We start from the raw sequence: 72,089 nt of genomic DNA, 5'->3' as shown, positions 1-72,089 counted from the left end.
ACACACAAACATACATACATACACACACATACATACAAACATACATATACACACACTGAGATAAGCCAATTAACTTTCCAGTTGCCCGCATGAGGTAAACAGACGGAGATTGATCACAAGTTCCGGGAGGAAATTAATGCAGCAAACACATTACAAAAAAACACAAATTTTTGGGAGAGGCGTCCCGAAATATATTGGGCGATCCTGGGCGGAGACAGCGAGGAGGCCGAAGTAATGCTGGCGCATTTGCCACGGTGCAAACAAAGGTGGCGTCTAAGTGAGCACCAATCGGTATAATTACGTGACGGATGCTGGCATCTTTGCTAAATACGTATACAGGACATAATATCCTTATAATCTACAGTCAGCATTGGGTTCCTGATCCTGTACGACAGGCTGGGCTGATGACGTCACTGTTCATTATCATCTATATATATAGCTAGTATCTGTGTGTCTCTGAAACACTGCCATCTGTTGTCAGCGAGTGAAACTACATCTCTTTCCCTCTCACACATGCACAAACACAGAGGCAATCACAAGGCAGTAGACTAGCTTTCGAAGCATTTGCTTACTAGTACTCTATAACAGGACAGGTCTAGCTGCCAGCCTCACTACTCACCTGTTATAACAATATAATCTGCAGACAAATATTATAATTATAATTTTCCGGGCACCGTGAGGAGATATTTCAGCAGGTGGAGTTGACCTCCCAGCTTGCAGTGCAGGTACCTTTTTAAGAAATTCATGACCTCCAGCAGGCGATGGAAGTGGCGCGTATTAGCCTTTGACGCCCCCTAGCTCCAAATTCTCATCACAGCGACACTTGGGGCAGAAGATGTCCAAATGAAGAGGCAGCAGGGTCTTCACCCGGCCCCGGGGGCCCCCACACATCTATAGGTAGCAGTCCAGCCAAGTTTCAGCAGAGAGAAGAAGATGTTGCGGGTATCATAGTGTCTGTGTTATGTAAGGAAGTCTCTGAGCAGCTACATGTATCACTGGTGTAATTATATCAGGCTCAGGTTACTGGTCAGCTAGTGTATCACACAGCAGGGACTCTGAACACACAGACTGGTTTACAAGGGGCCGGGCCTTTTACAAAGACTCCAGAAACCCAATATACACCACCGCCTCTCATTATTAACTGTTCTCTCCCCTATGGGCAGATGTACAGTATGAGGCCGGGGTGAGAGATACCCGGTAACGCTAGGCCGTCATTGTACCAGGGAGTACAGGCAAATAAATAGAGTTTCTAGTATGGAAACCGTAGGGCTACCGGGTAGAAACGAAGATGCAGGTCTATTAAAGTAACAGTAAAGAAACTATAGTGTATGACCCCCGATATCGCAGATAGATGCCCGTGCCAAGGCCGACTTAGTCTCGTGTCGACCCTATGACTGAATAGAGCTATATTATACAGATATATATGGGTTGTGGCAGATGCGTTTTCCTTTAAGTGACATGGGACCTCTGTCCCCTACAGGTAAGGATCATAGGATCAACAAGGTGTAGGTTGATAATAAATACACAAGATTGATGTGTCAAAAAATTGACACATGTGGTACAAATTGTCGACACATGAAAAGGTTGACGTGAGTATTTCACGTTTTCGGGTGTTAATGTTGACACCTTAGCAAGTGGACCCACAACTAGTGCATACCTCCCAACAGTCCCAATTTCAGCGGGACAGTCCCGATTATCAGGGCCTGTCCCACCCGCGGGCGACAGTGTCCCACGGTGTGGGGGGCTGTTGGGAGTCCCCCCTGTCGGCAGCTAAGCAGCGGGGAATAAACGCTGTGCGCATGCGCACAGCGTCTATTCCCGCAGCCAGGGGGCTGGGGGCATGGCTAGAGGCTCACAGAGCCTCTGGGTCATGCCCCCATAGCGTCAAAATGGGGGCGTAGCCTTGCGGGAGAGCCGCGAGTATAGGCCACGCCCCCGAAATGAGGCCACACCCCCAAAATTTTCGGCGCGCAGCAGCTGCGTCCCGCTTCGAGCTCGTCAGAAGTTGGGAGGTATGCTAGTGTACTGAGTACCCTCTCATGAGATTATCAGTGACATATATATATATATATATAGAGAGAGAGAGAGCATCACAGTGACCACCATATAATACAGAGCATTGCAATAACTACCATATAAAGCAGCAAGCATCACAGTGACCACCATATAATACAGAGAGCATCACAGTGACCACCATATAATACAGAAAGCATCACAGTGACCACCATATAATACAGAGCATTGCAATAACTACCATATGAAGCAGCAAGCATCGCAGTGACCACCATATAATACAGAGAGCATCACAGTGACCATCATATAATACAGAGAGCATCACAGTGGCCCCCATATAATAAAGAGAGCATCACAGTGATCACATATAATACAGTGAGGACCAGTGACTACCATATAGGTAATATAAAAAACATCACAATGACCTCTATATGACAAAGAGATGATCAGTGTCCTCTGTACAATACAGAGAACATCACAGTGACTATCATATAATACAGAGCACATCGGTGACCACCATATAATACAGAGAGCATCAGTGATCGCTATACAATCCAGAATGTATGTCACCATTATATAATACAGAGAGCATCACAGTGACCACCATATAATACAGAGAGCATCACAGTGGTCCCCATATAATGCAGAGAGCGTCACAGTGACCACCATATAATGCAGTGAGGACCAGTGACCACTATATAGGTAATATAAAGAACATCACAATGACCTCCATATGACAAAGAGATTATCAATGAACAATACAATACAGAGAACATCACAGTGTATGTCACCATTATATAATACAGAGAGCATCACAGTGACCACCATATAATACAGAGAACATCACAGTGACCACCATATAATACAGAATATCAGTGACCTCTATATAATACAGAGACTGCCATATAATACAGAGAGCATCAGAGACCGACACACTGTACAATACAGAGAGCATACCAATGACTACTTTCCCATTCCATAGAGATGAAGTCTAAATTGCTTATTAGATTCTAAAATTCATCAACATAGTTACAAGTCCTGGGATTTGTTAGAGAATTCAGGCCAAGTACTGCATCCTGGAAACGTCATTCTGCAAGCAGGAAGAATTCTTGAGTTATATTCTGCGCTTATACAGTTTCGTTCTACAATAATACTTCTTTAGCCCCGCAAGGTAGGAACTCAGAAATGGTTTAATGTTTCATTCACTTAAAAGAGAATTGTTCTCAAAATCCCCTTTTTTTGTGTGTTTCAAAACTAACCCTGTAATGACCAGCGGAACCATACAACCGAGTTACCATACTAGTTGCACAGCAAATATTTATACAGCGCACATACGTTACACAGCGCTTTACAAAGCATATTTAGCTAGTCACGCCAGTCCGTGGAGCTTACAGTCTATATTCCCTGACACGTGGACGCACACACACCATAATGTGACCATATGGCTTTGTATTGTGTGAGGAAATCCACGCAAACACAGGGAGAATATACAGACTCCACACAGATAGGCCTTGTTGGTAATTGATCAAGACCTCAGTACTAAGGTTCCCCTTTCTTAAATTCCAGGGGTTCTTAATGTAACCAGTTAATTGCCTTTATCCACCTGTTATAATTTATATATTTTCTGAATGTAAACCTATGTAAATATGGCAAAGGAGGTATTCACATAGCGGTGGATACAGGAATATTGAAATGGTTTAATAATTTTTATAGGCATTTTCCTGTTAAACAAAGAACACCATGTGACTGGTTGGTGCTTCAATTAATGACATTAAAGGATTGTTAGGAGCCCATGCACCATTGGCAGAGGTAGGATCTGGGACTTTGTGCTTTTATAGGCTCCCTGAACGAGTGAGTGCTGGGTGGCAAACATCTGAGCCTTAGCCCCTCCCCTCAGCAGAAAGTCAGTCAGAGGGGTCAGCGTGTGACCTTTGGCAGGAGTTCTGAGAGGAACAGCTTGGAGCAGCATAGTGAGGGACTGACAGGCTACTGTGTAGTGAAGGGACTGTCACTAGAGAAAGGAGAGAATAGAGGTGAGGAACCATCCTGTGAGGAAGTGCAGCAGCCTGGTGACAGGGGGACAGCTGATTAGGAGGTCCTGCTCTGCACCCTTTCCCTGCCTGCAGCTGACCAGTCCTGAATTCTTTGTCAGGACCAGTATACAGTGACTGAGGTAGTAAGACAGAGTTTGGACAAGAGACTATCAGTGTAGCTACTGGCAGAGGGAATATCCTGAGGTAACAAAAGGACATTAAGGCATACTTGCCTACCCTCCCGGAATGGCCGGGAGGGTCCCGCAAATCGGGTCCCCCTCCCGGTCCCCAGGAAGGGGGGCAAGTCTCCCGCATTTCCCTACAACCCCGGCTCCCCCTCTCCCCGCGGTCTAAAAACTATGACTTTCGCGGGGAGGGGCTAAATGACGCAATTCGCGGCATTTTAGCCCCTCCCCCCACCCACGGACCTGCAAATTGAGGCTTCAGTCCGTCATGGGGGCGGGGCTTGATGACATCACACGTGCCCCTCCCCCAAAACGAAGCCTCTACCTGCCCCCTTTACTTCTCTCCGGGCTTCTCCCGGAAAGGAGTATGCCAAAGTCGGCAAGTATGCATTAAGGTAACCCTCACCACAAATCACATTGGGTAAGGTGTTATCAGCAGTCCAAAGCGTTTCCTATAAGTCATCCATTCTGTCTATACAGACTCCTAATTACCACATAGAGCAGCACCCTGTCGCAGGACTCCCTAATTACCACATAGAGCAGCACCCTGTCGCAGAACTCCCCAATTACCGCATAGAGCAGCACCCTGTCGCAGGACTCCCCAATTACCACATAGAGCAGCACCCTGTCGCAGGACTCCCCAGTTACCGCATAGAGCAGCACCCTGTCGCAGGAAATCTGATTTTGTATATACAGTATACAGTACTTTATTGACGCTTTTCCAATAAATATTCCATTATACAGCACAAAATGGTACAGTACAGTATATGGGGTTAAATGTACAGTAGTCCATATGTAGAAGTGTTATTAAACATACTGTACCATAGAAAGATGCTGTACTGTATAGTACTGTAGAAAACAGGCCACACAGACATACTGTATCAGCCGAAGGGATGGTAACTAAGGACCTTATTCTGGTTGGTGCGGTAATGTCCGTGTGCGTTCGGGCCGCCGATGTTTTGTGTCTGCGCATGTGCAGAGGCGTCTCTGCGCATGTGTGAACGAAAGGCATGTCCAAATTCCGCATGAAATGTGTACACTACGAACAGGGGGTGGAGAGGGGCGTGAAGGGCTATTTGGGCTCATTACCATATGTTTACACCCCGCGTTTCATGGGCGTTCCCATGCAAACGCTTGGCGTACGTATGGTTATGCGGCCGTGACGCACGTGTAGGGGGCGGACATATGACATTGCCGGATGTCAGCTGTCCGCCCAGATCCCTGCTTTTGCACGGAGAAATGCCCGTGTGGTCTGAGGTTGCGGGAGCTGCTTGGCCACTCGGTCCTGCATTCAATGGTCTGCGACCATCGAATGATGGGGGAGGTTCCCTGAGATGGAGGAGGTGTATTCATGAGAAATACACATGCGGTCCGTTCGGACAGCTTCTTACCGCGTTCGGACGGAGTTGGCGATCCGTATGGAAGGCGGGGTTTCGGACGCACGGTCCTGGCCGCATATTCGGATCCGGCCGCACCGATCAGAATAAGGGCCTAAGTTACCAAATAAGGCGCAATAGATGAGTGGTTCTGTCAAGCTGCAGTGTACAGAAACAAGGGTTGTTACACCCAAACAAATACAGAGAAAAAGGAAAGTGGTTGTACATTGCGCTAATAAATTAATTTCCACAAATGGAAATTAATATGGTGCCAAATTATAGTAGGTAAATAAAAAGACAATTTAATGAGAAATTTCTAATATAATAAAATGACAATTGATAAAAATTAGAGCTGCTTAGTAACATGAGATCGTTAGAACGCTGGGGCCTATATAAGGAAAAAATGTGAAAAAAACCCTGCTCTGGACAGTTCAATTCCCAGGGAGTAGTCCAATTGGATTCCAAATTGAGTCCTGAGGGGTTTCCCAGTCCTGTGATGTTTTTAAGAAGTACCAAGAGGGGATCCTCTCCAGGGTACGAGATTACTTGGAAGGTCACCAGGCTGACCACTGGGGGTTTCCTGATCCAATGGTGTACTGGTTCGGCCACAGTGGGTCCTCCTTAGAGTGTACTTTATACCTGGTCGTCGTGGACGGTTACCCAGTTGGGAAAGATTAAAGTGCAGAGCACAGATCAATTTGCAGGTGATGCAGTTAAGCCAAAGTAGGTCCCAGCAGTGTCACCAATGCGTTTCGCCCATATATGTGGCTTTGTCAAGGTGTAAGAGGGCATTGTGACAGCAAGGTTTATATACCTCTACCATTGTGTTCATAAGCAGCCAAATTGGCACCAGCATTGCACTAATTAACAAATATATACAATAAAATACTTAAGAAATAAAGGGATCGCATGAGAAGAGACAAGACAAAAGTTGTACATATTTTTAAGTAAAAAAACGAGCATTGTAAACATTAAACACCTTTTATTCGCACAAGAAGATCTAGATTTAGAAACACTGCGCCCGGGAGTGACGCCGGGAGCCCGTGTGTATAGGTGTGGGTCAAGTATTGCACCCCGCACCCGGAAGTGATGGCGGGACCCACTCCACTAAGTGGAACGCATCTCCTCTATGAGCCAGCGTTCCTTCCTATCGTATCTTATTAGGGACGTGCTCGGGCTTTCTACCATTCACTCTGGGGGAGGGTCTTTTCGCTCCCATTAACACATATGAACTCTACAGGACATTATGCAGCCATCTTACTTCCTGAAAAGGGGGAGAAAGTACAAATGGGATCCTGTAATATTTTGCCCTCCTGTTCATACATATGGTTTAACTGGCTCATAGGGGAGATGGAAATATATATAAATAAAGGCTCTTTATTGCGAGCCGCACATTAACCCCTTCCCGACATTTGACGTATATATACGTCATGGCCGGGAAGTACTTCCCGACACATGACGTATATATACGTCATGGCTTCTAACTGTCACTGCGTCTAGAGACGCAGTGACAGAGTGACGATGTCTGCTGTCCCTGACAGCAGACATGTCCCTGCATGCCCAGGGGGGGCTGCGATGCCGCCCCCCCGTCGGCGATCGCTGTGATTGGCTGTTCAGTGTGAACAGCCATTCACAGCGTTTTCTGTGTCACCGGCGAATAACGTTCGCCGGTGACACGGGATCGGAGGTGATTGGTGCTGTAAAGTACAGCACCAATCACCGCGGGGTGTAAGGGTGACACTGGTGTCACCCCACCTCACCCCGCCCGCCCCCAAAGGCCGTGATTGGTCCGTCGGACCGACGGACCAATCACAGCCATGGAGGGGGGTTTAAACTAACGGTGAATGCACTGCAGACGCCATTCCGGTCTGGAATTGCGTGCAGTGCGGTCACCGTGCCTAGCTGCCGCAGTATACTGACCTGAACCCCTAAAATACTTACCTGATCACTGCTGGATCTTGCTCCTTATTTGTGACATCCTGTGCTGTGTTGGGCTGTGTTGTGCTGCTGCGAATTATTAGATAGATAGATAGAGAGAGAGAGATAGAGAGGCCTAGTGAGGCCTAGTGACATACAGTAGAGTGCTTATATTTTGTGCTGCTGCAGTGTAATAGAGTTATAGATAGAGAGATAGAGAGAGATAGAGAGAGAGAGATAGAGAGAGATAGAGAGATAGTGACAGATTGTGCTATATATTTTTTATATAACTGACTGCTGCCCCCCCTTTTGTGCTGATCAGTATAAATTAACTGATCAGCAACTTTTTGGGGGCGCAGATTTTTTTTTATATATATATATATACCTGTCAGTGCTGCTGCTGCAGTGTCATAGAGTGATAGATAGTGATAGATAGTGAGAGATAGAGAGATAGAGAGAGATAGTGACAGAGAGTGATAGAGACTGCTATATTTTGTGTCTGCTGCCCCCCTTTTGTGCACCCCCAGTAACTTTTTGGGGGTGCCGGGGTTATTTTTCATATATATAACTGTCAGTGCTGCTGCTGCAGTGTCATAGAGTGATAGATAGTGAGAGATAGAGAGATAGAGAGAGATAGTGACAGAGAGTGATAGAGAGTGCTAAATTTTGTGTCTGCTGCCCCCGCCTTTTGTGCTGATCACTATATCTGAGGTGATCAGCAACTTTTTTGGGGTGCAGAGGTTTTTTTTTTTTTATATATACCTGCCAGTTGCACCAAAGGTTGTGCACCTGCTGCCCCTCACTGGTAATCAGTGTTGCATCACTGATCACCTTTTTTTTTTTTTGTGGGGTCTTTTTTTAATTTTTTTTTTACACACACTGTGATTTTGTGGGTGTCTTGTGGCCACTGTGCGCTGATCAGTGACGTACATCACTGATCAGCTTTTTCGGCACAGGGTTGATCTATTTTTTATTTTTTTTTATCAAATTCCTGTTGCCTTTGAGCGCTGTTCAGTGACGGACGTTACTGACCAACATCTGTGCTCAATTTTTTGCGCAGGACCTTTTTTTTTTTTTTTACCCCTTCAATTTTTTTTTTTAACCCCTTCAATTTTTTTTTTTTTTAACCCCTTCATTTTTTTTATTTTGTATAAAGTATTTTTTTTTTCTGCACTACATACACACTACACACCCCCCGGGTTGAAATAAAGTTTGTACCCCCCCCTACACTATACACGTGTTGAAACATTTCACTACCAGTAACACAAAAATAAAAATGGCATCCCAAATGTCATCCCAGTCATCCAGAAGAATGTATTCAGCGGAGGAGGCATATGCCATGCTTGCCTCTGACTCTGACACAGCCAGTGAGGCAAGCGGGGAATTTGAAGGATTCATCTTAAGCTCCTCTTCCTCCTCTGGTGATGAGGGACCCCCTCAAAGACGCCCCCGTAGAGCAGCTGAGACACCCCCCCCCAATTATTGATCTCGTATGGACCCCACCACCAGACAATTTTGAGCCCCAGGTTCCTGAGTTTTTGGCCATGCCAGGAATCCAATTTGATTCCACAGGTCTCAGAGAAATTGACTTTTTCAAATTATTTTTCTCTGATGATTTTATAAATTTAATGGTGGACCAAAGTAATTTATATGCCCAGCAGTTTATTGCTCAAAACCCCACGTCATCATTTGCTAGGTGGACCCCTGTAGATGCAGTAGAGATGATGACGTTTTGGGGTCTGGTGTTTCATATGGGCATAGTAAAAAAGCCAGAAATTAGGCAATATTGGAGTACAGATGTTCTGTACAGCACCCCATTTTACCGTATGGCCATGACCCGGACTCGTTTTGAGTTAATCCTTAAATTTTTGCATTACAACGATAATGCACAGTGCCCACCCAGAGATGATCCCACCTTTGACCGGCTATTCAAAGTCAGGCCGGTCATTGATCATTTCAGTGCCAAATTTGAAGACATGTACATCCCAGATAAATTCATTTGCATAGACGAGTCCCTTATACATTTTAAAGGAAGGGTTAAATTCCGCCAGTACCTTCCCAATAAGAGGGCAAGGTATGGCATAAAAATGTATAAGCTGTGTGAAAGCACCTCAGGGTACACCCACAGGTTTAGGGTATATGAAGGGAAGGATTCAACAATTGAACCGCCAGAATGCCCCCCCCCTCCCTCGTAGGTGTTAGTGGAAAAATTGTCTGGGATTTAGTGCACCCCTTCCTGGATAAAGGTTATCACCTCTATGTGGATAACTTTTACACCAGCATCCCCCTGTTTAAGGCCCTTGGTTCAAGAGGTACAGCAGCTTGCGGTACTGTGCGCAAGAACCAAAGAGGCCTCCCAAAAACGCACATTGCCCAAGTAATGAGAAGGGGTGAAAGCAGGGGAATATGCACCGAAAATATGTTGTTGGTCAAATATAAGGACAAGAGGGATGTCCTTATACTGACAACAATTCACGGAGACAGTACCACCTCCGTCCCTGTACGAGGTACCAGTACCCACACCTCCAAACCTAATTGTATCCTGGATTACAATAGGTACATGGGCGGAGTGGATCTTTCAGATCAGGTACTGAAGCCGTACAGTGCCCTGCGGAAAACAAAAATCTGGTACAAGAAGGTGGCCGTGTATATCATCCAGATGGCACTGTATAACGCTTACGTGCTATTCCATTCTACCGGCCAGAGGGGGACATTTATGCACTTTCAAGAGGAAGTCATAAAGGGCCTAATATTTGGGAACCAGCAGGCAGAGGGCCCCAGTACTTCTAGTACTGGCCCCCGTATTGTACCAGGGCAGCATTTTCCGAACGAAATCCCCTCCACTGCAAGAAAGGGCAGGACACAAAAAAGGTGCAAAGTTTGCTATAAAAAGGGAATAAGAAAGGAAACTATTTTCCACTGTGAAACTTGCCCCGACAAACCCGGCCTATGTATAAAGGAGTGTTTTAAAATATACCACACATGTATGGATTATTAGGTTCATCATTTCACCGTGCTTCGGGGGTCTTGCTAATGCCACATAGCACCCACCAACATTCCACCAGAATCTGCAAAATCCAAAAATCACTCCTTCCCTTCTGAGTCCTGCCATGCACCCAACTGGAATTTTTTGGTCACATGTGAGGCATTGCCGTACTCGGGAGAAATTGGGGCACAGATTTTGGGGTGCTTTGTCTCCTTCATACCTTCTGAAAATGAAAAATTTTGAGCCAGAACTGCATTTTTGTGTAAAAAAATGTAATTTTTCATTTTCACTGCCCACTTGTATCAAAATTGGTGAAACCCCTGGGGGTTTGAAATGTACACTATACCCCTAGATGAATTCCCTGAGGGGTGTACTTTGCAAAATGGGGTCACTTGTGGGGGGGTTCCACTGTATTGGTGCTTGGGGGGTCTTGCTAATGCGACATAGCACCCACCAAAATTCCACCAGAATCTGAGCTGCAAAATCCAAAAATCACTCCTTCCCTTCTGAGTCCTGCCATGCACCCAACTGGAATTTTTTGGTCACATGTGAGGCATTGCCGTACTCGGGAGAAATTGGGGCACAGATTTTGGGGTGCTTTGTCTCCTTCATACCTTCTGAAAATGAAAAATTTTGAGCCAGAACTGCATTTTTGTGTAAAAAAATGTAATTTTTCATTTTCACTGCCCATTTGTATCAAAATTGGTGAAACCCCTGGGGGTTTGAAATGTACACTATACCCCTAGATGAATTCCCTGAGGGGTGTACTTTGCAAAATGGGGTGACTTGTGGGGGGGTTCCACTGTATTGGTGCAACATAGCACCCACCATTCATTCCACCAAAATCTGTGCTGCAAAATCCAAAAATCACTCCTTCCCTTCTGAGTCCTGCCATGCACCCAACTGGTATTTTTTGGTCACATGTGAGGCATTGCCGTACTCGGGAGAAATTGGGGCACAGATTTTGGGGTGCTTTTTCTCCTTCATACCTTCTGAAAATGAAAAATTTTGAGCCAGAACTGCATTTTTGTGTAAAAAAATGTAATTTTTCATTTTCACTGCCCACTTGTATCAAAATTGGTGAAACCCCTGGGGGTTTGAAATGTACACTATACCCCTAGATGAATTCCCTGAGGGGTGTAGTTTGCAAAATGGGGTCACTTGTGGGGGGGTTCCACTGTATTGGTGCTTGGGGGGTCTTGCTAATGCGACATAGCACCCACCAAAATTCCACCAGAATCTGAGCTGCAAAATCCAAAAATCACTCCTTCCCTTCTGAGTCCTGCCATGCACCCAACTGGTATTTTTTGGTCACATGTGAGGCATTGCCGTACTCGGGAGAAATTGGGGCACATATTTTGGGGTGCTTTGTCTCCTTCATTCCTTGTGAAAATGAAAAATTTTGAGCCAGAACTGCATTTTTGTGTAAAAAATTTAATTTTTCATTTTCACTGCCCAGTTGTACCACAATTGTTCCTTAGAAAAATGTATTAAAATTGCAAATCTGCAAAAAAAATGAAATTTTGAAATTTCACCTACACTTTGTTTTAATTCCTGTGAAACACCTAAAGGGTTAACAAACTTCCAAAATGCTGTTTTGAATACTGTGAGGGGTGCAGTTTTTGAAATGGCATCATTTATGGGGGTGTCTCACATACAAGTCCCTCAAAGTCACATCAGAACTGAACTGGTCCCTAAAAAAATCAGTGTTTGAAATTTTCTTGAAAATTTGAGAATTTGCTATTCATATTGTAAGCCTCCTAGTGTCCAAAAAAATTAAAAGGAAGTTGAAATAATGATGGAAACATAAAGTAGACATATGGTCTATGTTAGTTATTAACTATTTTGAGTGGTAAGATTATTTGTCTCACAAGCAGAAAATTTAACATTTTGCAAATCGCTAAATTTTCCATTTTTTTACGACATTTTGGTATTTTTCACAAAAAAACACAGACTGTATCGACCCAAATTTACCACTAATTTGAAGTACAATGTGTCACGAAAAAACAATCTCAAAATCACTGGGATAAGTAAAAGCAAAAAAAAGTTATCCCCACTTAAGTGAGACATGTCAGATTTGAAAAAAAGGGCTCTGTCAGGAACGCAAAAACTAGCTCTGTCAGGAAGGGGTTAAAGAAATAGAAGTGGATAAAAAGGTACTTGTGTATTATCTGGGCGCCCGATTTTTTCATCGGGTCGGAAAAATCGCGTTGATCGCATAGCATGCAACCAAATCGCATGCGATGCGATCGACGCGATTTTTCCATAGTAATCCATGTTAAATGTTCCCAAATGGTCCCTGACACCCGATTTCCCATTAGGGTCAATGTTAAATGCCCCCCAGGCCCCCCCCCCTCCATTTTGGTGTATGCCCCCTCATTGTTAACGTCACCCCAGCATCAACGCCAACCCAAAGCGTGGCGAGGGGCAGCGGTACGCTTCCTCTGACCTTTTCATACCCCCATAGAGAGGGAGTTTTTAGAAGGTGGAGATTTAATGAGCGCAGCGTGCCCCGTGAGGAGACGCAGATTACTTAACATGTAGTTTGCGTCCCCTCGCTGCGCTCCCCACCCTTTGGGCTCGTTTTCGACGTCCCCTCACAGGGCTCGCTGCACTCGCCGCGCTTCAGGCTCGGTGGCTCGCTATGTTTGCCACACTTTATAAAATCAACTCCACACCGACGTGGATAGTGGGAGTATGAAAAGATCGGAGGAAGCGTAAAGTTTTTATTAAGGCTTTGCAGAATAAACAATACAGCATTGCAAATACATGCAAGGAGAAAAGAAGACATTAATACAATTATATGATTGTACAAAGAAATGAGATGTATAGTGTCTTATGATACAAAAGGTGCACAAAATCTTTAAGTGTTTAATAAAGCATTGAAAACACATGAACCATGTCGGAGTTGTATTATTACACCATGGATTAAGAAGTACATTATTGATTTTGGTAGTTGGTAAAGACTCGTGAGCTGTATATAGAGATAAGAGTTATCTAGTATACATCAATATATGCTAAATGATCGTTGTGCTATCAATGCATTTCTTAAAAGTTGCAAAGCTTATTGAAACATGAGTACATCAAAAATGGGTTTATAAAACACAATAAAAGTCTCCCCCACTCTCCCCCCCCCCCCAGCCCGCATAATATCTAGTATTTTCCCCCTAATTCTCTTCTCCTTGTTGACTTCAATGGGTGGGTCGTTGCTCACCAGACGCAGTAAATACCACAAGGTGTTCTTTAGGCTGTCAGCCACTTGCTTTCTTATTGCTTTTTATAATGTGGAAATGTAGCTCTCCCATGTCAAGAAAAACTTTTCTGTTTTGGTTTCTTTATCTAGAGTAACCTCCACCCAATACATCCAAAAGATATTAAAAATTTTACACTTAAATAGTGAAAAAGATGGAATTGATGGAGATATCCATTCGTGTAGTATTGTCTTACGGGCTGCTGCACTAACTGCTAAAAGAAGGTGTCTACCCCCCCTTGCTTATTCTCATTCCCGACGGGATTATGCCAAATATGGCCCATTCTGCTACCATTGGTACATAATTAAGTAGAGATGATTCTGCATATCATTTAATTTGCAACCAAAATCTCTTTACTAACGGGCATGTCCAGAATCAATGAAATAGATCTGCATTTGGTTCCCCGCATCGGTAGCAGTTATGTGTGGTTGATCTCCCCATCAAAAAACTCCTGTGATGGAATGCGAGAAGACGCTGTAAGGAGGAGGGGTCTAATTATTGATGTCACGCTCCGACCGTTTGACGCCTGCGCGGTGGAAAGCTGACGGTGGCCGCCGGTGTCTGGTGTCACAGCGGCGGGACGGGAGCCCGACGGACACAGACCCGAGCCCACATATCCATCAAGATGTGTTACATAAAACCTGCACTTTCAAAAGCACTGTTCCTTGCTTCCATATAACTTGGGAGTCTGTACAGCATTTATTTTATTTGTTTGTTTTAAGGTTTCTAAAGTGTGCACGAAGATACCGTCACCATGGTGCAGAAGTACCAATCGCCTGTCCGGGTATATAAACACGGCTTTGAATTAATTATGGCTGACTGGTGAAAATCCTAGTGTGAGCCTAGTGTGAAGAAGCCTAGTGTGGAAAACACTTATTGGTCAGAAGAGGACTTCCGGTGGGCGGGCCAGGCATACGGTCGCGTCTCATGCTTGCTCCGAGCTCCGGACTGGTTAGCCGACAGCAACCCGGTAACCAAGCTTCAAGCACCGGAGAAAAGCCCCACAGAGACTCAGGGATTGGAGGAGCCTGAACCCCCAGAATCCAAGCGCACGCAGAGGCGCAATACAAACTTACCAGCACCCGATCAGCCGCGCTATCGGCACAGGGGAGGAGAGCGGCGGCATGCATTTCCCAGCTGGCCGCAGGAGAGGAAACCGGAAGGTGATGACTCCCAGCCAGGCTGAGCACCAGCACAGCCGCACAGAGTCAGTGCGGGCAGCGGCACGGGGAGCAGAGCCGTGGCACAAATCTCCCAGCTGGCCGCAGGAGAGGGAGCCGGACGGCGACGTCTCCCAGGCTGGGCACCAGCAGCCAGTGCGAGCAGCGACCGGCCAGAAGGCAGGAAAGCCGGGGACAGTACTGCAGCTGCACTCCCAGAGCTTGGGAAAGGAGAGAGCAGGGCAGTGAATGGGGAATCTACCCCTGCACAGCAACACAGCGACACTGGGTAGCTGATTGGAGCAGACCAATTAGAAGGGTGCTGATATTGCAAGAGGCAGAAGGAGGTGGACAGCACTATTCACAGGCTGGATGGGTCAGCAGCACTATCGCCCCAAATCGTGAGAGATACCCCGGACCCCAGAGCCGTCAGTATACGGAAGCTGCATCAACTGACCACAGGACATCACGTGGTCAAAGAAGGTACAAGGGGACTGGGTGAGGGAGAGATGGTCCCTGTATAAAGATCATAACAGCAGGGGAAGAAATAATACTTGTGACTGGTCAGAAAAGGGGGGACTAGTGGGTGGTCAGTGGCAGTGAGCCCCCAACTGGACCCCAAAACATTTCACACAGACATAATTTACAGCTAATAGATCCGAGTCATCATTAAAGGACATAGGCAGTGAAAGGGACTAAGAATATATAATTATTAAACGAAATAAAAGCTGCCTATATTGCTAAATCCCCCTGAAAAGTGAAATACAAATCCTCTAACCTAAAATGGATAAATATGTGGGGAAGGCTCAAAAAGGTGGTAAGGGGAATGCCGCAGCAAAATCAAAGGATATTAAAAATAAAGGTCAATCCTTCTGCAGCCCCACACCATCCTTATTAGGAGAGGACATCACAAGAGACTTGAATTACTCCCCACAACAGAATATAGCAACTCTTAACGCACAGGAAATATCCAACATATTGGCCCCCCTATTGGATGAGAAACTTACAGGCCTCAAAGAGGCCATAGAGATGGTGGCTACTCAAATTAAAGACTATAGTGCCCGCTTTGAAGAAGCAGAGCAAAGAATACAGGCAATGGAAGAGGAGCTAACCATGGCCAAGGCCACCATAGCAGCCCAAGAAACATCTTTGATAGCTGTTCAAGAGAAGCTAGAGGAGATCGAAAATCGGGACCGTCGAAGTAACATCCGCCTGATAGGCCTACCTGAGACAGTTAAAAACAAAGACCTAATGGACCTGGTCTCAGAGTGGCTCCCCAAAGAGTTAAAATGCCCACTAACCGAGGGCCCTATGCAAGTAGAGAGAGTACATCGCATAGGGCCAGAACATCCAGAGCGTCGTAGGCCCCGCCCAGTCATATTTAAGCTCCTAAAGTATACAGACAAGGTCAAAATCATGGATGCATTTAGAAAAATCTGGGACTTAGAGTATAAAGGAGAAAAGCTACTATTGTTCCAAGACTTTTCCTATCAAGTCGCAATGAAAAGAAAAGCATTTACACCCATGTGAAGCTCATTGTATAAGGAAGGAGTGCGTTTTGCACTACTGTACCCAGCAAAATTGAAAATTTATCATAACGGACAGCAACAAATTTTTGAAACAACTGCAGCGGCTCAAACCTTTTTGGACTCCTTGCCAAACGGATACACTGAAAATAGGGATAACAGGAATTAACCCGAAATGGATATACAAACATAATCCCGTCCCTTAAAGAAACAAGAAAGGGAAAAAGTAGAACACAGCAAATGACATCTGCTGTAGGGAAAAAAATATTTTTTTTGGACTTCTTTTTTTCAATTTATCACATTTTTGGGGGTTTTTTGTGCATTTTTTCCTCACAATTTTTTTCTTTGGACACTTTGGGGGGAGGGGGGCAAAAGAATATAAAATTAGATTTGACGCAACAATTATCAGATTATGAAGTTAATCACTATGATAGAGTTAATGAGTGCAATCTTCAACAAAATGTTTTGATAAGTAATAACACTAAATACACATATAAGGGTATCTTCCAGGTATTTAAATCACTTGTACACAGGTATAGAAGAACACACAGGGGAGGAAAAGGCCCCCCAAAACCCCATATAAGAGAATTTGCAGTAGGGGTTGAAAAGAGACCACAAATGGTAAAACACATAAATAAGAAAATTAAACGCATAATATGTTATATATATATGATTGTTTATGGCAAAACATTAGGTAGGAATATTCATAGGCACTTAATTGAGGTTTACGTTCTTTATTTGGTTATATTACTGGGTCACTCGTTTTTTCTGTTGTATAATAATGTATGGAGACCGGTCTGGCGAAATGGGCCAACAAACAAAGGGTATGATACAGGGCAAAAGTAGATAAGGCTGCTATATCAGAGGCAAAGGTGTTTAAAAGTCAGGAGAACAGTTACAACTGCCCTGCATAAGGCAAAAGGCCTTAATGGCTATGATAAACAACATAAAAAGGGTGTAAAACTTGAATGGACTAACCGGGTGGGGAGTAAGGTACTAGAGATGGACGAGCAGCTTACTGATTGTGTGAGAGAGTCAAGGGCTGGTCGCCTGCTGACTCCTGGATCAGGCCAGGCATATACTGGGCTAATGATCATAGGAGGGAGAAATAATCATCGCTTCGCGCTCTTAGTAGTAGTGGCGACTTCCCCTTTTTCTATTATGCCCCCCCAATGTCCCTGGCAAGGAATCTATTGGAGATCTGAGGGCCCAAAGGGGATAATAAATGGAGAACACAAGAGAGGACAAATGGAAAGGAACACAATGGTTGCATGCCAGGGATCTAGAGGATCAGGAGTGGGCAGTCTTGCGCGGTACGCAACATTAAGGGGAAGGAAAACAGGTGGAGCAAAAGGTCATACGAATATGTTAATAAAGAGAACAAGAAATAAAGATATAATAAGGATGGGGGTGGAAGGGGCAGTGATAATTAGGGGAACAGGTCTGTTATTTCAGGTTCAGTTTTACCTATCTTTTTATAGTATTGTCACCTTTTTACTTTGATGTTTAATAAGGTATGGAGACTTGAGTGGCTAAATGGGCAAATAAAAAATGGGTGTAATACAGGACAAGAGAAGATAATGCCATTGATCCAGAGGTACAAGGGCTCAAAGATCAGGAGACTGGCAATAATCGTCCTGTACGAAGTAAAAAGTTTTATTGAGTATGATAAACAACACAAAAAGGGTATAAATCATACTTGGTTCAAAAGGGCTGGGATTAAGGTAGTAGAGATGGGTGAGCAGCTCACTGATGGTGTGAGAGAGGCAGGGGTTACTCACTGGATAAGCATGTCAAAAGGGAACAGGAAACAAAGACACAACAAGATGTGGATGACTTGGGCAGTGCTAACTAGGGGACCACACCTGAGAGTATAAATATGGAGACACTGAGAACTCGGGAGAGAATACAATTTTTATCATGGAATATCGAGGGTCTCAACTCCCCTATAAAAAAAGAAAAAGATACTGCAACATTTAAAAAGATTAAAACCGGATATTGGAGTATTACAAGAGACCCACTGGAGGGAGGGTGATTTGAATAGATTCAGGGACAATTGGTTTATAGACATCGTACAGGCATCATATACTAAGAAACAAAGAGGGGTTTTGATCATTGTCAATAAAGCCTTGCAATATAATATTTTGGATAAATGGGGAGATCCGGAGGGACGTTTTCTGTTCCTAAAAATAAAGCTGGAAGGAGAATTGTATACGATAGCAACAATTTACGCCCCCACCGGCCCTAATACAGCATTTTTTACTAAAATATATGTTCATCTACAGGCATGGGCAGAAGGCCATATTATATTGGGAGGAGATTTCAATACTACCATAAACCCGAGACTAGACAAATCAGGTAATATCAGAAATAATAACTCACCGCCTGCAATAACGCTAATAATGGACGCACTAAAATTGGTGGACCCATGGAGATACCAACACCCGGTGGACAAGGAATTTACATTTTATTCCCATCCACACCACACATCCTCTAGGATTGACTTTTGGCTGATTCCAACAACTTTACTAGCCAGATTAAAACAAACAAAAATAGAAAATATAGTAATTTCCGATCATGCCCCCACATGGTTCTCCCTGGCATTGGCCACACCCAGAGCTCTTTCATTTAACTGGAGGTTCCCTAGCTACTTGATGGAGTCCACTGAATTTAAGACCTTTTTAGAACAACAGTTTTTAAATTATGCGGAAGATAATAAACAACATATAGAAGACATAAACCTGTTCTGAGCTACATCTAAACCAGTCCTACGGGGACAAATCATGGCATACGTAGCAGTTAAACGGAAAAAATTAAATAATAGATATGAAGAACTTAGCAGAGAGGTCTCTAGGGCATACTCTAGCATGTTGGGCGAAAGCACAATGGAAATCCGTAAAGCATATAACGAGACAAAAGCAATATACGATGCACTCTGCATGGAAAAAGCACAGTATAGTTTAGACTATCAAAATAACAGATACTTCAGAGGGGGAAACAAGGCAGGGAAACTATTGGCATCCTTAATTAGAAGTAAACGCCCGATAACACATATACCGAAACTAGTAGTGGGAACACAACAGATAAACACCACCCCCGATATTGCTAAGGCTTTTTTGGAATACTACTCCCAATTATACAAAGCACCCGTAGATAACCCAGCAAGAGGGATGGAATTTATAAACAGAGCGGGGGTTCCAAAACTAACAAACTCAGAAAATATGGACCTGGCAAAGCCCATCTCAGAACAGGAAATTAGGGAAGGTATTGGGAAATTACCTAGAGGTAAAGCACCAGGACCAGACGGTCTTAGCGCAGAAAATTATAAGATCTTGACACCCCACCTGACACCCCATCTGCAGTCATTATTTAACTCCATACTAGCGGGAGTGCCAGCATATGGAGATTTTAACAAGGCAAGAATTATCATAATACCCAAAGTAGGCAGGGACACTACCCAAATAGCATCACATCGACCCATTTCCTTATTGAATCAGGATTTAAAAATTTTAACATCTATAATGGCAAACCGGCTACAAACAGTACTGCCCAAACTCCTTCATGAGTCTCAGTCGGGGTTTTTAAGAGGAAGGTCATCAGTACACAATATACGTCAGGCCATAGCTGTCATGGTACAAGCAGAGAGCAATCCTGAGGGGAGAACAGCAATGGTCAGCTGCGATGCAGATAAGGCCTTTGACAGAGTGGCGTGGCCACATCTCCTCAGAATGTTACATACCCAAAATTTGGGGGTAGGTTTTATCACTTTTTTCCGTAAACTGTATGCATCACCCACAGCGTTCATAACTGTCAATGGCATGAACACATCGGAGTTTACACTTTCCCGGGGCACCAGGCAAGGTTGTCCCTTATCGCCGCTATTATTTAATATAGCAATAGACCCACTAATAAGACACTTTTATTTAGACAAAAAATGGCAGGGCATACAGTTTGACAAGGAAATATTGAAAGTATCAGCATACGCGGACGACCTCTTGCTTTATTTTAAAAACCCTCAAGAAGCAATCCCCGGTCTGATGCAAACACTAGCCAACTTTGAACAAATATCTGGATTCAAAGTAAACAAAACAAAGACAAAAGCATTGGCACTACATACCAAAGCAATACATAAATGGCATGACCCCTTCCCCTTTACATGGGCAACATCAACCCTGACATACTTAGGAATTAAAATAAAAAACACAACGGACATATATAACAATAATATTCAGCCAATCATCACACGAATACTGAAAGATCTTAAATCATGGAGTTGTCTCCCAGTATCGTATATTGGAAGATGTCACTTGATTAAAATGGTGGCATTTCCACGTTTATTATATTATATACAAATGCTGCCATATATGATGAAAGAAATAGATTTAAGGGTAATAAATTCGGCAATAAGCAAGTTCATTTGGGAGGGGAAAAAACCCCGAATATCTATGTTTAACCCCTTCCCGACATTTGACGTACATTTACGTCATGGCCGGGATGTACTTCCCGACACATGGCGTAAATGTACGTCATGGCTTTAAACTGTCACCGCGTCTATAGACGCGGTGACAGTTTAAACATGTCTGCTGTCCCTGACAGCAGACATGTCCCTGCATGCCCAGGGGGGGCTGCGATGCCGCCCCCCCCGTCGGCGATCGCTGTGATTGGCTGTTCAAATGTGAACAGCCATTCACAGCGTTTTCTGTGTACCGGCGAATAACGTTCACCGGTGACCCAGGGATCGGTGGTGATTGGTGCTGTAAAGTACAGCACCAATCACCACTTTGTGTAAGGGTGACACTGGTGTCACCCCACCTCACCCCGCCCGCCCCCAAAGGCCGTGATTGGTTCGTCGGACCGACGAACCAATCACAGCCATGGAGGGTGATTTAAACTAACGGTGACTGCACTGCAGACGCCATTCCGGTCTGGAATTGCGTGCAGTGCGGTCACCGTGCCTATCTGCCGTGGTATACTGACCTGATCCTTGCAAATACTTACCTGATCACTGCTTGTAGCGTGCTGGATGCTTCCTGGATCCTGTTAATTGTTGTGACTTCCTGTGTTGTGCTGCTGCAGTGTGATAGCGTTATAGATAGAGAGATAGAGAGAGATAGTGACAGAGAGTGCTATATTTTGTGCTGCTGCAGTGTGATAGAGTTATAGATAGAGAGATAGAGAGAGATAGAGAGAGATAGTGACAGATTGTGCTATATATTTTTTTATATATATACAGCTGTACTGCGTGTGCAACTGACTGCTGCCCCCCCTTTTGTGCTGATCAGTATAAATTAACTGATCAGCATTTTTTTGGGGGCGCAGGTTTTTTTTTTATATATATACCTGTCAGTGCTGCTGCTGCTGCAGTGTCATAGAGTGATAGATAGTGAGAGATAGAGAGAGATAGTGACAGAGAGTGATAGAGAGTGCTATATTTTGTGTCTGCTGCCCCCCTTTTGTGCACCCCCAGCAACTTTTTGGGGGTGCAGGGGTTATTTTTTATATATATAACTGTCAGTGCTGCTGCTGCAGTGTCATAGAGTGATAGACAGTGAGAGATAGAGAGAGATAGAGAGAGATAGTGACAGAGAGTGCTATATTTTGTGTCTGCTGCCCCCCCCCCCTTTTGTGCTGATCACTATATCTGAGGTGATCAGCAACTTTTTGGGGGTGCAGAGGTTTTTTTTTTATATATACCTGTCAGTTGCTGCCAGTTGCACTGTCAGTTGCACCAAAGGTTGTGCACCTGCTGCCCCTCACTGGTAATCAGTGTCGCATCAGTGATCACCTTTTTATTTTTTGAGGGTGCTGTGGGGTCTTTTTAAAAAAAATTTTTACACACACTGTGATTTTGTGGGTGTCCTGTGGCCACTGTGCGCTGATCAGTGACGTACATCACTGATCAGCTTTTTCGGCACAGGGTTGATCTATTTTTTTTTTTGATCAAATTCCTGTTGCCTTTGAGCGCTGTTCAGTGACGGACGTTACTGACCAACATCTGTGCTCAATTTTTGGCGCATGACCTTTTTTTTTTTTTTTTTTTTAACCCCTTCAATTTTTTTTTTTTTTTACCCGTTCAATTTTTTTTTTTTTTTATTGGGATCAAATTCCTGTATAAAGTATTTTTTTTTTTCTGCACTACATACACACTACACACTACATACCCCCCCGGGTTGAAATAAAGTTTGTACCCCCCCTACACTATACACGTGTTGAAACATTTCACTACCAGAAACACAAAAATAAAAATGGCATCCCAAATGTCATCCCAAATGTCATCCCAGTCATCCAGAAGAATGTATTCAGCGGAGGAGGCATATGCCATGCTTGCCTCTGACTCTGACACAGCCAGTGAGGCAAGCGGGGAATTTGAAGGATTCATCTTAAGCTCCTCTTCCTCCTCTAGTGATGAGGGACCCCCTCAAAGACGCCCCCGTAGAGCAGCTGAGACCCCCCCCCCCAATAATTGATCTCGTATGGACCCCACCACCAGACAATTTTGAGCCCCAGGTTCCTGAGTTTTTGGCCATGCCAGGAATCCAATTTGATTCAACAGGTCTCAGCGAGAAATTGACTTTTTCAAATTATTTTTCTCTGATGATTTTATAAATTTACTGGTGGACCAAACTAATTTATATGCCCAGCAGTTTATTGCTCAAAACCCCACATCATCATTTGCTAGGTGGACCCCTGTAGATGCAGTAGAGATGATGACGTTTTGGGGTCTGGTGTTTCATATGGGCATAGTAAAAAAGCCAGAAATTAGGCAATATTGGAGTACAGATGTTCTGTACAGCACCCCATTTTACCGTATGGCCATGACTCGGGCTCGTTTTGAGATAATCCTTAAATTTTTGCATTACAACGATAATGCACAGTGCCCACCCAGAGATGATCCCACCTTTGACCGGCTATTCAAAGTCAGGCCAAATTTGCAGAGATGTACATCCCTGAAAAATTTATTTGTATTGACGAGTCCCTTATACATTTTAAAGGAAGGGTTAAATTCCGCCAGTACCTTCCCAGTAAGAGGGCAAGGTATGGCATAAAAATGTATAAGCTGTGTGAAAGCACCTCAGGGTACACCCACATGTTTAGGGTATATGAAGGGAAGGATTCAAGAATTGAACCGCCAGAATGCCCCCCCTCCCTCGTAGGTGTTAGTGGAAAAATTGTCTGGGATTTAGTGCACCCCTTCCTGGATAAAGGTTATCACCTCTATGTGGATAACTTTTACACTAGCATCCCCCTGTTTAAGGCCCTTGGTTCAAGAGGTACAGCAGCTTGCGGTACTGTGCGCAAGAACCAAAGAGGCCTCCCAAAAACGCACATTGCCCAAGTAATGAGAAGGGGTGAAAGCAGGGGAATATGCACCGAAAATATGTTGTTGGTCAAATATAAGGACAAGAGGGATGTCCTTATACTGACAACAATTCACAGAGACAGTACCACCTCCGTCCCTGTACAAGGTACCAGTACCCACACCTCCAAACCTAATTGTATCCTGGATTACAATAGGTACATGGGCGGAGTGGATCTTTCAGATCAGGTACTGAAGCCGTACAGTGCATTGCGGAAAACAAAAATCTGGTACAAGAAGCTGGCCGTGTATATCATCCAGATGGCACTGTATAACGCTTACGTGCTATTCCGTTCTACCGGCCAGAGGGGGACATTTATGCACTTTCAAGAGGAAGTCATAAAAATAAGAAAAGAGGTGTGATAATATGTTCTCGATACACATTGACACAAAAAAGGCACTATACTGTATCAATCAATCTATCTATCTATCTTATCTATCTTATCTATCTATAAAAAACTGAATACCTTGTGCCGGCCAACCATTCGCAAGGCGGGTTAGATTGACCGGCAAGGATTGAAATTCGCATCCGAGCGAATATCTTATCTATCTATCTTATCTATCTATCTTATCTATCTATCTTATCTATCTATAAAAAACTGAATACCTGGTACCGGCCAACCATTCGCAAGGCGGGTTAGATTGACCGGCAAGGATTGAAATTCGCATCCGAGCGAATATCGTATCTATCTTATCTATCTATCTTATCTATCTATAAAAAACTGAATGCCTGGTACCGGCCAACCATTCGCAAGGCGGGTTAGATTGACCGGCAAGGATTGAAATTCGCATCCGAGCGAATATCTTATCTATCTAACTTATCTATCTTATCTATCTATCTTATCTATCTATAAAAAACTGAATGCCTGGTACCGGCCAACCATTCGCAAGGCGGGTTAGATTGACCGGCAAGGATTGAAATTCGCATCCGAGCAAATATCATATCTATCTATCTTATCTTTCTATGAAAAACTGAATGCCTGGTACCGGCCAACCATTCGCAAGGCGGGTTAGATTGACCGGCAAGGATTGAAATTCGCATCCGAGCGAATATCTTATCTATCTAACTTATCTATCTTATCTATCTATAAAAAACTGAATGCCTGCTACCGGCCAACCATTCGCAAGGCGGGTTAGATTGACCGGCAAGGATTGAAATTCGCATCCGAGCGAATATCTTATCTATCTAACTTATCTATCTTATCTATCTATAAAAAACTGTATGGCTGGTGCCGGCAAACCATTCGCAAGGCGGGGTTAGGGTGACCGGCAAGGATTCAAATTCACATCCGAGCAAGTCAACCTGAACAAGGGCCTATGGCCTATGGATTGGCTAGACACGTTTTTTAGTGTGAATGTATACCGGGTACATATTATCAGTAATTAATATTATTAATTACCTGTCTTGTGTCTCCTGTGTCGGTACTTCGTCATTGATCGTTGTCTTGAATCGAAGTTTGCAGTTACCTAAAAAAATAAGAAAAGAGGTGTGATAATATGTTTTCGATACACATTGACACAAAAAAAGGCACTATACTGTATCAATCTATCTATCTATTTTATCTATCTTATCTATCTATAAAAAACTGAATACCTTGTGCTGGCCAACCATTCACAAGGCGGGTTAGATTGACCGGCAAGGATTGAAATTCGCATCCGAGCGAATATCTTATCTATCTATCTTATCTATCTATCTTATCTATCTATAAAAAACTGAATACCTGGTACCGGCCAACCATTCGCAAGGCGGGTTAGATTGACCAGCAAGGATTGAAATTCGCATTCGAGCGAATATCGTATCTATCTATCTTATCTATCTATCTTATCTATCTATAAAAAACTGAATGCCTGGTACCGGCCAACCATTCGCAAGGCGGGTTAGATTGACCGGCAAGGATTGAAATTCGCATCCGAGCGAATATCGTATCTATCTTATCTATCTATCTTATCTATCTTTAAAAAACTGAATGCCTGGTACCGGCCAACCATTCGCAAGGCGGGTTAGATTGACCGGCAAGGATTGAAATTCGCATCCGAGCGAATATCATATCTATCTATCTTATCTATCTATAAAAAACTGAATACCTGGTACCGGCCAACCATTCGCAAGGCGGGTTAGATTGACCGGCAATGTTTGAAATTCGCATCCGAGCGAATATCGTATCTATCTATCTTATCTATCTTATCTATCTATAAAAAACTGTATGGCTGGTGCCGGCAAATCATTCGCAAGGCGGGGTTAGGGTGACCGGCAAGGATTCAAATTCACATCCGAGCAAGTCAACCTGAACAAGGGCCTATGGCCTATGGATTGGCTAGACACGTTTTTTAGTGTGAATGTATACCGGGTACATATTATCAGTAATTAATATTATTAATTACCTGTCTTGTGTCTCCTGTGTCGGTACTTCGTCATTGATCGTTGTCTTGAATCGAAGTTTGCAGTTACCTAAAAAAATAAGAAAAGAGGTGTGATAATATGTTCTCGATACACATTGACACAAAAAAAGGCACTATACTGTATCAATCAATCTATCTATCTATCTGATCTATCTATCTTATCTATCGTATCATATCTATCGTATCTTATCTACCTATGTTATCTATCTATCTTATCTATCTTATCTATCTTATCTATCTATAAAAAACTGAATGCCTGCTACCGGCCAACCATTCGCAAGGCGGGTTAGATTGACCGGCAAGGATTGAAATTCGCATCCGAGCAAATATCTTATCTATCTAACTTATCTATCTTATATATCTATAAAAAACTGTATGGCTGGTGCCGGCAAATCATTCGCAAGGCGGGGTTAGGGTGACCGGCAAGGATTCAAATTCACATCCGAGCAAGTCAACCTGAACAAGGGCCTATGGCCTATGGATTGGCTAGACACGTTTTTTAGTGTGAATGTATACCGGGTACATATTATCAGTAATTAATATTATTAATTACCTGTCTTGTGTCTCCTGTGTCGGTACTTCTTCATTGATCGTTGTCTTGAATCGAAGTTTGCAGTTACCTAAAAAAATAAGAAAAGAGGTGTGATAATATGTTCTCGATACACATTGACACAAAAAAAGGCACTATACTGTATCAATCAATCTATCTATCTTATCTATCTATAAAAAACTGAATACCTTGTGCTGGCCAACCATTCGCAAGGCGGGTTAGATTGACCGGCAAGGATTGAAATTCGCATCCGAGCGAATATCATATCTATCTATCTTATCTATCTATAAAAAACTGAATACCTGGTACCGGCCAACCATTCGCAAGGCGGGTTAGATTGACCGGCAATGATTGAAATTCGCATCCGAGCGAATATCGTATCTATCTATCTTATCTATCTTATCTATCTATAAAAAACTGAATACCTTGTGCCGGCCAACCATTCGCAAGGCGGGTTAGATTGACCGGCAAGGATTGAAATTCGCATCCGAGCGAATATCTTATCTATCTATCTTATCTATCTATCTTATCTATCTATCTTATCTATCTATAAAAAACTGAATACCTGGTACCGGCCAACCATTCGCAAGGCGGGTTAGATTGACCGGCAAGGATTGAAATTCGCATCCGAGCGAATATCGTATCTATCTTATCTATCTATCTTATCTATCTATAAAAAACTGAATGCCTGGTACCGGCCAACCATTCGCAAGGCGGGTTAGATTGACCGGCAAGGATTGAAATTCGCATCCGAGCGAATATCTTATCTATCTTACTTATCTATCTTATCTATCTATCTTATCTATCTATAAAAAACTGAATGCCTGGTACCGGCCAACCATTCGCAAGGCGGGTTAGATTGACCGGCAAGTATTGAAATTCGCATCCGAGCAAATATCATATCTATCTATCTTATCTTTCTATGAAAAACTGAATGCCTGGTACCGGCCAACCATTCGCAAGGCGGGTTAGATTGACCGGCAAGGATTGAAATTCGCATCCGAGCGAATATCTTATCTATCTAACTTATCTATCTTATCTATCTATAAAAAACTGAATGCCTGCTACCGGCCAACCATTCGCAAGGCGGGTTAGATTGACCGGCAAGGATTGAAATTCGCATCCGAGCGAATATCTTATCTATCTAACTTATCTATCTTATCTATCTATAAAAAACTGTATGGCTGGTGCCGGCAAACCATTCGCAAGGCGGGGTTAGGGTGACCGGCAAGGATTCAAATTCACATCCGAGCAAGTCAACCTGAACAAGGGCCTATGGCCTATGGATTGGCTAGACACGTTTTTTAGTGTGAATGTATACCGGGTACATATTATCAGTAATTAATATTATTAATTACCTGTCTTGTGTCTCCTGTGTCGGTACTTCGTCATTGATCGTTGTCTTGAATCGAAGTTTGCAGTTACCTAAAAAAATAAGAAAAGAGGTGTGATAATATGTTTTCGATACACATTGACACAAAAAAAGGCACTATACTGTATCAATCTATCTATCTATTTTATCTATCTTATCTATCTATAAAAAACTGAATACCTTGTGCTGGCCAACCATTCACAAGGCGGGTTAGATTGACCGGCAAGGATTGAAATTCGCATCCGAGCGAATATCTTATCTATCTATCTTATCTATCTATCTTATCTATCTATAAAAAACTGAATACCTGGTACCGGCCAACCATTCGCAAGGCGGGTTAGATTGACCAGCAAGGATTGAAATTCGCATTCGAGCGAATATCGTATCTATCTATCTTATCTATCTATCTTATCTATCTATAAAAAACTGAATGCCTGGTACCGGCCAACCATTCGCAAGGCGGGTTAGATTGACCGGCAAGGATTGAAATTCGCATCCGAGCGAATATCGTATCTATCTTATCTATCTATCTTATCTATCTATAAAAAACTGAATGCCTGGTACCGGCCAACCATTCGCAAGGCGGGTTAGATTGACCGGCAAGGATTGAAATTCGCATCCGAGCGAATATCATATCTATCTATCTTATCTATCTATAAAAAACTGAATACCTGGTACCGGCCAACCATTCGCAAGGCGGGTTAGATTGACCGGCAATGATTGAAATTCGCATCCGAGCGAATATCGTATCTATCTATCTTATCTATCTTATCTATCTATAAAAAACTGTATGGCTGGTGCCGGCAAATCATTCGCAAGGCGGGGTTAGGGTGACCGGCAAGGATTCAAATTCACATCCGAGCAAGTCAACCTGAACAAGGGCCTATGGCCTATGGATTGGCTAGACACGTTTTTTAGTGTGAATGTATACCGGGTACATATTATCAGTAATTAATATTATTAATTACCTGTCTTGTGTCTCCTGTGTCGGTACTTCGTCATTGATCGTTGTCTTGAATCGAAGTTTGCAGTTACCTAAAAAAATAAGAAAAGAGGTGTGATAATATGTTCTCGATACACATTGACACAAAAAAAGGCACTATACTGTATCAATCAATCTATCTATCTATCTGATCTATCTATCTTATCTATCGTATCATATCTATCGTATCTTATCTACCTATGTTATCTATCTATCTTATCTATCTTATCTATCTTATCTATCTATAAAAAACTGAATGCCTGCTACCGGCCAACCATTCGCAAGGCGGGTTAGATTGACCGGCAAGGATTGAAATTCGCATCCGAGCAAATATCTTATCTATCTAACTTATCTATCTTATATATCTATAAAAAACTGTATGGCTGGTGCCGGCAAATCATTCGCAAGGCGGGGTTAGGGTGACCGGCAAGGATTCAAATTCACATCCGAGCAAGTCAACCTGAACAAGGGCCTATGGCCTATGGATTGGCTAGACACGTTTTTTAGTGTGAATGTATACCGGGTACATATTATCAGTAATTAATATTATTAATTACCTGTCTTGTGTCTCCTGTGTCGGTACTTCTTCATTGATCGTTGTCTTGAATCGAAGTTTGCAGTTACCTAAAAAAATAAGAAAAGAGGTGTGATAATATGTTCTCGATACACATTGACACAAAAAAAGGCACTATACTGTATCAATCAATCTATCTATCTTATCTATCTATAAAAAACTGAATACCTTGTGCTGGCCAACCATTCGCAAGGCGGGTTAGATTGACCGGCAAGGATTGAAATTCGCATCCGAGCGAATATCATATCTATCTATCTTATCTATCTATAAAAAACTGAATACCTGGTACCGGCCAACCATTCGCAAGGCGGGTTAGATTGACCGGCAATGATTGAAATTCGCATCCGAGCGAATATCGTATCTATCTATCTTATCTATCTTATCTATCTATAAAAAACTGTATGGCTGGTGCCGGCAAATCATTCGCAAGGCGGGGTTAGGGTGACCGGCAAGGATTCAAATTCACATCCGAGCAAGTCAACCTGAACAAGGGCCTATGGCCTATGGATTGGCTAGACACGTTTTTTAGTGTGAATGTATACCGGGTACATATTATCAGTAATTAATATTATTAATTACCTGTCTTGTGTCTCCTGTGTCGGTACTTCGTCATTGATCGTTGTCTTGAATCGAAGTTTGCAGTTACCTAAAAAAATAAGAAAAGAGGTGTGATAATATGTTCTCGATACACATTGACACAAAAAAAGGCACTATACTGTATCAATCAATCTATCTATCTATCTGATCTATCTATCTTATCTATCGTATCATATCTATCGTATCTTATCTACCTATGTTATCTATCTATCTTATCTATCTGTCTTATCTATCTTATCTATCTTATCTATCTATAAAAAACTGAATGCCTGCTACCGGCCAACCATTCGCAAGGCGGGTTAGATTGACCGGCAAGGATTGAAATTCGCATCCGAGCGAATATCTTATCTATCTAACTTATCTATCTTATATATCTATAAAAAACTGTATGGCTGGTGCCGGCAAATCATTCGCAAGGCGGGGTTAGGGTGACCGGCAAGGATTCAAATTCACATCCGAGCAAGTCAACCTGAACAAGGGCCTATGGCCTATGGATTGGCTAGACACGTTTTTTAGTGTGAATGTATACCGGGTACATATTATCAGTAATTAATATTATTAATTACCTGTCTTGTGTCTCCTGTGTCGGTACTTCGTCATTGATCGTTGTCTTGAATCGAAGTTTGCAGTTACCTAAAAAAATAAGAAAAGAGGTGTGATAATATGTTCTCGATACACATTGACACAAAAAAAGGCACTATACTGTATCAATCAATCTATCTATCTATCTGATCTATCTATCTTATCTATCGTATCATATCTATCGTATCTTATCTACCTATGTTATCTATCTATCTTATCTATCTTATCTATCTTATCTATCTATAAAAAACTGAATGCCTGCTACCGGCCAACCATTCGCAAGGCGGGTTAGATTGACCGGCAAGGATTGAAATTCGCATCCGAGCGAATATCTTATCTATCTAACTTATCTATCTTATATATCTATAAAAAACTGTATGGCTGGTGCCGGCAAATCATTCGCAAGGCGGGGTTAGGGTGACCGGCAAGGATTCAAATTCACATCCGAGCAAGTCAACCTGAACAAGGGCCTATGGCCTATGGATTGGCTAGACACGTTTTTTAGTGTGAATGTATACCGGGTACATATTATCAGTAATTAATATTATTAATTACCTGTCTTGTGTCTCCTGTGTCGGTACTTCGTCATTGATCGTTGTCTTGAATCGAAGTTTGCAGTTACCTAAAAAAATAAGAAAAGAGGTGTGATAATATGTTCTCGATACACATTGACACAAAAAAAGGCACTATACTGTATCAATCAATCTATCTATCTATCTTATCTATCTTATCTATCTATAAAAAACTGAATACCTTGTGCTGGCCAACCATTCGCAAGGCGGGTTAGATTGACCGGCAAGGATTGAAATTCGCATCCGAGCGAATATCTTATCTATCTATCTTATCTATCTATCTTATCTATCTATAAAAAACTGAATACCTGGTACCGGCCAACCATTCGCAAGGCGGGTTAGATTGACCAGCAAGGATTGAAATTCGCATTCGAGCGAATATCGTATCTATCTATCTTATCTATCTATCTTATCGATTTATAAAAAACTGAATGCCTGGTACCGGCCAACCATTCGCAAGGCGGGTTAGATTGACCGGCAAGGATTGAAATTCGCATCCGAGCGAATATCGTATCTATCTTATCTATCTATCTTATCTATCTATAAAAAACTGAATGCCTGGTACCGGCCAACCATTCGCAAGGCGGGTTAGATTGACCGGCAATGATTGAAATTCGCATCCGAGCGAATATCTTATCTATCTGTCTTATCTATCTATCTTATCTATCTATAAAAAACTGAATACCTGGTACCGGCCAACCATTCGCAAGGCGGGTTAGATTGACCGGCAAGGATTGAAATTCGCATCCAAGCGAATATCGTATCTATCTATCTTATCTATCTTATCTATCTATAAAAAACTGTATGGCTGGTGCCGGCAAATCATTCGCAAGGCGGGGTTAGGGTGACCGGCAAGGATTCAAATTCACATCCGAGCAAGTCAACCTGAACAAGGGCCTATGGCCTATGGATTGGCTAGACACGTTTTTTAGTGTGAATGTATACCGGGTACATATTATCAGTAATTAATATTATTAATTACCTGTCTTGTGTCTCCTGTGTCGGTACTTCGTCATTGATCGTTGTCTTGAATCGAAGTTTGCAGTTACCTAAAAAAATAAGAAAAGAGGTGTGATAATATGTTCTCGATACACATTGACACAAAAAAAGGCACTATACTGTATCAATCAATCTATCTATCTATCTGATCTATCTATCTTATCTATCGTATCATATCTATCGTATCTTATCTACCTATGTTATCTATCTATCTTATCTATCTTATCTATCTTATCTATCTATAAAAAACTGAATGCCTGCTACCGGCCAACCATTCGCAAGGCGGGTTAGATTGACCGGCAAGGATTGAAATTCGCATCCGAGCAAATATCTTATCTATCTAACTTATCTATCTTATATATCTATAAAAAACTGTATGGCTGGTGCCGGCAAATCATTCGCAAGGCGGGGTTAGGGTGACCGGCAAGGATTCAAATTCACATCCGAGCAAGTCAACCTGAACAAGGGCCTATGGCCTATGGATTGGCTAGACACGTTTTTTAGTGTGAATGTATACCGGGTACATATTATCAGTAATTAATATTATTAATTACCTGTCTTGTGTCTCCTGTGTCGGTACTTCTTCATTGATCGTTGTCTTGAATCGAAGTTTGCAGTTACCTAAAAAAATAAGAAAAGAGGTGTGATAATATGTTCTCGATACACATTGACACAAAAAAAGGCACTATACTGTATCAATCAATCTATCTATCTTATCTATCTATAAAAAACTGAATACCTTGTGCTGGCCAACCATTCGCAAGGCGGGTTAGATTGACCGGCAAGGATTGAAATTCGCATCCGAGCGAATATCATATCTATCTATCTTATCTATCTATAAAAAACTGAATACCTGGTACCGGCCAACCATTCGCAAGGCGGGTTAGATTGACCGGCAATGATTGAAATTCGCATCCGAGCGAATATCGTATCTATCTATCTTATCTATCTTATCTATCTATAAAAAACTGTATGGCTGGTGCCGGCAAATCATTCGCAAGGCGGGGTTAGGGTGACCGGCAAGGATTCAAATTCACATCCGAGCAAGTCAACCTGAACAAGGGCCTATGGCCTATGGATTGGCTAGACACGTTTTTTAGTGTGAATGTATACCGGGTACATATTATCAGTAATTAATATTATTAATTACCTGTCTTGTGTCTCCTGTGTCGGTACTTCGTCATTGATCGTTGTCTTGAATCGAAGTTTGCAGTTACCTAAAAAAATAAGAAAAGAGGTGTGATAATATGTTCTCGATACACATTGACACAAAAAAAGGCACTATACTGTATCAATCAATCTATCTATCTATCTGATCTATCTATCTTATCTATCGTATCATATCTATCGTATCTTATCTACCTATGTTATCTATCTATCTTATCTATCTGTCTTATCTATCTTATCTATCTTATCTATCTATAAAAAACTGAATGCCTGCTACCGGCCAACCATTCGCAAGGCGGGTTAGATTGACCGGCAAGGATTGAAATTCGCATCCGAGCGAATATCTTATCTATCTAACTTATCTATCTTATATATCTATAAAAAACTGTATGGCTGGTGCCGGCAAATCATTCGCAAGGCGGGGTTAGGGTGACCGGCAAGGATTCAAATTCACATCCGAGCAAGTCAACCTGAACAAGGGCCTATGGCCTATGGATTGGCTAGACACGTTTTTTAGTGTGAATGTATACCGGGTACATATTATCAGTAATTAATATTATTAATTACCTGTCTTGTGTCTCCTGTGTCGGTACTTCGTCATTGATCGTTGTCTTGAATCGAAGTTTGCAGTTACCTAAAAAAATAAGAAAAGAGGTGTGATAATATGTTCTCGATACACATTGACACAAAAAAAGGCACTATACTGTATCAATCAATCTATCTATCTATCTGATCTATCTATCTTATCTATCGTATCATATCTATCGTATCTTATCTACCTATGTTATCTATCTATCTTATCTATCTGTCTTATCTATCTTATCTATCTATAAAAAACTGAATGCCTGCTACCGGCCAACCATTCGCAAGGCGGGTTAGATTGACCGGCAAGGATTGAAATTCGCATCCGAGCGAATATCTTATCTATCTAACTTATCTATCTTATATATCTATAAAAAACTGTATGGCTGGTGCCGGCAAATCATTCGCAAGGCGGGGTTAGGGTGACCGGCAAGGATTCAAATTCACATCCGAGCAAGTCAACCTGAACAAGGGCCTTTGGCCTATGGATTGGCTAGACACGTTTTTTAGTGTGAATGTATACCGGGTACATATTATCAGTAATTAATATTATTAATTACCTGTCTTGTGTCTCCTGTGTCGGTACTTCGTCATTGATCGTTGTCTTGAATCGAAGTTTGCAGTTACCTAAAAAAATAAGAAAAGAGGTGTGATAATATGTTCTCGATACACATTGACACAAAAAAAGGCACTATACTGTATCAATCAATCTATCTATCTATCTTATCTATCTTATCTATCTATAAAAAACTGAATACCTTGTGCTGGCCAACCATTCGCAAGGCGGGTTAGATTGACCGGCAAGGATTGAAATTCGCATCCGAGCGAATATCTTATCTATCTATCTTATCTATCTATCTTATCTATCTATAAAAAACTGAATACCTGGTACCGGCCAACCATTCGCAAGGCGGGTTAGATTGACCAGCAAGGATTGAAATTCGCATTCGAGCGAATATCGTATCTATCTATCTTATCTATCTATCTTATCGATTTATAAAAAACTGAATGCCTGGTACCGGCCAACCATTCGCAAGGCGGGTTAGATTGACCGGCAAGGATTGAAATTCGCATCCGAGCGAATATCGTATCTATCTTATCTATCTATCTTATCTATCTATAAAAAACTGAATGCCTGGTACCGGCCAACCATTCGCAAGGCGGGTTAGATTGACCGGCAATGATTGAAATTCGCATCCGAGCGAATATCTTATCTATCTGTCTTATCTATCTATCTTATCTATCTATAAAAAACTGAATACCTGGTACCGGCCAACCATTCGCAAGGCGGGTTAGATTGACCGGCAAGGATTGAAATTCGCATCCAAGCGAATATCGTATCTATCTATCTTATCTATCTTATCTATCTATAAAAAACTGTATGGCTGGTGCCGGCAAATCATTCGCAAGGCGGGGTTAGGGTGACCGGCAAGGATTCAAATTCACATCCGAGCAAGTCAACCTGAACAAGGGCCTATGGCCTATGGATTGGCTAGACACGTTTTTTAGTGTGAATGTATACCGGGTACATATTATCAGTAATTAATATTATTAATTACCTGTCTTGTGTCTCCTGTGTCGGTACTTCGTCATTGATCGTTGTCTTGAATCGAAGTTTGCAGTTACCTAAAAAAATAAGAAAAGAGGTGTGATAATATGTTCTCGATACACATTGACACAAAAAAAGGCACTATACTGTATCAATCAATCTATCTATCTTATCTATCTTATCTATCTATAAAAAACTGAATACCTTGTGCTGGCCAACCATTCGCAAGGCGGGTTAGATTGACCGGCAAGGATTGAAATTCGCATCCGAGCGAATATCTTATCTATCTATCTTATCTATCTTATCTATCTATAAAAAACTGAATACCTGGTACCGGCCAACCATTCGCAAGGCGGGTTAGATTGACCAGCAAGGATTGAAATTCGCATTCGAGCGAATATCGTATCTATCTATCTTATCTATCTATCTTATCTATCTATAAAAAACTGAATACCTGGTACCGGCCAACCATTCGCAAGGCGGGTTAGATTGACCAGCAAGGATTGAAATTCGCATTCGAGCGAATATCGTATCTATCTATCTTATCTATCTATCTTATCTATCTATAAAAAACTGAATGCCTGGTACCGGACCAACCATTCGCAAGGCGGGTTAGATTGACCGGCAAGGATTGAAATTCGCATCCGAGCGAATATCATATCTATCTTATCTATCTATAAAAAACTGAATGCCTGGTACCGGCCAACCATTCGCAAGGCGGGTTAGATTGACCAGCAAGGATTGAAATTCGCATTCGAGCGAATATCGTATCTATCTATCTTATCTATCTATCTTATCTATCTATAAAAAACTGAATGCCTGGTACCGGACCAACCATTCGCAAGGCGGGTTAGATTGACCGGCAAGGATTGAAATTCGCATCCGAGCGAATATCATATCTATCTTATCTATCTATAAAAAACTGAATGCCTGGTACCGGCCAACCATTCGCAAGGCGGGTTAGATTGACCGGCAAGGATTGAAATTCGCATCCGAGCGAATATCTTATCTATCTATCTTATCTATCTATCTTATCTATCTATAAAAAACTGAATACCTGGTACCGGCCAACCATTCGCAAGGCGGGTTAGATTGACCGGCAAGGATTGAAATTCGCATCCGAGCGAATAACGTATCTATCTATCTTATCTATCTATAAAAAACTGTATGGCTGGTGCCGGCAAATCATTCGCAAGGCGGGGTTAGGGTGACCGGCAAGGATTCAAATTCACATCCGAGCAAGTCAACCTGAACAAGGGCCTATGGCCTATGGATTGGCTAGACACGTTTTTTAGTGTGAATGTATACCGGGTACATATTATCAGTAATTAATATTATTAATTACCTGTCTTGTGTCTCCTGTGTCGGTACTTCGTCATTGATCGTTGTCTTGAATCGAAGTTTGCAGTTACCTAAAAAAATAAGAAAAGAGGTGTGATAATATGTTCTCGATACACATTGACACAAAAAAAGGCACTATACTGTATCAATCAATCTATCTATCTTATCTATCTTATCTATCTATAAAAAACTGAATACCTTGTGCTGGCCAACCATTCGCAAGGCGGGTTAGATTGACCGGCAAGGATTGAAATTCGCATCCAAGCGAATATCTTATCTATCTTATCTATCTATCTTATCTATCTATAAAAAACTGAATACCTGGTACCGGCCAACCATTCGCAAGGCGGGTTAGATTGACCAGCAAGGATTGAAATTCGCATTCGAGCGAATATCGTATCTATCTATCTTATCTATCTATCTTATCTATCTATAAAAAACTGAATGCCTGGTACCGGCCAACCATTCGCAAGGCGGGTTAGATTGACCGGCAAGGATTGAAATTCGCATCCGAGCGAATATCATATCTATCTATCTTATCTATCTATAAAAAACTGAATGCCTGGTACCGGCCAACCATTCGCAAGGCGGGTTAGATTGACCGGCAATGATTGAAATTCGCATCCGAGCGAATATCTTATCTATCTGTCTTATCTATCTATCTTATCTATCTATAAAAAACTGAATACCTGGTACCGGCCAACCATTCGCAAGGCGGGTTAGATTGACCGGCAAGGATTGAAATTCGCATCCGAGCGAATATCGTATCTATCTATCTATCTTATCTATCTTATCTATCTATAAAAAACTGTATGGCTGGTGCCGGCAAATCATTCGCAAGGCGGGGTTAGGGTGACCGGCAAGGATTCAAATTCACATCCGAGCAAGTCAACCTGAACAAGGGCCTATGGCCTATGGATTGGCTAGACACGTTTTTTAGTGTGAATGTATACCGGGTACATATTATCAGTAATTAATATTATTAATTACCTGTCTTGTATCTCCTGTGTCGGTACTTCGTCATTGATCGTTGTCTTGAATCGAAGTTTGCAGTTACCTAAAAAAATAAGAAAAGAGGTGTGATAATATGTTCTCGATACACATTGACACAAAAAAGGCACTATACTGTATCAATCAATCTATCTATCTATCTTATCTATCTTATCTATCTATAAAAAACTGAATACCTTGTGCTGGCCAACCATTCGCAAGGCGGGTTAGATTGACCGGCAAGGATTGAAATTCGCATCCAAGCGAATATCTTATCTATCTATCTTATCTATCTATAAAAAACTGAATACCCGGTACCGGCCAACCATTCGCAAGGCGGGTTAGATTGACCAGCAAGGATTGAAATTCGCATTCGAGCGAATATCGTATCTATCTATCTTATCTATCTATCTTATCTATCTATAAAAAACTGAATGCCTGGTACCGGCCAACCATTCGCAAGGCGGGTTAGATTGACCGGCAAGGATTGAAATTCGCATCCGAGCGAATATCATATCTATCTTATCTATCTATCTTATCTATCTATAAAAAACTGAATGCCTGGTACCGGCCAACCATTCGCAAGGCGGGTTAGATTGACCGGCAAGGATTGAAATTCGCATCCGAGCGAATATCATATCTATCTATCTTATCTATCTATAAAAAACTGAATGCCTGGTACCGGCCAACCATTCGCAAGGCGGGTTAGATTGACCGGCAATGATTGAAATTCGCATCCGAGCGAATATCTTATCTATCTGTCTTATCTATCTATCTTATCTATCTATAAAAAACTGAATACCTGGTACCGGCCAACCATTCGCAAGGCGGGTTAGATTGACCGGCAAGGATTGAAATTCGCATCCGAGCGAATATCGTATCTATCTATCTTATCTATCTAAAAAAAACTGTATGGCTGGTGCCGGCAAATCATTCGCAAGGCGGGGTTAGGGTGACCGGCAAGGATTCAAATTCACATCCGAGCAAGTCAACCTGAACAAGGGCCTATGGCCTATGGATTGGCTAGACACGTTTTTTAGTGTGAATGTATACCGGGTACATATTATCAGTAATTAATATTATTAATTACCTGTCTTGTGTCTCCTGTGTCGGTACTTCGTCATTGATCGTTGTCTTGAATCGAAGTTTGCAGTTACCTAAAAAAATAAGAAAAGAGGTGTGATAATATGTTCTCGATACACATTGACACAAAAAAAGGCACTATACTGTATCAATCTATCTATCTATCTTATCTATCTTATCTATCTATAAAAAACTGAATACCTTGTGCTGGCCAACCATTCGCAAGGCGGGTTAGATTGACCGGCAAGGATTGAAATTCGCATCCGAGCGAATATCTTATCTATCTATCTTATCTATCTTATCTATCTATAAAAAACTAAATACCTGGTACCGGCCAACCATTCGCAAGGCGGGTTAGATTGACCAGCAAGGATTGAAATTCGCATTCGAGCGAATATCGTATCTATCTATCTTATCTATCTATCTTATCTATCTATAAAAAACTGAATACCTGGTACCGGCCAACCATTCGCAAGGCGGGTTAGATTGACCAGCAAGGATTGAAATTCGCATTCGAGCGAATATCGTATCTATCTATCTTATCTATCTATCTTATCTATCTATAAAAAACTGAATACCTGGTACCGGCCAACCATTCGCAAGGCGGGTTAGATTGACCGGCAAGGATTGAAATTCGCATCCGAGCGAATATCGTATCTATCTATCTTATCTATCTTATCTATCTATAAAAAATTGTATGGCTGGTGCCGGCAAATCATTCGCAAGGCGGGGTTAGGGTGACCGGCAAGGATTCAAATTCACATCCGAGCAAGTCAACCTGAACAAGGGCCTATGGCCTATGGATTGGCTAGACACGTTTTTTAGTGTGAATGTATACCGGGTACATATTATCAGTAATTAATATTATTAATTACCTGTCTTGTGTCTCCTGTGTCGGTACTTCGTCATTGATCGTTGTCTTGAATCGAAGTTTGCAGTTACCTAAAAAAATAAGAAAAGAGGTGTGATAATATGTTCTCGATACACATTGACACAAAAAAAGGCACTATACTGTATCAATCAATCTATCTATCTATCTTATCTATCTTATCTATCTATAAAAAACTGAATACCTTGTGCTGGCCAACCATTCGCAAGGCGGGTTAGATTGACCGGCAAGGATTGAAATTCGCATCCGAGCGAATATCTTATCTATCTATCTTATCTATCTTATCTATCTATAAAAAACTGAATACCTGGTACCGGCCAACCATTCGCAAGGCGGGTTAGATTGACCAGCAAGGATTGAAATTCGCATTCGAGCGAATATCGTATCTATCTATCTTATCTATCTATCTTATCTATCTATAAAAAACTGAATACCTGGTACCGGCCAACCATTCGCAAGGCGGGTTAGATTGACCAGCAAGGATTGAAATTCGCATTCGAGCGAATATCATATCTATCTATCTATCTTATCTATCTATAAAAAACTGAATACCTGGTACCAGCCAACCATTCGCAAGGCGGGTTAGATTGACCGGCAAGGATTGAAATTCGCATCCGAGCGAATATCGTATCTATCTATCTTATCTATCTTATCTATCTATAAAAAACTGTATGGCTGGTGCCGGCAAATCATTCGCAAGGCGGGGTTAGGGTGACCGGCAAGGATTCAAATTCACATCCGAGCAAGTCAACCTGAACAAGGGCCTATGGCCTATGGATTGGCTAGACACGTTTTTTAGTGTGAATGTATACCGGGTACATATTATCAGTAATTAATATTATTAATTACCTGTCTTGTGTCTCCTGTGTCGGTACTTCGTCATTGATCGTTGTCTTGAATCGAAGTTTGCAGTTACCTAAAAAAATAAGAAAAGAGGTGTGATAATATGTTCTCGATACACATTGACACAAAAAAAGGCACTATACTGTATCAATCAATCTATCTATCTATCTGATCTATCTATCTTATCTATCGTATCATATCTATCGTATCTTATCTACCTATGTTATCTATCTATCTTATCTATCTGTCTTATCTATCTTATCTATCTTATCTATCTATAAAAAACTGAATGCCTGCTACCGGCCAACCATTCGCAAGGCAGGTTAGATTGACCGGCAAGGATTGAAATTCGCATCCGAGCGAATATCTTATCTATCTATCTTATCTATCTATCTTATCTATCTATAAAAAACTGAATACCTGGTACCGGCCAACCATTCGCAAGGCGGGTTAGATTGACCAGCAAGGATTGAAATTCGCATTCGAGCGAATATCGTATCTATCTATCTTATCTATCTATCTTATCTATCTATAAAAAACTGAATGCCTGGTACCGGCCAACCATTCGCAAGGCGGGTTAGATTGACCGGCAAGGATTGAAATTCGCATCCGAGCGAATATCGTATCTATCTTATCTATCTATCTTATCTATCTATAAAAAACTGAATGCCTGGTACCGGCCAACCATTCGCAAGGCGGGTTAGATTGACCGGCAATGATTGAAATTCGCATCCGAGCGAATATCTTATCTATCTGTCTTATCTATCTATCTTATCTATCTATAAAAAACTGAATACCTGGTACCGGCCAACCATTCGCAAGGCGGGTTAGATTGACCGGCAAGGATTGAAATTCGCATCCAAGCGAATATCGTATCTATCTATCTTATCTATCTTATCTATCTATAAAAAACTGTATGGCTGGTGCCGGCAAATCATTCGCAAGGCGGGGTTAGGGTGACCGGCAAGGATTCAAATTCACATCCGAGCAAGTCAACCTGAACAAGGGCCTATGGCCTATGGATTGGCTAGACACGTTTTTTAGTGTGAATGTATACCGGGTACATATTATCAGTAATTAATATTATTAATTACCTGTCTTGTGTCTCCTGTGTCGGTACTTCGTCATTGATCGTTGTCTTGAATCGAAGTTTGCAGTTACCTAAAAAAATAAGAAAAGAGGTGTGATAATATGTTCTCGATACACATTGACACAAAAAAAGGCACTATACTGTATCAATCAATCTATCTATCTATCTTATCTATCTTATCTATCTATAAAAAACTGAATACCTTGTGCTGGCCAACCATTCGCAAGGCGGGTTAGATTGACCGGCAAGGATTGAAATTCGCATCCGAGCGAATATCTTATCTATCTATCTTATCTATCTTATCTATCTATAAAAAACTGAATACCTGGTACCGGCCAACCATTCGCAAGGCGGGTTAGATTGACCAGCAAGGATTGAAATTCGCATTCGAGCGAATATCTTATCTATCTATCTTATCTATCTATCTTATCTATCTATAAAAAACTGAATACCTGGTACCGGCCAACCATTCGCAAGGCGGGTTAGATTGACCAGCAAGGATTGAAATTCGCATTCGAGCGAATATCGTATCTATCTATCTTATCTATCTATCTTATCTATCTATAAAAAACTGAATACCTGGTACCGGCCAACCATTCGCAAGGCGGGTTAGATTGACCAGCAAGGATTGAAATTCGCATTCGAGCGAATATCGTATCTATCTATCTATCTTATCTATCTATCTTATCTATCTATAAAAAACTGAATGCCTGGTACCGGCCAACCATTCGCAAGGCGGGTTAGATTGACCGGCAAGGATTGAAATTCGCATCCGAGCGAATATCATATCTATCTTATCTATCTATAAAAAACTGAATGCCTGGTACCGGCCAACCATTCGCAAGGCGGGTTAGATTGACCGGCAAGGATTGAAATTCGCATCCGAGCGAATATCTTATCTATCTATCTTATCTATCTATCTTATCTATCTATAAAAAACTGAATACCTGGTACCGGCCAACCATTCGCAAGGCGGGTTAGATTGACCGGCAAGGATTGAAATTCGCATCCGAGCGAATATCGTATCTATCTATCTTATCTATCTTATCTATCTATAAAAAACTGTATGGCTGGTGCCGGCAAATCATTCGCAAGGCGGGGTTAGGGTGACCGGCAAGGATTCAAATTCACATCCGAGCAAGTCAACCTGAACAAGGGCCTATGGCCTATGGATTGGCTAGACACGTTTTTTAGTGTGAATGTATACCGGGTACATATTATCAGTAATTAATATTATTAATTACCTGTCTTGTGTCTCCTGTGTCGGTACTTCGTCATTGATCGTTGTCTTGAATCGAAGTTTGCAGTTACCTAAAAAAATAAGAAAAGAGGTGTGATAATATGTTCTCGATACACATTGACACAAAAAAAGGCACTATACTGTATCAATCAATCTATCTATCTATCTTATCTATCTTATCTATCTATAAAAAACTGAATACCTTGTGCTGGCCAACCATTCGCAAGGCGGGTTAGATTGACCGGCAAGGATTGAAATTCGCATCCAAGCGAATATCTTATCTATCTTATCTATCTATCTTATCTATCTATAAAAAACTGAATACCTGGTACCGGCCAACCATTCGCAAGGCGGGTTAGATTGACCAGCAAGGATTGAAATTCGCATTCGAGCGAATATCGTATCTATCTATCTTATCTATCTATCTTATCTATCTATAAAAAACTGAATGCCTGGTACCGGCCAACCATTCGCAAGGCGGGTTAGATTGACCGGCAAGGATTGAAATTCGCATCCGAGCGAATATCGTATCTATCTTAACTATCTATCTTATCTATCTATAAAAAACTGAATGCCTGGTACCGGCCAACCATTCGCAAGGCGGGTTAGATTGACCGGCAAGGATTGAAATTCGCATCCGAGCGAATATCATATCTATCTATCTTATCTATCTATAAAAAACTGAATGCCTGGTACCGGCCAACCATTCGCAAGGCGGGTTAGATTGACCGGCAATGATTGAAATTCGCATCCGAGCGAATATCTTATCTATCTGTCTTATCTATCTATCTTATCTATCTATAAAAAACTGAATACCTGGTACCGGCCAACCATTCGCAAGGCGGGTTAGATTGACCGGCAAGGATTGAAATTCGCATCCGAGCGAATATCGTATCTATCTATCTTATCTATCTTATCTATCTATAAAAAACTGTATGGCTGGTGCCGGCAAATCATTCGCAAGGCGGGGTTAGGGTGACCGGCAAGGATTCAAATTCACATCCGAGCAAGTCAACCTGAACAAGGGCCTATGGCCTATGGATTGGCTAGACACGTTTTTTAGTGTGAATGTATACCGGGTACATATTATCAGTAATTAATATTATTAATTACCTGTCTTGTATCTCCTGTGTCGGTACTTCGTCATTGATCGTTGTCTTGAATCGAAGTTTGCAGTTACCTAAAAAAATAAGAAAAGAGGTGTGATAATATGTTCTCGATACACATTGACACAAAAAAAGGCACTATACTGTATCAATCAATCTATCTATCTATCTTATCTATCTTATCTATCTATAAAAAACTGAATACCTTGTGCTGGCCAACCATTCGCAAGGCGGGTTAGATTGACCGGCAAGGATTGAAATTCGCATCCAAGCGAATATCTTATCTATCTATCTTATCTATCTATAAAAAACTGAATACCTGGTACCGGCCAACCATTCGCAAGGCGGGTTAGATTGACCAGCAAGGATTGAAATTCGCATTCGAGCGAATATCGTATCTATCTATCTTATCTATCTATCTTATCTATCTATAAAAAACTGAATGCCTGGTACCGGCCAACCATTCGCAAGGCGGGTTAGATTGACCGGCAAGGATTGAAATTCGCATCCGAGCGAATATCATATCTATCTTATCTATCTATCTTATCTATCTATAAAAAACTAATTGCCTGGTACCGGCCAACCATTCGCAAGGCGGGTTAGATTGACCGGCAAGGATTGAAATTCGCATCCGAGCGAATATCATATCTATCTATCTTATCTATCTATAAAAAACTGAATGCCTGGTACCGGCCAACCATTCGCAAGGCGGGTTAGATTGACCGGCAATGATTGAAATTCGCATCCGAGCGAATATCTTATCTATCTGTCTTATCTATCTATCTTATCTATCTATAAAAAACTGAATACCTGGTACCGGCCAACCATTCGCAAGGCGGGTTAGATTGACCGGCAAGGATTGAAATTCGCATCCGAGCGAATATCGTATCTATCTATCTTATCTATCTTATCTATCTATAAAAAACTGTATGGCTGGTGCCGGCAAATCATTCGCAAGGCGGGGTTAGGGTGACCGGCAAGGATTCAAATTCACATCCGAGCAAGTCAACCTGAACAAGGGCCTATGGCCTATGGATTGGCTAGACACGTTTTTTAGTGTGAATGTATACCGGGTACATATTATCAGTAATTAATATTATTAATTACCTGTCTTGTGTCTCCTGTGTCGGTACTTCGTCATTGATCGTTGTCTTGAATCGAAGTTTGCAGTTACCTAAAAAAATAAGAAAAGAGGTGTGATAATATGTTCTCGATACACATTGACACAAAAAAAGGCACTATACTGTATCAATCAATCTATCTATCTGATCTATCTATCTTATCTATCGTATCATATCTATCGTATCTTATCTACCTATGTTATCTATCTATCTTATCTATCTGTCTTATCTATCTTATCTATCTTATCTATCTATAAAAAACTGAATGCCTGCTACCGGCCAACCATTCGCAAGGCAGGTTAGATTGACCGGCAAGGATTGAAATTCGCATCCGAGCGAATATCTTATCTATCTATCTTATCTATCTATCTTATCTATCTATAAAAAACTGAATACCTGGTACCGGCCAACCATTCGCAAGGCGGGTTAGATTGACCAGCAAGGATTGAAATTCGCATTCGAGCGAATATCGTATCTATCTATCTTATCTATCTATCTTATCTATCTATAAAAAACTGAATGCCTGGTACCGGCCAACCATTCGCAAGGCGGGTTAGATTGACCGGCAAGGATTGAAATTCGCATCCGAGCGAATATCGTATCTATCTTTTCTATCTATCTTATCTATCTATAAAAAACTGAATGCCTGGTACCGGCCAACCATTCGCAAGGCGGGTTAGATTGACCGACAATGATTGAAATTCGCATCCGAGCGAATATCTTATCTATCTGTCTTATCTATCTATCTTATCTATCTATAAAAAACTGAATACCTGGTACCGGCCAACCATTCGCAAGGCGGGTTAGATTGACCGGCAAGGATTGAAATTCGCATCCAAGCGAATATCGTATCTATCTATCTTATCTATCTTATCTATCTATAAAAAACTGTATGGCTGGTGCCGGCAAATCATTCGCAAGGCGGGGTTAGGGTGACCGGCAAGGATTCAAATTCACATCCGAGCAAGTCAACCTGAACAAGGGCCTATGGCCTATGGATTGGCTAGACACGTTTTTTAGTGTGAATGTATACCGGGTACATATTATCAGTAATTAATATTATTAATTACCTGTCTTGTGTCTCCTGTGTCGGTACTTCGTCATTGATCGTTGTCTTGAATCGAAGTTTGCAGTTACCTAAAAAAATAAGAAAAGAGGTGTGATAATATGTTCTCGATACACATTGACACAAAAAAGGCACTATACTGTATCAATCAATCTATCTATCTATCTTATCTATCTTATCTATCTATAAAAAACTGAATACCTGGTACCGGCCAACCATTCGCAAGGCGGGTTAGATTGACCAGCAAGGATTGAAATTCGCATTCGAGCGAATATCGTATCTATCTATCTTATCTATCTATCTTATCTATCTATAAAAAACTGAATACCTGGTACCGGCCAACCATTCGCAAGGCGGGTTAGATTGACCAGCAAGGATTGAAATTCGCATTCGAGCGAATATCGTATCTATCTATCTATCTTATCTATCTATCTTATCTATCTATAAAAAACTGAATGCCTGGTACCGGCCAACCATTCGCAAGGCGGGTTAGATTGACCGGCAAGGATTGAAATTCGCATCCGAGCGAATATCATATCTATCTTATCTATCTATAAAAAACTGAATGCCTGGTACCGGCCAACCATTCGCAAGGCGGGTTAGATTGACCGGCAAGGATTGAAATTCGCATCCGAGCGAATATCTTATCTATCTATCTTATCTATCTATCTTATCTATCTATAAAAAACTGAATACCTGGTACCGGCCAACCATTCGCAAGGCGGGTTAGATTGACCGGCAAGGATTGAAATTCGCATCCGAGCGAATATCGTATCTATCTATCTTATCTATCTTATCTATCTATAAAAAACTGTATGGCTGGTGCCGGCAAATCATTCGCAAGGCGGGGTTAGGGTGACCGGCAAGGATTCAAATTCACATCCGAGCAAGTCAACCTGAACAAGGGCCTATGGCCTATGGATTGGCTAGACACGTTTTTTAGTGTGAATGTATACCGGGTACATATTATCAGTAATTAATATTATTAATTACCTGTCTTGTGTCTCCTGTGTCGGTACTTCGTCATTGATCGTTGTCTTGAATCGAAGTTTGCAGTTACCTAAAAAAATAAGAAAAGAGGTGTGATAATATGTTCTCGATACACATTGACACAAAAAAAGGCACTATACTGTATCAATCAATCTATCTATCTATCTTATCTATCTATAAAAAACTGAATACCTTGTGCTGGCCAACCATTCGCAAGGCGGGTTAGATTGACCGGCAAGGATTGAAATTCGCATCCAAGCGAATATCTTATCTATCTTATCTATCTATCTATAAAAAACTGAATACCTGGTACCGGCCAACCATTCGCAAGGCGGGTTAGATTGACCAGCAAGGATTGAAATTCGCATTCGAGCGAATATCGTATCTATCTATCTTATCTATCTATCTTATCTATCTATAAAAAACTGAATGCCTGGTACCGGCCAACCATTCGCAAGGCGGGTTAGATTGACCGGCAAGGATTGAAATTCGCATCCGAGCGAATATCGTATCTATCTTATCTATCTATCTTATCTATCTATAAAAAACTGAATGCCTGGTACCGGCCAACCATTCGCAAGGCGGGTTAGATTGACCGGCAAGGATTGAAATTCGCATCCGAGCGAATATCATATCTATCTATCTTATCTATCTATAAAAAACTGAATGCCTGGTACCGGCCAACCATTCGCAAGGCGGGTTAGATTGACCGGCAATGATTGAAATTCGCATCCGAGCGAATATCTTATCTATCTGTCTTATCTATCTATCTTATCTATCTATAAAAAACTGAATACCTGGTACCGGCCAACCATTCGCAAGGCGGGTTAGATTGACCGGCAAGGATTGAAATTCGCATCCGAGCGAATATCGTATCTATCTATCTTATCTATCTTATCTATCTATAAAAAACTGTATGGCTGGTGCCGGCAAATCATTCGCAAGGCGGGGTTAGGGTGACCGGCAAGGATTCAAATTCACATCCGAGCAAGTCAACCTGAACAAGGGCCTATGGCCTATGGATTGGCTAGACACGTTTTTTAGTGTGAATGTATACCGGGTACATATTATCAGTAATTAATATTATTAATTACCTGTCTTGTATCTCCTGTGTCGGTACTTCGTCATTGATCGTTGTCTTGAATCGAAGTTTGCAGTTACCTAAAAAAATAAGAAAAGAGGTGTGATAATATGTTCTCGATACACATTGACACAAAAAAAGGCACTATACTGTATCAATCAATCTATCTATCTATCTATCTTATCTATCTTATCTATCTATAAAAAACTGAATACCTTGTGCTGGCCAACCATTCGCAAGGCGGGTTAGATTGACCGGCAAGGATTGAAATTCGCATCCAAGCGAATATCTTATCTATCTATCTTATCTATCTATAAAAAACTGAATACCTGGTACCGGCCAACCATTCGCAAGGCGGGTTAGATTGACCAGCAAGGATTGAAATTCGCATTCGAGCGAATATCGTATCTATCTATCTTATCTATCTATCTTATCTATCTATAAAAAACTGAATGCCTGGTACCGGCCAACCATTCGCAAGGCGGGTTAGATTGACCGGCAAGGATTGAAATTCGCATCCGAGCGAATATCATATCTATCTTATCTATCTATCTTATCTATCTATAAAAAACTGAATGCCTGCTACCGGCCAACCATTCGCAAGGCGGGTTAGATTGACCGGCAAGGATTGAAATTCGCATCCGAGCGAATATCATATCTATCTATCTTATCTATCTATAAAAAACTGAATGCCTGGTACCGGCCAACCATTCGCAAGGCGGGTTAGATTGACCGGCAATGATTGAAATTCGCATCGGAGCGAATATCTTATCTATCTGTCTTATCTATCTATCTTATCTATCTATAAAAAACTGAATACCTGGTACCGGCCAACCATTCGCAAGGCGGGTTAGATTGACCGGCAAGGATTGAAATTCGCATCCGAGCGAATATCGTATCTATCTATCTTATCTATCTTATCTATAAAAAAAAACTGTATGGCTGGTGCCGGCAAATCATTCGCAAGGCGGGGTTAGGGTGACCGGCAAGGATTCAAATTCACATCCGAGCAAGTCAACCTGAACAAGGGCCTATGGCCTATGGATTGGCTAGACACGTTTTTTAGTGTGAATGTATACCGGGTACATATTATCAGTAATTAATATTATTAATTACCTGTCTTGTGTCTCCTGTGTCGGTACTTCGTCATTGATCGTTGTCTTGAATCGAAGTTTGCAGTTACCTAAAAAAATAAGAAAAGAGGTGTGATAATATGTTCTCGATACACATTGACACAAAAAAAGGCACTATACTGTATCAATCAATCTATCTATCTATCTTATCTATCTTATCTATCTATAAAAAACTGAATACCTTGTGCTGGCCAACCATTCGCAAGGCGGGTTAGATTGACCGGCAAGGATTGAAATTCGCATCCGAGCGAATATCTTATCTATCTATCTTATCTATCTTATCTATCTATAAAAAACTGAATACCTGGTACCGGCCAACCATTCGCAAGGCGGGTTAGATTGACCAGCAAGGATTGAAATTCGCATTCGAGCGAATATCGTATCTATCTATCTTATCTATCTATCTTATCTATCTATAAAAAACTGAATACCTGGTACCGGCCAACCATTCGCAAGGCGGGTTAGATTGACCAGCAAGGATTGAAATTCGCATTCGAGCGAATATCGTATCTATCTATCTTATCTATCTATCTTATCTATCTATAAAAAACTGAATACCTGGTACCGGCCAACCATTCGCAAGGCGGGTTAGATTGACCGGCAAGGATTGAAATTCGCATCCGAGCGAATATCGTATCTATCTATCTTATCTATCTTATCTATCTATAAAAAACTGTATGGCTGGTGCCGGCAAATCATTCGCAAGGCGGGGTTAGGGTGACCGGCAAGGATTCAAATTCACATCCGAGCAAGTCAACCTGAACAAGGGCCTATGGCCTATGGATTGGCTAGACACGTTTTTTAGTGTGAATGTATACCGGGTACATATTATCAGTAATTAATATTATTAATTACCTGTCTTGTGTCTCCTGTGTCGGTACTTCGTCATTGATCGTTGTCTTGAATCGAAGTTTGCAGTTACCTAAAAAAATAAGAAAAGAGGTGTGATAATATGTTCTCGATACACATTGACACAAAAAAAGGCACTATACTGTATCAATCAATCTATCTATCTATCTTATCTATCTTATCTATCTATAAAAAACTGAATACCTTGTGCTGGCCAACCATTCGCAAGGCGGGTTAGATTGACCGGCAAGGATTGAAATTCGCATCCGAGCGAATATCTTATCTATCTATCTTATCTATCTTATCTATCTATAAAAAACTGAATACCTGGTACCGGCCAACCATTCGCAAGGCGGGTTAGATTGACCAGCAAGGATTGAAATTCGCATTCGAGCGAATATCGTATCTATCTATCTTATCTATCTATCTTATCTATCTATAAAAAACTGAATACCTGGTACCGGCCAACCATTCGCAAGGCGGGTTAGATTGACCAGCAAGGATTGAAATTCGCATTCGAGCGAATATCATATCTATCTATCTTATCTATCTATCTTATCTATCTATAAAAAACTGAATACCTGGTACCAGCCAACCATTCGCAAGGCGGGTTAGATTGACCGGCAAGGATTGAAATTCGCATCCGAGCGAATATCGTATCTATCTATCTTATCTATCTTATCTATCTATAAAAAACTGTATGGCTGGTGCCGGCAAATCATTCGCAAGGCGGGGTTAGGGTGACCGGCAAGGATTCAAATTCACATCCGAGCAAGTCAACCTGAACAAGGGCCTATGGCCTATGGATTGGCTAGACACGTTTTTTAGTGTGAATGTATACCGGGTACATATTATCAGTAATTAATATTATTAATTACCTGTCTTGTGTCTCCTGTGTCGGTACTTCGTCATTGATCGTTGTCTTGAATCGAAGTTTGCAGTTACCTAAAAAAATAAGAAAAGAGGTGTGATAATATGTTCTCGATACACATTGACACAAAAAAAGGCACTATACTGTATCAATCAATCTATCTATCTATCTGATCTATCTATCTTATCTATCGTATCATATCTATCGTATCTTATCTACCTATGTTATCTATCTATCTTATCAACTGTCTTATCTATCTTATCTATCTTATCTATCTATAAAAAACTGAATGCCTGCTACCGGCCAACCATTCGCAAGGCAGGTTAGATTGACCGGCAAGGATTGAAATTCGCATCCGAGCGAATATCTTATCTATCTATCTTATCTATCTATCTTATCTATCTATAAAAAACTGAATACCTGGTACCGGCCAACCATTCGCAAGGCGGGTTAGATTGACCAGCAAGGATTGAAATTCGCATTCGAGCGAATATCGTATCTATCTATCTTATCTATCTATCTTATCTATCTATAAAAAACTGAATGCCTGGTACCGGCCAACCATTCGCAAGGCGGGTTAGATTGACCGGCAAGGATTGAAATTCGCATCCGAGCGAATATCGTATCTATCTTATCTATCTATCTTATCTATCTATAAAAAACTGAATGCCTGGTACCGGCCAACCATTCGCAAGGCGGGTTAGATTGACCGGCAATGATTGAAATTCGCATCCGAGCGAATATCTTATCTATCTGTCTTATCTATCTATCTTATCTATCTATAAAAAACTGAATACCTGGTACCGGCCAACCATTCGCAAGGCGGGTTAGATTGACCGGCAAGGATTGAAATTCGCATCCAAGCGAATATCGTATCTATCTATCTTATCTATCTTATCTATCTATAAAAAACTGTATGGCTGGTGCCGGCAAATCATTCGCAAGGCGGGGTTAGGGTGACCGGCAAGGATTCAAATTCACATCCGAGCAAGTCAACCTGAACAAGGGCCTATGGCCTATGGATTGGCTAGACACGTTTTTTAGTGTGAATGTATACCGGGTACATATTATCAGTAATTAATATTATTAATTACCTGTCTTGTGTCTCCTGTGTCGGTACTTCGTCATTGATCGTTGTCTTGAATCGAAGTTTGCAGTTACCTAAAAAAATAAGAAAAGAGGTGTGATAATATGTTCTCGATACACATTGACACAAAAAAAGGCACTATACTGTATCAATCAATCTATCTATCTATCTTATCTATCTTATCTATCTATAAAAAACTGAATACCTTGTGCTGGCCAACCATTCGCAAGGCGGGTTAGATTGACCGGCAAGGATTGAAATTCGCATCCGAGCGAATATCTTATCTATCTATCTTATCTATCTTATCTATCTATAAAAAACTGAATACCTGGTACCGGCCAACCATTCGCAAGGCGGGTTAGATTGACCAGCAAGGATTGAAATTCGCATTCGAGCGAATATCTTATCTATCTATCTTATCTATCTATCTTATCTATCTATAAAAAACTGAATACCTGGTACCGGCCAACCATTCGCAAGGCGGGTTAGATTGACCAGCAAGGATTGAAATTCGCATTCGAGCGAATATCGTATCTATCTATCTTATCTATCTATCTTATCTATCTATAAAAAACTGAATACCTGGTACCGGCCAACCATTCGCAAGGCGGGTTAGATTGACCAGCAAGGATTGAAATTCGCATTCGAGCGAATATCGTATCTATCTATCTATCTTATCTATCTATCTTATCTATCTATAAAAAACTGAATGCCTGGTACCGGCCAACCATTCGCAAGGCGGGTTAGATTGACCGGCAAGGATTGAAATTCGCATCCGAGCGAATATCATATCTATCTTATCTATCTATAAAAAACTGAATGCCTGGTACCGGCCAACCATTCGCAAGGCGGGTTAGATTGACCGGCAAGGATTGAAATTCGCATCCGAGCGAATATCTTATCTATCTATCTTATCTATCTATCTTATCTATCTATAAAAAACTGAATACCTGGTACCGGCCAACCATTCGCAAGGCGGGTTAGATTGACCGGCAAGGATTGAAATTCGCATCCGAGCGAATATCGTATCTATCTATCTTATCTATCTTATCTATCTATAAAAAACTGTATGGCTGGTGCCGGCAAATCATTCGCAAGGCGGGGTTAGGGTGACCGGCAAGGATTCAAATTCACATCCGAGCAAGTCAACCTGAACAAGGGCCTATGGCCTATGGATTGGCTAGACACGTTTTTTAGTGTGAATGTATACCGGGTACATATTATCAGTAATTAATATTATTAATTACCTGTCTTGTGTCTCCTGTGTCGGTACTTCGTCATTGATCGTTGTCTTGAATCGAAGTTTGCAGTTACCTAAAAAAATAAGAAAAGAGGTGTGATAATATGTTCTCGATACACATTGACACAAAAAAAGGCACTATACTGTATCAATCAATCTATCTATCTATCTTATCTATCTTATCTATCTATAAAAAACTGAATACCTTGTGCTGGCCAACCATTCGCAAGGCGGGTTAGATTGACCGGCAAGGATTGAAATTCGCATCCAAGCGAATATCTTATCTATCTTATCTATCTATCTTATCTATCTATAAAAAACTGAATACCTGGTACCGGCCAACCATTCGCAAGGCGGGTTAGATTGACCAGCAAGGATTGAAATTCGCATTCGAGCGAATATCGTATCTATCTATCTTATCTATCTATCTTATCTATCTATAAAAAACTGAATGCCTGGTACCGGCCAACCATTCGCAAGGCGGGTTAGATTGACCGGCAAGGATTGAAATTCGCATCCGAGCGAATATCGTATCTATCTTAACTATCTATCTTATCTATCTATAAAAAACTGAATGCCTGGTACCGGCCAACCATTCGCAAGGCGGGTTAGATTGACCGGCAAGGATTGAAATTCGCATCCGAGCGAATATCATATCTATCTATCTTATCTATCTATAAAAAACTGAATGCCTGGTACCGGCCAACCATTCGCAAGGCGGGTTAGATTGACCGGCAATGATTGAAATTCGCATCCGAGCGAATATCTTATCTATCTGTCTTATCTATCTATCTTATCTATCTATAAAAAACTGAATACCTGGTACCGGCCAACCATTCGCAAGGCGGGTTAGATTGACCGGCAAGGATTGAAATTCGCATCCGAGCGAATATCGTATCTATCTATCTTATCTATCTATAAAAAACTGTATGGCTGGTGCCGGCAAATCATTCGCAAGGCGGGGTTAGGGTGACCGGCAAGGATTCAAATTCACATCCGAGCAAGTCAACCTGAACAAGGGCCTATGGCCTATGGATTGGCTAGACACGTTTTTTAGTGTGAATGTATACCGGGTACATATTATCAGTAATTAATATTATTAATTACCTGTCTTGTATCTCCTGTGTCGGTACTTCGTCATTGATCGTTGTCTTGAATCGAAGTTTGCAGTTACCTAAAAAAATAAGAAAAGAGGTGTGATAATATGTTCTCGATACACATTGACACAAAAAAAGGCACTATACTGTATCAATCAATCTATCTATCTATCTTATCTATCTATAAAAAACTGAATACCTTGTGCTGGCCAACCATTCGCAAGGCGGGTTAGATTGACCGGCAAGGATTGAAATTCGCATCCAAGCGAATATCTTATCTATCTATCTTATCTATCTATAAAAAACTGAATACCTGGTACCGGCCAACCATTCGCAAGGCGGGTTAGATTGACCAGCAAGGATTGAAATTCGCATTCGAGCGAATATCGTATCTATCTATCTTATCTATCTATCTTATCTATCTATAAAAAACTGAATGCCTGGTACCGGCCAACCATTCGCAAGGCGGGTTAGATTGACCGGCAAGGATTGAAATTCGCATCCGAGCGAATATCATATCTATCTTATCTATCTATCTTATCTATCTATAAAAAACTAATTGCCTGGTACCGGCCAACCATTCGCAAGGCGGGTTAGATTGACCGGCAAGGATTGAAATTCGCATCCGAGCGAATATCATATCTATCTATCTTATCTATCTATAAAAAACTGAATGCCTGGTACCGGCCAACCATTCGCAAGGCGGGTTAGATTGACCGGCAATGATTGAAATTCGCATCCGAGCGAATATCTTATCTATCTGTCTTATCTATCTATCTTATCTATCTATAAAAAACTGAATACCTGGTACCGGCCAACCATTCGCAAGGCGGGTTAGATTGACCGGCAAGGATTGAAATTCGCATCCGAGCGAATATCGTATCTATCTATCTTATCTATCTTATCTATCTATAAAAAACTGTATGGCTGGTGCCGGCAAATCATTCGCAAGGCGGGGTTAGGGTGACCGGCAAGGATTCAAATTCACATCCGAGCAAGTCAACCTGAACAAGGGCCTATGGCCTATGGATTGGCTAGACACGTTTTTTAGTGTGAATGTATACCGGGTACATATTATCAGTAATTAATATTATTAATTACCTGTCTTGTGTCTCCTGTGTCGGTACTTCGTCATTGATCGTTGTCTTGAATCGAAGTTTGCAGTTACCTAAAAAAATAAGAAAAGAGGTGTGATAATATGTTCTCGATACACATTGACACAAAAAAAGGCACTATACTGTATCAATCAATCTATCTATCTGATCTATCTATCTTATCTATCGTATCATATCTATCGTATCTTATCTACCTATGTTATCTATCTATCTTATCTATCTGTCTTATCTATCTTATCTATCTTATCTATCTATAAAAAACTGAATGCCTGCTACCGGCCAACCATTCGCAAGGCAGGTTAGATTGACCGGCAAGGATTGAAATTCGCATCCGAGCGAATATCTTATCTATCTATCTTATCTATCTATCTTATCTATCTATAAAAAACTGAATACCTGGTACCGGCCAACCATTCGCAAGGCGGGTTAGATTGACCAGCAAGGATTGAAATTCGCATTCGAGCGAATATCGTATCTATCTATCTTATCTATCTATCTTATCTATCTATAAAAAACTGAATGCCTGGTACCGGCCAACCATTCGCAAGGCGGGTTAGATTGACCGGCAAGGATTGAAATTCGCATCCGAGCGAATATCGTATCTATCTTTTCTATCTATCTTATCTATCTATAAAAAACTGAATGCCTGGTACCGGCCAACCATTCGCAAGGCGGGTTAGATTGACCGACAATGATTGAAATTCGCATCCGAGCGAATATCTTATCTATCTGTCTTATCTATCTATCTTATCTATCTATAAAAAACTGAATACCTGGTACCGGCCAACCATTCGCAAGGCGGGTTAGATTGACCGGCAAGGATTGAAATTCGCATCCAAGCGAATATCGTATCTATCTATCTTATCTATCTTATCTATCTATAAAAAACTGTATGGCTGGTGCCGGCAAATCATTCGCAAGGCGGGGTTAGGGTGACCGGCAAGGATTCAAATTCACATCCGAGCAAGTCAACCTGAACAAGGGCCTATGGCCTATGGATTGGCTAGACACGTTTTTTAGTGTGAATGTATACCGGGTACATATTATCAGTAATTAATATTATTAATTACCTGTCTTGTGTCTCCTGTGTCGGTACTTCGTCATTGATCGTTGTCTTGAATCGAAGTTTGCAGTTACCTAAAAAAATAAGAAAAGAGGTGTGATAATATGTTCTCGATACACATTGACACAAAAAAAGGCACTATACTGTATCAATCAATCTATCTATCTATCTTATCTATCTTATCTATCTATAAAAAACTGAATACCTGGTACCGGCCAACCATTCGCAAGGCGGGTTAGATTGACCAGCAAGGATTGAAATTCGCATTCGAGCGAATATCGTATCTATCTATCTTATCTATCTATCTTATCTATCTATAAAAAACTGAATACCTGGTACCGGCCAACCATTCGCAAGGCGGGTTAGATTGACCAGCAAGGATTGAAATTCGCATTCGAGCGAATATCGTATCTATCTATCTATCTTATCTATCTATCTTATCTATCTATAAAAAACTGAATGCCTGGTACCGGCCAACCATTCGCAAGGCGGGTTAGATTGACCGGCAAGGATTGAAATTCGCATCCGAGCGAATATCATATCTATCTTATCTATCTATAAAAAACTGAATGCCTGGTACCGGCCAACCATTCGCAAGGCGGGTTAGATTGACCGGCAAGGATTGAAATTCGCATCCGAGCGAATATCTTATCTATCTATCTTATCTATCTATCTTATCTATCTATAAAAAACTGAATACCTGGTACCGGCCAACCATTCGCAAGGCGGGTTAGATTGACCGGCAAGGATTGAAATTCGCATCCGAGCGAATATCGTATCTATCTATCTTATCTATCTTATCTATCTATAAAAAACTGTATGGCTGGTGCCGGCAAATCATTCGCAAGGCGGGGTTAGGGTGACCGGCAAGGATTCAAATTCACATCCGAGCAAGTCAACCTGAACAAGGGCCTATGACCTATGGATTGGCTAGACACGTTTTTTAGTGTGAATGTATACCGGGTACATATTATCAGTAATTAATATTATTAATTACCTGTCTTGTGTCTCCTGTGTCGGTACTTCGTCATTGATCGTTGTCTTGAATCGAAGTTTGCAGTTACCTAAAAAAATAAGAAAAGAGGTGTGATAATATGTTCTCGATACACATTGACACAAAAAAAGGCACTATACTGTATCAATCAATCTATCTATCTATCTTATCTATCTATAAAAAACTGAATACCTTGTGCTGGCCAACCATTCGCAAGGCGGGTTAGATTGACCGGCAAGGATTGAAATTCGCATCCAAGCGAATATCTTATCTATCTTATCTATCTATCTATAAAAAACTGAATACCTGGTACCGGCCAACCATTCGCAAGGCGGGTTAGATTGACCAGCAAGGATTGAAATTCGCATTCGAGCGAATATCGTATCTATCTATCTTATCTATCTATCTTATCTATCTATAAAAAACTGAATGCCTGGTACCGGCCAACCATTCGCAAGGCGGGTTAGATTGACCGGCAAGGATTGAAATTCGCATCCGAGCGAATATCGTATCTATCTTATCTATCTATCTTATCTATCTATAAAAAACTGAATGCCTGGTACCGGCCAACCATTCGCAAGGCGGGTTAGATTGACCGGCAAGGATTGAAATTCGCATCCGAGCGAATATCATATCTATCTATCTTATCTATCTATAAAAAACTGAATGCCTGGTACCGGCCAACCATTCGCAAGGCGGGTTAGATTGACCGGCAATGATTGAAATTCGCATCCGAGCGAATATCTTATCTATCTGTCTTATCTATCTATCTTATCTATCTATAAAAAACTGAATACCTGGTACCGGCCAACCATTCGCAAGGCGGGTTAGATTGACCGGCAAGGATTGAAATTCGCATCCGAGCGAATATCGTATCTATCTATCTTATCTATCTTATCTATCTATAAAAAACTGTATGGCTGGTGCCGGCAAATCATTCGCAAGGCGGGGTTAGGGTGACCGGCAAGGATTCAAATTCACATCCGAGCAAGTCAACCTGAACAAGGGCCTATGGCCTATGGATTGGCTAGACACGTTTTTTAGTGTGAATGTATACCGGGTACATATTATCAGTAATTAATATTATTAATTACCTGTCTTGTATCTCCTGTGTCGGTACTTCGTCATTGATCGTTGTCTTGAATCGAAGTTTGCAGTTACCTAAAAAAATAAGAAAAGAGGTGTGATAATATGTTCTCGATACACATTGACACAAAAAAAGGCACTATACTGTATCAATCAATCTATCTATCTATCTATCTTATCTATCTTATCTATCTATAAAAAACTGAATACCTTGTGCTGGCCAACCATTCGCAAGGCGGGTTAGATTGACCGGCAAGGATTGAAATTCGCATCCAAGCGAATATCTTATCTATCTATCTTATCTATCTATAAAAAACTGAATACCTGGTACCGGCCAACCATTCGCAAGGCGGGTTAGATTGACCAGCAAGGATTGAAATTCGCATTCGAGCGAATATCGTATCTATCTATCTTATCTATCTATCTTATCTATCTATAAAAAACTGAATGCCTGGTACCGGCCAACCATTCGCAAGGCGGGTTAGATTGACCGGCAAGGATTGAAATTCGCATCCGAGCGAATATCATATCTATCTTATCTATCTATCTTATCTATCTATAAAAAACTGAATGCCTGCTACCGGCCAACCATTCGCAAGGCGGGTTAGATTGACCGGCAAGGATTGAAATTCGCATCCGAGCGAATATCATATCTATCTATCTTATCTATCTATAAAAAACTGAATGCCTGGTACCGGCCAACCATTCGCAAGGCGGGTTAGATTGACCGTCAATGATTGAAATTCGCATCGGAGCGAATATCTTATCTATCTGTCTTATCTATCTATCTTATCTATCTATAAAAAACTGAATACCTGGTACCGGCCAACCATTCGCAAGGCGGGTTAGATTGACCGGCAAGGATTGAAATTCGCATCCGAGCGAATATCGTATCTATCTATCTTATCTATCTTATCTATAAAAAAAAACTGTATGGCTGGTGCCGGCAAATCATTCGCAAGGCGGGGTTAGGGTGACCGGCAAGGATTCAAATTCACATCCGAGCAAGTCAACCTGAACAAGGGCCTATGGCCTATGGATTGGCTAGACACGTTTTTTAGTGTGAATGTATACCGGGTACATATTATCAGTAATTAATATTATTAATTACCTGTCTTGTGTCTCCTGTGTCGGTACTTCGTCATTGATCGTTGTCTTGAATCGAAGTTTGCAGTTACCTAAAAAAATAAGAAAAGAGGTGTGATAATATGTTCTCGATACACATTGACACAAAAAAAGGCACTATACTGTATCAATCAATCTATCTATCTATCTTATCTATCTTATCTATCTATAAAAAACTGAATACCTTGTGCTGGCCAACCATTCGCAAGGCGGGTTAGATTGACCGGCAAGGATTGAAATTCGCATCCGAGCGAATATCTTATCTATCTATCTTATCTATCTTATCTATCTATAAAAAACTGAATACCTGGTACCGGCCAACCATTCGCAAGGCGGGTTAGATTGACCAGCAAGGATTGAAATTCGCATTCGAGCGAATATCGTATCTATCTTATCTATCTATCTTATCTATCTATAAAAAACTGAATACCTGGTACCGGCCAACCATTCGCAAGGCGGGTTAGATTGACCAGCAAGGATTGAAATTCGCATTCGAGCGAATATCGTATCTATCTATCTTATCTATCTATCTTATCTATCTATAAAAAACTGAATACCTGGTACCGGCCAACCATTCGCAAGGCGGGTTAGATTGACCGGCAAGGATTGAAATTCGCATCCGAGCGAATATCGTATCTATCTATCTTATCTATCTTATCTATCTATAAAAAACTGTATGGCTGGTGCCGGCAAATCATTCGCAAGGCGGGGTTAGGGTGACCGGCAAGGATTCAAATTCACATCCGAGCAAGTCAACCTGAACAAGGGCCTATGGCCTATGGATTGGCTAGACACGTTTTTTAGTGTGAATGTATACCGGGTACATATTATCAGTAATTAATATTATTAATTACCTGTCTTGTGTCTCCTGTGTCGGTACTTCGTCATTGATCGTTGTCTTGAATCGAAGTTTGCAGTTACCTAAAAAAATAAGAAAAGAGGTGTGATAATATGTTCTCGATACACATTGACACAAAAAAAGGCACTATACTGTATCAATCAATCTATCTATCTATCTTATCTATCTTATCTATCTATAAAAAACTGAATACCTTGTGCTCGCCAACAATTCGCAAGGCGGGTTAGATTGACCGGCAAGGATTGAAATTCGCATCCGAGCGAATATCTTATCTATCTATCTTATCTATCTTATCTATCTATAAAAAACTGAATACCTGGTACCGGCCAACCATTCGCAAGGCGGGTTAGATTGACCAGCAAGGATTGAAATTCGCATTCGAGCGAATATCGTATCTATCTATCTTATCTATCTATTTTATCTATCTATAAAAAACTGAATACCTGGTACCGGCCAACCATTCGCAAGGCGGGTTAGATTGACCAGCAAGGATTGAAATTCGCATTCGAGCGAATATCATATCTATCTATCTTATCTATCTATCTTATCTATCTATAAAAAACTGAATACCTGGTACCGGCCAACCATTCGCAAGGCGGGTTAGATTGACCGGCAAGGATTGAAATTCGCATCCGAGCGAATATCTTATCTATCTATCTTATCTATCTATCTTATCTATCTATAAAAAAACTGAATACCTGGTACCGGCCAACCATTCGCAAGGCGGGTTAGATTGACCGGCAAGGATTGAAATTCGCATCCGAGCGAATATCGTATCTATCTATCTTATCTATCTTATCTATCTATAAAAAACTGTATGGCTGGTGCCGGCAAATCATTCGCAAGGCGGGGTTAGGGTGACCGGCAAGGATTCAAATTCACATCCGAGCAAGTCAACCTGAACAAGGGCCTATGGCCTATGGATTGGCTAGACACGTTTTTTAGTGTGAATGTATACCGGGTACATATTATCAGTAATTAATATTATTAATTACCTGTCTTGTGTCTCCTGTGTCGGTACTTCGTCATTGATCGTTGTCTTGAATCGAAGTTTGCAGTTACCTAAAAAAATAAGAAAAGAGGTGTGATAATATGTTCTCGATACACATTGACACAAAAAAAGGCACTATACTGTATCAATCAATCTATCTATCTATCTTATCTATCTTATCTATCTATAAAAAACTGAATACCTTGTGCTGGCCAACCATTCGCAAGGCGGGTTAGATTGACCGGCAAGGATTGAAATTCGCATCCGAGCGAATATCTTATCTATCTATCTTATCTATCTATCTTATCTATCTATAAAAAACTGAATACCTGGTACCGGCCAACCATTCGCAAGACGGGTTAGATTGACCAGCAAGGATTGAAATTCGCATTCGAGCGAATATCGTATCTATCTATTTTATCTATCTATCTTATCTATCTATAAAAAACTGAATGCCTGGTACCGGCCAACCATTCGCAAGGTGGGTTAGATTGACCGGCAAGGATTGAAATTCGCATCCGAGCGAATATCGTATCTATCTTATCTATCTATCTTATCTATCTATAAAAAACTGAATGCCTGGTACCGGCCAACCATTCGCAAGGCGGGTTAGATTGACCGGCAAGGATTGAAATTCGCATCCGAGCGAATATCATATCTATCTATCTTATCTATCTATAAAAAACTGAATGCCTGGTACCGGCCAACCATTCGCAAGGCGGGTTAGATTGACCGGCAATGATTGAAATTCGCATCCGAGCGAATATCGTATCTATCTATCTTATCTATCTATCTTATCTATCTATAAAAAACTGAATACCTGGTACCGGCCAACCATTCGCAAGGCGGGTTAGATTGACCGGCAAGGATTGAAATTCGCATCCGAGCGAATATCGTATCTATCTATCTTATCTATCTTATCTATCTATAAAAAACTGTATGGCTGGTGCCGGCAAATCATTCGCAAGGCGGGGTTAGGGTGACCGGCAAGGATTCAAATTCACATCCGAGCAAGTCAACCTGAACAAGGGCCTATGGCCTATGGATTGGCTAGACACGTTTTTTAGTGTGAATGTATACCGGGTACATATTATCAGTAATTAATATTATTAATTACCTGTCTTGTGTCTCCTGTGTCGGTACTTCGTCATTGATCGTTGTCTTGAATCGAAGTTTGCAGTTACCTAAAAAAAATAAGAAAAGAGGTGTGATAATATGTTCTCGATACACATTGACACAAAAAAAGGCACTATACTGTATCAATCAATCTATCTATCTTATCTATCTATAAAAAACTGAATACCTTGTGCTGGCCAACCATTCGCAAGGCGGGTTAGATTGACCGGCAAGGATTGAAATTCGCATCCGAGCGAATATCTTATCTATCTATCTTATCTATCTTATCTATCTATAAAAAACTGAATACCTGGTACCGGCCAACCATTCGCAAGGCGGGTTAGATTGACCAGCAAGGATTGAAATTCGCATTCGAGCGAATATCGTATCTATCTATCTTATCTATCTATCTTATCTATCTATAAAAAACTGAATACCTGGTACCGGCCAACCATTCGCAAGGCGGGTTAGATTGACCAGCAAGGATTGAAATTCGCATTCGAGCGAATATCGTATCTATCTATCTTATCTATCTATCTTATCTATCTATAAAAAACTGAATACCTGGTACCGGCCAACCATTCGCAAGGCGGGTTAGATTGACCAGCAAGGATTGAAATTCGCATCCGAGCGAATATCGTATCTATCTATCTTATCTATCTTATCTATCTATAAAAAACTGTATGGCTGGTGCCGGCAAATCATTCGCAAGGCGGGGTTAGGGTGACCGGCAAGGATTCAAATTCACATCCGAGCAAGTCAACCTGAACAAGGGCCTATGGCCTATGGATTGGCTAGACACGTTTTTTAGTGTGAATGTATACCGGGTACATATTATCAGTAATTAATATTATTAATTACCTGTCTTGTGTCTCCTGTGTCGGTACTTCGTCATTGATCGTTGTCTTGAATCGAAGTTTGCAGTTACCTAAAAAAATAAGAAAAGAGGTGTGATAATATGTTCTCGATACACATTGACACAAAAAAGGCACTATACTGTATCAATCAATCTATCTATCTATCTTATCTATCTATAAAAAACTGAATACCTTGTGCTGGCCAACCATTCGCAAGGCGGGTTAGATTGACCGGCAAGGATTGAAATTCGCATCCGAGCGAATATCTTATCTATCTATCTTATCTATCTATCTTATCTATCTATAAAAAACTGAATACCTGGTACCGGCCAACCATTCGCAAGGCGGGTTAGATTGACCAGCAAGGATTGAAATTCGCATTCGAGCGAATATCGTATCTATCTATCTTATCTATCTATCTTATCTATCTATAAAAAACTGAATGCCTGGTACCGGCCAACCATTCGCAAGGCGGGTTAGATTGACCGGCAAGGATTGAAATTCGCATCCGAGCGAATATCGTATCTATCTTATCTATCTATCTTATCTATCTATAAAAAACTGAATGCCTGGTACCGGCCAACCATTCGCAAGGCGGGTTAGATTGACCGGCAAGGATTGAAATTCGCATCCGAGCGAATATCATATCTATCTATCTTATCTATCTATAAAAAACTGAATGCCTGGTACCAGCCAACCATTCGCAAGGCGGGTTAGATTGACCGGCAAGGATTGAAATTCGCATCCGAGCGAATATCTTATCTATCTGTCTTATCTATCTATCTTATCTATCTATAAAAAACTGAATACCTGGTACCGGCCAACCATTCGCAAGGCGGGTTAGATTGACCGGCAAGGATTGAAATTCGCATCCGAGCGAATATCGTATCTATCTATCTTATCTATCTTATCTATCTATAAAAAACTGTATGGCTGGTGCCGGCAAATCATTCGCAAGGCGGGGTTAGGGTGACCGGCAAGGATTCAAATTCACATCCGAGCAAGTCAACCTGAACAAGGGCCTATGGCCTATGGATTGGCTAGACACGTTTTTTAGTGTGAATGTATACCGGGTACATATTATCAGTAATTAATATTATTAATTACCTGTCTTGTGTCTCCTGTGTCGGTACTTCGTCATTGATCGTTGTCTTGAATCGAAGTTTGCAGTTACCTAAAAAAATAAGAAAAGAGGTGTGATAATATGTTCTCGATACACATTGACACAAAAAAAGGCACTATACTGTATCAATCAATCTATCTATCTATCTTATCTATCTATAAAAAACTGAATACCTTGTGCTGGCCAACCATTCGCAAGGCGGGTTAGATTGACCGGCAAGGATTGAAATTCGCATCCGAGCGAATATCTTATCTATCTATCTTATCTATCTATCTTATCTATCTATAAAAAACTGAATACCTGGTACCGGCCAACCATTCGCAAGGCGGGTTAGATTGACCAGCAAGGATTGAAATTCGCATTCGAGCGAATATCGTATCTATCTATCTTATCTATCTATCTTATCTATCTATAAAAAACGGAATGCCTGGTACCGGCCAACCATTCGCAAGGCGGGTTAGATTGACCGGCAAGGATTGAAATTCGCATCCGAGCGAATATCGTATCTATCTTATCTATCTATCTTATCTATCTATAAAAAACTGAATGCCTGGTACCGGCCAACCATTCGCAAGGCGGGTTAGATTGACCGGCAAGGATTGAAATTCGCATCCGAGCGAATATCATATCTATCTATCTTATCTATCTATAAAAAACTGAATGCCTGGTACCAGCCAACCATTCGCAAGGCGGGTTAGATTGACCGGCAAGGATTGAAATTTGCATCCGAGCGAATATCTTATCTATCTGTCTTATCTATCTATCTTATCTATCTATAAAAAACTGAATACCTGGTACCGGCCAACCATTCGCAAGGCGGGTTAGATTGACCGGCAAGGATTGAAATTCGCATCCGAGCGAATATCGTATCTATCTATCTTATCTATCTATAAAAAACTGTATGGCTGGTGCCGGCAAATCATTCGCAAGGCGGGGTTAGGGTGACCGGCAAGGATTCAAATTCACATCCGAGCAAGTCAACCTGAACAAGGGCCTATGGCCTATGGATTGGCTAGACACGTTTTTTAGTGTGAATGTATACCGGGTACATATTATCAGTAATTAATATTATTAATTACCTGTCTTGTGTCTCCTGTGTCGGTACTTCGTAATTGATCATTGTCTTGAATCGAAGTTTGCAGTTACCTAAAAAAATAAGAAAAGAGGTGTGATAATATGTTCTCGATACACATTGACACAAAAAAAGGCACTATACTGTATCAATCAATCTATCTATCTATCTTATCTATCTTATCTATATATAAAAAACTGAATACCTTGTGCTGGCCAACCATTCGCAAGGCGGGTTAGATTGACCGGCAAGGATTGAAATTCGCATCCGAGGGAATATCTTATCTATCTATCTTATCTATCTATCTTATCTATCTATAAAAAACTGAATACCTGGTACCGGCCAACCATTCGCAAGGCGGGTTAGATTGACCAGCAAGGATTGAAATTTGCATTCGAGCGAATATCGTATCTATCTATCTTATCTATCTATCTTATCTATCTATAAAAAACTGAATGCCTGGTACCGGCCAACCATTCGCAAGGCGGGTTAGATTGACCGGCAAGGATTGAAATTCGCATCCGAGCGAATATCGTATCTATCTTATCTATCTATCTTATCTATCTATAAAAAACTGAATGCCTGGTACCGGCCAACCATTCGCAAGGCGGGTTAGATTGACCGGCAAGGATTGAAATTCGCATCCGAGCGAATATCATATCTATCTATCTTATCTATCTATAAAAAACTGAATGCCTGGTACCGGCCAACCATTCGCAAGGCGGGTTAGATTGACCGGCAATGATTGAAATTCGCATCCGAGCGAATATCTTATCTATCTGTCTTATCTATCTATCTTATCTATCTATAAAAAACTGAATACCTGGTACCGGCCAACCATTCGCAAGGCGGGTTAGATTGACCGGCAAGGATTGAAATTCGCATCCGAGCGAATATCGTATCTATCTATCTTATCTATCTTATCTATCAAAAAAAACTGTATGGCTGGTGCCGGCAAATCATTCGCAAGGCGGGGTTAGGGTGACCGGCAAGGATTCAAATTCACATCCGAGCAAGTCAACCTGAACAAGGGCCTATGGCCTATGGATTGGAAAGACACGTTTTTTAGTGTGAATGTATACCGGGTACATATTATCAGTAATTAATATTATTAATTACCTGTCTTGTGTCTCCTGTGTCGGTACTTCGTCATTGATCGTTGTCTTGAATCGAAGTTTGCAGTTACCTAAAAAAATAAGAAAAGAGGTGTGATAATATGTTCTCGATACACATTGACACAAAAAAAGGCACTATACTGTATCAATCAATCTATCTATCTATCTTATCTATCTTATCTATCTATAAAAAACTGAATACCTTGTGCTGGCCAACCATTGGCAAGGCGGGTTAGATTGACCGGCAAGGATTGAAATTCGCATCCGAGCGAATATCTTATCTATCTATCTTATCTATCTATCTTATCTATCTATAAAAAACTGAATACCTGGTACCGGCCAACCATTCGCAAGGCGGGTTAGATTGACCAGCAAGGATTGAAATTCGCATTCCAGCGAATATCGTATCTATCTATCTTATCTATCTATAAAAAACTGAATGCCTGGTACCGGCCAACCATTCGCAAGGCGGGTTAGATTGACCGGCAAGGATTGAAATTCGCATTCGAGCGAATATCGTATCTATCTTATCTATCTATCTTATCTATCTATAAAAAACTGAATGCCTGGTACCGGCCAACCATTCGCAAGGCGGGTTAGATTGACCGGCAAGGATTGAAATTCGCATCCGAGCGAATATCATATCTATCTATCTTATCTATCTATAAAAAACTGAATGCCTGGTACCGGCCAACCATTCGCAAGGCGGGTTAGATTGACCGGCAAGGATTGAAATTCGCATCCGAGCGAATATCTTATCTATCTGTCTTATCTATCTATCTTATCTATCTATAAAAAACTGAATACCTGGTACCGGCCAACCATTCGCAAGGCGGGTTAGATTGACCGGCAAGGATTGAAATTCGCATCCGAGCGAATATCGTATCTATCTATCTTATCTATCTATAAAAAACTGTATGGCTGGTGCCGGCAAATCATTCGCAAGGCGGGGTTAGGGTGACCGGCAAGGATTCAAATTCACATCCGAGCAAGTCAACCTGAACAAGGGCCTATGGCCTATGGATTGGCTAGACACGTTTTTTAGTGTGAATGTATACCGGGTACATATTATCAGTAATTAATATTATTAATTACCTGTCTTGTGTCTCCTGTGTCGGTACTTCGTCATTGATCGTTGTCTTGAATCGAAGTTTGCAGTTACCTAAAAAAATAAGAAAAGAGGTGTGATAATATGTTCTCGATACACATTGACACAAAAAAAGGCACTATACTGTATCAATCAATCTATCTATCTATCTTATCTATCTTATCTATCTATAAAAAACTGAATACCTTGTGCTGGCCAACCATTCGCAAGGCGGGTTAGATTGACCGGCAAGGATTGAAATTCGCATCCGAGCGAATATCTTATCTATCTATCTTATCTATCTTATCTATCTATAAAAAACTGAATACCTGGTACCGGCCAACCATTCGCAAGGCGGGTTAGATTGACCAGCAAGGATTGAAATTCGCATTCGAGCGAATATCGTATCTATCTATCTTATCTATCTATCTTATCTATCTATAAAAAACTGAATACCTGGTACCGGCCAACCATTCGCAAGGCGGGTTAGATTGACCAGCAAGGATTGAAATTCGCATTTGAGCGAATATCGTATCTATCTATCTTATCTATCTATCTTATCTATCTATAAAAAACTGAATACCTGGTACCGGCCAACCATTCGCAAGGCGGGTTAGATTGACCGGCAAGGATTGAAATTCGCATCCGAGCGAATATCGTATCTATCTATCTTATCTATCTTATCTATCTATAAAAAACTGTATGGCTGGTGCCGGCAAATCATTCGCAAGGCGGGGTTAGGGTGACCGGCAAGGATTCAAATTCACATCCGAGCAAGTCAACCTGAACAAGGGCCTATGGCCTATGGATTGGCTAGACACGTTTTTTAGTGTGAATGTATACCGGGTACATATTATCAGTAATTAATATTATTAATTACCTGTCTTGTGTCTCCTGTGTCGGTACTTCGTCATTGATCGTTGTCTTGAATCGAAGTTTGCAGTTACCTAAAAAAATAAGAAAAGAGGTGTGATAATATGTTCTCGATACACATTGACACAAAAAAAGGCACTATACTGTATCAATCAATCTATCTATCTATCTTATCTATCTTATCTATCTATAAAAAACTGAATACCTTGTGCTGGCCAACCATTCGCAAGGCGGGTTAGATTGACCGGCAAGGATTGAAATTCGCATCCGAGCGAATATCTTATCTATCTATCTTATCTATCTTATCTATCTATAAAAAACTGAATACCTGGTACCGGCCAACCATTCGCAAGGCGGGTTAGATTGACCAGCAAGGATTGAAATTCGCATTCGAGCGAATATCGTATCTATCTATCTTATCTATCTATCTTATCTATCTATAAAAAACTGAATACCTGGTACCGGCCAACCATTCGCAAGGCGGGTTAGATTGACCAGCAAGGATTGAAATTCGCATTCGAGCGAATATCATATCTATCTATCTTATCTATCTATCTTATCTATCTATAAAAAACTGAATACCTGGTACCAGCCAACCATTCGCAAGGCGGGTTAGATTGACCGGCAAGGATTGAAATTCGCATCCGAGCGAATATCGTATCTATCTATCTTATCTATCTTATCTATCTATAAAAAACTGTATGGCTGGTGCCGGCAAATCATTCGCAAGGCGGGGTTAGGGTGACCGGCAAGGATTCAAATTCACATCCGAGCAAGTCAACCTGAACAAGGGCCTATGGCCTATGGATTGGCTAGACACGTTTTTTAGTGTGAATGTATACCGGGTACATATTATCAGTAATTAATATTATTAATTACCTGTCTTGTGTCTCCTGTGTCGGTACTTCGTCATTGATCGTTGTCTTGAATCGAAGTTTGCAGTTACCTAAAAAAATAAGAAAAGAGGTGTGATAATATGTTCTCGATACACATTGACACAAAAAAAGGCACTATACTGTATCAATCTATCTATCTATCTGATCTATCTATCTTATCTATCGTATCATATCTATCGTATCTTATCTACCTATGTTATCTATCTATCTTATCAACTGTCTTATCTATCTTATCTATCTTATCTATCTATAAAAAACTGAATGCCTGCTACCGGCCAACCATTCGCAAGGCAGGTTAGATTGACCGGCAAGGATTGAAATTCGCATCCGAGCGAATATCTTATCTATCTATCTTATCTATCTATCTTATCTATCTATAAAAAACTGAATACCTGGTACCGGCCAACCATTCGCAAGGCGGGTTAGATTGACCAGCAAGGATTGAAATTCGCATTCGAGCGAATATCGTATCTATCTATCTTATCTATCTATCTTATCTATCTATAAAAAACTGAATGCCTGGTACCGGCCAACCATTCGCAAGGCGGGTTAGATTGACCGGCAAGGATTGAAATTCGCATCCGAGCGAATATCGTATCTATCTTATCTATCTATCTTATCTATCTATAAAAAACTGAATGCCTGGTACCGGCCAACCATTCGCAAGGCGGGTTAGATTGACCGGCAATGATTGAAATTCGCATCCGAGCGAATATCTTATCTATCTGTCTTATCTATCTATCTTATCTATCTATAAAAAACTGAATACCTGGTACCGGCCAACCATTCGCAAGGCGGGTTAGATTGACCGGCAAGGATTGAAATTCGCATCCAAGCGAATATCGTATCTATCTATCTTATCTATCTTATCTATCTATAAAAAACTGTATGGCTGGTGCCGGCAAATCATTCGCAAGGCGGGGTTAGGGTGACCGGCAAGGATTCAAATTCACATCCGAGCAAGTCAACCTGAACAAGGGCCTATGGCCTATGGATTGGCTAGACACGTTTTTTAGTGTGAATGTATACCGGGTACATATTATCAGTAATTAATATTATTAATTACCTGTCTTGTGTCTCCTGTGTCGGTACTTCGTCATTGATCGTTGTCTTGAATCGAAGTTTGCAGTTACCTAAAAAAATAAGAAAAGAGGTGTGATAATATGTTCTCGATACACATTGACACAAAAAAAGGCACTATACTGTATCAATCAATCTATCTATCTATCTTATCTATCTTATCTATCTATAAAAAACTGAATACCTTGTGCTGGCCAACCATTCGCAAGGCGGGTTAGATTGACCGGCAAGGATTGAAATTCGCATCCGAGCGAATATCTTATCTATCTATCTTATCTATCTTATCTATCTATAAAAAACTGAATACCTGGTACCGGCCAACCATTCGCAAGGCGGGTTAGATTGACCAGCAAGGATTGAAATTCGCATTCGAGCGAATATCTTATCTATCTATCTTATCTATCTATCTTATCTATCTATAAAAAACTGAATACCTGGTACCGGCCAACCATTCGCAAGGCGGGTTAGATTGACCAGCAAGGATTGAAATTCGCATTCGAGCGAATATCGTATCTATCTATCTTATCTATCTATCTTATCTATCTATAAAAAACTGAATACCTGGTACCGGCCAACCATTCGCAAGGCGGGTTAGATTGACCAGCAAGGATTGAAATTCGCATTCGAGCGAATATCGTATCTATCTATCTATCTTATCTATCTATCTTATCTATCTATAAAAAACTGAATGCCTGGTACCGGCCAACCATTCGCAAGGCGGGTTAGATTGACCGGCAAGGATTGAAATTCGCATCCGAGCGAATATCATATCTATCTTATCTATCTATAA

This window comes from Crinia signifera, chromosome 9, assembly GCF_055691185.1.
Source record: "Crinia signifera chromosome 9, ASM5569118v1, whole genome shotgun sequence".
Classification (NCBI taxonomy): Eukaryota; Metazoa; Chordata; class Amphibia; order Anura; family Myobatrachidae; genus Crinia; species Crinia signifera.
This window is presented reverse-complemented; position numbering follows the sequence as displayed.